This window comes from Equus quagga, chromosome 13 (assembly GCF_021613505.1).
Source record: "Equus quagga isolate Etosha38 chromosome 13, UCLA_HA_Equagga_1.0, whole genome shotgun sequence".
In the NCBI taxonomy this organism is placed as follows: Eukaryota; Metazoa; Chordata; class Mammalia; order Perissodactyla; family Equidae; genus Equus; species Equus quagga.
The window spans coordinates 6,572,277-6,644,365 of record NC_060279.1 but is presented as its reverse complement, the minus strand read 5'-3'; the positions used below and the strand labels follow the sequence as shown (position 1 = coordinate 6,644,365).

Below are 72,089 nucleotides of genomic sequence, written 5' to 3'. Positions count from 1 at the left end.
CTTAGAGTTTCCCAAAATAAATCTGTTTCCCTCTCGGGACCAATCTGTGGATCTTTCCACTCAGCAAACGTTTACAGAGCACCTACTGTGTGGAGGGCACAGATGGATGCAGGAGCTGAAGGAAGCTCCCTGGGAGGCAGGAAGGCAGGAAGGACAAGCATTCTCTTCTGCTGAGGAGGCTTCTTTGCTCCTTTGCGACCAGATGGGTGTGGAGCGGAGAGGGGAAGGCCACATCTGAATGGACAGACCATTTCTTTCTCTCATTCACATTTCCTCTTCCCTCTTCCTTTTCCTTCCCCTCCTTCTCTTTTTTCCCCTCTATCTCTTCATCCTTTGTGTCTCTCTCCCTCCCGCCTCACCCTCCTTCCCCTTTCTCTTTTTTCTACTAAGACAAAACCACCTCACAGGTTCTGTCAGACTTGGGAGCTATCACTGTGCTTCTCCTGCCTCCTTAATAAACTAGTCATGAAAGTAGGCCCTGTAGCCGTGCAAACTCTAAAAACATGAAAAGAGGGGAAAATACTGGCCGTAACTCAGAAAAACTGACTTTGAGGAAACTGCATTCCTCCGCATCCTGACGTCGGTGCCTTCGTCTCAGAGAGGGCAGGAGGGAGGTGCTGCTGCCGCCTCTCACAGGGCTGACTGTGGTGTGGCCTTGCAGCCTTCCCCAGCCTCCCAGGCCCCGAGCCCTTAGGATAATTTATGAGGTGTCAGGATATTCCGACCACAAGGTCGGAATAGAATGGTTTTTACACTTCAGCTGCCATGAAAGAGAAACAATTTAATTCTGTTTCACTCTGGCACTGTCTGTTTTCCCAATGAACAGGGGATTTGGGTCTCCTCAAGATTATTTGTCTAAGCACAGACCAAGACTGCTGCTGAGACTCGAGATGTCTGATTTTGACTCTGGCTTCCTTCTCCTTCCCTCTCGGCTAGGGAAGGAGGCACTCCCTTTCCTCTAGTTCCAAAAGGAGACTGGAATCCATTTCACCCAGGAATTGTTGTGTGCTAGTGAATAAACCAGATTTCTTGGGTCATTCCATCCTCCTCTTACTTTCAGTGGGAAAGAGTGGTTCGGGTAAGTAAGGGGTACGAAAGAGCCCTCTCCTAAATTCAGCGGGCCCCGGAGTCTCCGCCAAGTCGTGGTCTTGAGTCTGAAGCCGTGTTTCCCTTGGCCTGGAAGCACAGCCTCCTGGCTCCTCCTGAAGCTACAGAACCAAAGACATTCCGCTGAGTAGCCTGAGGCTCTGCCTGCCAGGAAAACCCAATGTCTCCTCAGAGAACTCTCGGAGCAGGAGTGCAGCTCTCCTTCACCGACAGAGCAGCCAAGAAGACAAACGTGGAGCAAGACGGCTTCTGAGGACCCCACTAACTCTCTCTTCTAAGCCAGACTGGGAAGGTCATCCAAAACTCAGAATGTGACAGATAATTACATTACAGAAGGGTCACCTAGGAAGCTTACAAGATGGACAGGGACTCCTGGATTCTTGGGCCCAGAAGCAACAGGCTTGCCTGGATCAATTCATGTGATCTGCTGCGTTAAACTCATCTCCTAGGGTCTGGCCACATGACAGGCACTAGAAAGACAGCAACAATAATCGGACAAAATAGCATATATTCATCCATCTTTTAAAGTTCAAGGCTAATTAAAAGGAACGAGGTAAATATCTCCTTATCGATAGGTAATAATCTTTAAGAAACTAAGTGGAAAAAGCAAGAGTATAATATGGTAAGAATAATATGTTACCATGTATATAAAAAGAAGTGGTTTTATATTACTATATACTTAGACATTGTATAGGAAACAGAAGAAGTTTTTTTCAGGATTTGTCTTTAGAAAAGAGAACTAAAAGCCTAAGAATCAGAATTCAGATGGAGATTTTCTTCTCGTTACATATTCTTTTGTATTTAGAAAAATTTTTTAACTAAGAACTCATATTACCTTTACAGAACATCTTTTCATTTAAAAAAATAAAGTAAAATCCCAGAGAATGGTAAAGCAAAAGGAAAATTAAGAAGAAAAGCAAATGATTCAAGTTTAGAATGCAGCTTAATGTTGGGCCAGCCAATTCTCAAAAAAACCACCCTCTAAATTAAAGCAATGAATTCTTGGTGGGAACAGTAAAGGAGCTATTTGGTAAATGACCTCTTCAAGTTCCCTTAATAGTAGTATTTAACTGTTTATGGAAGAATTCCTTACTTTCATGTGGGTGAGAAGATTACGCCCCCAAAAAGGACTTCAGTCAATAGGATGGAGCCTCCTGCAATTTCACATCCAACATGCCTCAGTTTCAAGCAAAGTGCTGAGTCAAACTGGTTTGCTCTCCCTTCTGCCCCAGTCAGTTTCTGAAATCCCTTCTCTATACTGCCTGTCCCAGTAATTGCAATTATCCTTTGCATTTCCAGAAAATGTCATTGATCTGAATCAGGTGGGTGTATGGAAAAGAGCATTGGATCCCAGGTCAAACAACATGTCTTACAGTACTAGCCATCTCTGGGTTACTTTTTTGTAAATCATTTAATCTCTCTGGGCCTTGGTTTTCTCATCTGTAAAGAGAAAGATTTGAATAAGATACAATACCTTCAAATGCCTTAATTGCAATAGGCCTCTGGTTCTATGAAAATACAGTTATCAGGCAGCATGCGGGTGGAGCTGGGGACACAGCACAGGCCTGTCATGGATTTCCGTCATTCCATCTGACCTTTAGGCAGATGCATATATGAAAGTTTTTTCTGATTTGCTTCTTCATTAATTAAGGATAATTGAATTGCTGTCCCAAAGATGCTGTTCACCAACCATGAAAGTACCTTCTGCCCTGCCATAGGACAGACAGAAGAAACCACTACATTGTGAACTAAGCCTCAAAGGTATGCTGGTATTGCCCCAAGACCTTGGATGTCTGGCCCACTGCCATATCCATTATCTGATAGGCAGAAGTTGTCACTGAAGGCTACATCCCTGGTTAGACAAGAAATGCCACCAAAACAAAGGCCCCTCTCCCCATTCTCCACCCTGTTGTAGGTGTCTGGGATATCAGAAAGTATTTTCTCCCTGTAGGACAAGGTGCTCTGGTGGAACAGCCTAGCACTGCCATCACCGTTCACATGAACCAGAAAGGCCAGAGAGATGTTGAGAAAGAAAGAATAAAGGGACTGCCAGGACAGCAGCCCCCGTCAACCCACTCTACTCTACTCTCAGGTGGGAAACTTAAGAACTCAGTTGGTTAGCAGCCAACCTGAAACATGTCTGATTATTGCTACCCCTCCAACATGTTTCCATTTAAAATATAACTGATCCTCATTTCTTTCCCCAAATATTCCAGTCATGATTGCCATGTGTGTCCTATTGTCCTCAACCCTATAACAGTCTTGATAGGTCTTTGCTAAGAGTTGTGCTTTTGCATGTATAATCCTGCTACAACTCAGTACTCTGAAAGAGTGGTTAAAAACACAGATTCTAAAGAGAGAAGACAGTTTAAGGGTTAAGAATGTGAAATCTGGAGCTAGAATACCTTGTTTAAATGCTAGCTCTGGCCTTGACAAGATGGCAGCAGCTAAATGGACCATCAGTAACCAGTAGTTTTGGACCAGATGCTCATGGAGGAGCAGGAGCTGTTGCACCAGGCCCTCCTTGATCACAAGAAGGTTGTTGGTCATTTAGAGAACTTCAGCAATGAACAACTCCTTGACAAGGCATCCAAAAATGTTTGAACTAGATTGGCAAATGCTCCAGCTGGTAGTAACGTAGTGAAATTATAGATTCAGGTGAATGCAAAGGGAAGACTTATGGCTGCCTGGTTTAAAATACTTGGCTATGGTTCTGAAATTGATCGAAGCTCATTAGCCATTGATTAGGTTAAAGGAAAATGGTTGAAGAAACCATGGTTATCAAAAGCATAGACATTGTCAAGGAACTATGCCTTCCTCCCAGGAAGCTGCACTGCTCCATGATAACTGATGATGCAGTCACAGTGGCCCTGCTAGACTATAAACTGAAAAAGAGGAGACAGAGAAGAAACGAGCCAGTGGATAAACTTCCATTGGATCAAGTCAGTTGTTTACCCACTCTCAGTGTAATCACCTTAGATGTCAACAAGCCCATTATACTGTCATTAAGGGGCTATGAGATATGTACAATATTTTGCCATTCAAATTATTGCTCATATACAAGTGAAATACACAGATTATTTTTTCAAACCCTTTCGTTTATTTCAGCCTGCCTGTATTGCCTTAACCCAATTGATGTTCATTTTGAATTATAAGATTGTGGCTGAGACAGCTCCTTGATGAAATCAATAATGATTCCCAAAAAGTGCTTATATTTAAGAATGAAGTACATAAATATCCAAATTTTCCTGAATCTATTTTTAAGGAAAGAGATGTTCTTAGACTTCTTGATGTGATCATTTGAAAGAGCCAGTCATTGCACCTAAAACAGATGTGCGTAAATAATATATTGGAAGAATTTAAGAAACCAACAACAACAAAAATTCACAAGCCTGCCTTTTACTAGCTGTGTAAGCTTGGGAGAGTTCTCAACCTGTCTGTGCCACAGTGTCCTCATCTGAAAAATGAGATAATCATAGACCCTGCCTCATAGTACAGTTGTAACAGTTAAATGACTTAACATAGGTAAAGCGCTGAGAACAGCGACTGACGTGTAGTGAGCACTATATATTAACATTATTAACATTGTTATTATTATTATTATCAGCTATCTGGGATATTAGATTATCCTTGAGGCTCTTGACACACTGTGCTGGGTTCACGAAAAACAAAGAAGAAAGGATGCTATTTCTGAATCTTTCAGCCCTTTCCAGAGCCCCTGATTACTTCGCCCCTTTGTCATGACTACAGTTACTCTGTTTCTTCGTGTGCTATGCCACATGGAAAGCTTCATCCATCTTTAGTGACACGTGTTTACTTACTTACATACCTATCCCTCACTTGTCCATATCCTCTCAAAAAATAAGGCTTGTCCTGCTCTTTAATTTTGAATCATTCTCCTCCACTTTCCTGCTCAAATTTCTCCCAGTATTTAGATTAGAATAATAACAGAATATCTGAAAGTTTGAAAGGAAGAGTCAAACTACATATAATCTTTCCTAGGATTCTGGCTTCCTTGCCATCTTTGTTTCCTTAAGGCAAAATATTCCATATGAGGCTCTCAGTTGAAGGAGATTGGGGAAGACATTTTTCCCTGTGAAATTGTCATACCTCTATGATTTCTTCTTTATAGATTTTTCTGTTAAAAACTATTTACTTATCATACAACATTGTAATTATCTTACCACAATTAACACCAAATTTTCACAAGTACAAAATTATGGTTTTTTCTCTCAAATTAAAAATTTAAAGTTTAATTATAATTTTATTTGATTGTTTTTGCCCCCTGTATTTATTATCCTTTCCTATAAAGGCTTTTACTAAAGGCATGGATTTGGAATCAGAGACTCAGAGTCACATTGACTAGCCATGTGAATGGGTAAATTACTTATTTTCTCTGATACTTGATTTCCTCATCTAAAAATAATATCTAGGGCTGTGACCAAGATGTAATGAGATGACATAAGTAAAATGCTTCTCTAAATCTCAGCACAGAATGAAAACTCAAAAGGTTGTAGAGATAAATGAAAAGGAGGAAGCAGGGATGGGGAAGAAAAAAGTGGAGAAGGAGGAAGAGGAAAAGGAAAATATCAAGAGAAGAAGAAAAAGAACGGGAGACGAAGGAGGAGGGCAAAAAGAAGAAAGGGGAAAAAAATGGAAGAAGAGGCAAGAAAAAAGGGAAGAAAGTATAAAGCAGAAGGAAGAAGAGGGAAAATAGGAGGAAATGACAAGGAAGAGGAACAAGAAGATGAGAGGAAAAGTGAGGATGATGATGGCGATGACGATGATTTTAATCCAGAGAACAACACTGAGAAAGAGAGGATAAGGTAAATTTTAGAGCCTACACAAAACCTCGATCATCTACGTCTTTGTATAGTGTGATTTTTTTCCCCTAAATCTTTGGTATTATATATGATTGACTTTCATACAGTTTGAATCTAGTTACTCCAAATATGACTACAAAGAAAATTACAAAGGATTATAGACCTTGGGCAACAGTCCTCATATTTCAAAGAAGTAGTTGATTCATTAAGATTCCAGCGCAATCAAAGAACTAGGAGGAGTCCCTGGAGTTTGTTTTCGTCAAATGTGAGGTACAGCTAAATGAAACGAGTTAAAAATTAAATGAGTGATTCATTAGGTTTCTTTTATAATGACCAGGTGTCCTCCTTCTGCAATGATGACAGGAAAAGAGGAAAGAGGCTTTTTTCCTGATCTAAGAGAGAGGTCTTCTTGATAGTGAGGGCTGATAAAAGCCCTTTACTTACCATCCCATTGGTTACAAGTCATTTCCTGCAGAGAGTCTAAAAAAACTAGACTGATTTTATGCAGTCAGGGGTAAGTGCAGTGCAAACAAAGATAGGTGGAGGACTAGAAAGATCTTTCAGAGGAACTTCTAGACCCACACTTTTGTACTACTTATCTGTTTTCCATAATGGGGACTTGTGGAGAAGTCTTCCTTTCACTTCTTTAGGTTTCTTTGTGAGTATCAGCTTTCTCCTTGTCTTCCTGTCTCAAACACTGACATGGGTGCCACATCTGCAGCTTCGCCTTCCTGCTGTGAGAAACATATGCACCTTTCCCCTTTAGTCTGTCCCTCCTGCTCTACACCACTTATGTCTCCAGTTTTCAAAGGTAGGCGTTCGAGCCTGAGATTTTCTGACTTCCCCAAGAGCCATATTCCCACTAGATCTCCTTCCGTTTCAGGTCATATTATCAATAGCAACCATTTCTCAGACACATCCATGAATATTATTGCTAGTTCTCATTCTCCCCTCTGCAAGGTGAGAGCTCCTTCTAATGCTGTCCTTCATCACCATCACCCTACCCCCCCAACCTCTGGCCCTGATTCTGTTGTTACCTTCCACATTTAAGCTTTCACTTTGGAATCTTGTTACTTGCATCACAATTCCAGTAGAGTGACTTCACCCAAGGAAGGAAACTCTTGCGTTGTCCTGGATTAATAACGGAGAAACGAGAGAAGTCTAATCTTTCCAGTGCAGAGATGTGTGCATTGTTTGTTGTGAGTAGCCCTTGGGGAGGGAGAGATTTCAAGTTCAGCATTTATGTGGCACATTTTTCAATTAGACAATATACTGTATGGCATTTCCCTTCCTCCCCCAAACCCTTCTCTTTTATTACCACATGACTTCATCTCCCGTGTGACTGACAGAGCCCATTGGGCTCAACACTGATAAAAAACATCTGGGGGAGAAAAAATGCAATTTAGAAAACAATTAAGTAAATCAATTTCAATTCATTTAGTTGGCTGGAGAAAGAAAAGTTTTTTCAAAGAAGTAACTTGATCTACAGTGGTTATGGATTAAAGGGCATGCAGATCCGTTTTCTCCAGGTTGTAGTGTGGAGGAAGGCATCTTAGCTCAGAGGGCTAAACACAGACATAAACTCCTATGCTGCAATTTTTAACAAAGAATAAGGCACTGAAAGTTTCCCTAATTTTCTCATTTCTTCTCACTTTTATGACATTCTTTTCCCATTCTTCCCAAATTCCCAAGAACTTACGAGTTTCCTTGAAGGTTGTGTATTTCTCTCTCTCAAATGCTCACCAGATGCTCATTTGTTGTGGGAGCTCTGTAACCGAACCTTGGGGCTGTGGGGCATATGCGTGTGCGTGTACTGACTTTCCCTTCCACTTTTCCTCACTAGCTCTGTGAACACCCATGGGTCCATTACTTTAAGGTGCTCAGAACCTTTCTGAATCATGGTATAACTTTTCATTCCCAAATATTAAATAAAGAATTTTAATACCAACAAGTTTGACTCTGGGTGCCTCCTCCCTTGACAGAAACATGTATCTGGGTAAAAATTGTAATCACTGCTCTCATTTATCGAGCACCCACTATTGAACAGTCACTGTAATTCACACCTGGATTACAATATCTAATTCATTTTTTACATCAATCCCATTAAGTAGATATTATCATACCCATAATTTTACAGATGAGAAATTGATGATCCTACTTTAAGAAATTAATGTCCTCACCACATAAAAGAGGAAAGACTTGAACTCAGATTTCTCAGCTTCTTAGGTTCATGCTCTAAATATCACATACAGAAAAATAACAACCTAGGAAAAAACTCTGGAGGGTGGGATCCAGTGATAGCTCTGAATTGAAAGTCTCTAACCATATTTAATTAAGAGAACTTATGTAAAATAACTAGTTAGTGCCTGGTCTAAAGTAATTCCTCAATAAATGATAGCTGTAATTATTATGCAAAACCATCTCCACTTATTCCCCTACCTTTATCCTCAATTTTCCTCAAACTTCATAGTATACTTGGGATTATCAAGTACACTGCTGAGGTTTTATTACAGTCCCTCTTAAAATCATCACCTATGTGGTCTAAAGACCTAAAGGCAAGACTCAGAAGCAGGCATTTTATGTTATCTTATTGAGAAATATTAATTATCAGGAAATCCCATTCCAGGAAGGGGCCAACAGGTAGAAAATGTCCTAAAGGAGACCTTGCTCCCTTTCTATTAAAGTCTGCCTTGGGAACTAGCTTAAAACATACCCACTTTCACAGCATGTGTTTCTTTTTGCCTACTGTAGACAAAGAATGCAATTACAATAATATCGTGAGGCCATATGGAAGTGTGGGGTTAGGACATACTCATTTTGTAAAGAACCAGAGTTGACTGACAGGATCACTCAGCAAGTGGACCACATTGGCACTAAGAGGGCTGGAGGCTAGGAACATGAACAAAGAGTAGATTTGATGTTAGAGAATGGATGGTAAAGAGAAAAAGAATGTGTGGATTAGAAGGCATTTGAAAGGCAGAGGGAGCAGGCAGAGGAGCCACTGGTGGGGTTGCAGTTGAACCAAGGAGCATAAAGCCTACCGAAATTCAAGGGTTTGGGGTTTTGTGTAGGAATCCAGGGATAATCTTGCAGCTCAGGAAAGTGAGAAGGTTACTGGGAAGAGTTTATTTGACGTAACTGCAGAGGTAAAGGGATAGAAAAAATACCTAATTCCAGCAGTAGAGTACTTAAGGCCCTGGAAAATCTTTGCTGTGGTTGAGAGATAGGGAGCTCATTGTGAATTGGGATGTTTAAGGTAGGCCTACTAGAGGAAGTCTCTTGGTAGGATTTGGTGAGATGAGAAGAAATCAGGATGGCTTGCTTGTTAGAGGTGAACAATTGAACAATAGCAAGAAGACAAAAATGGGCATGGTGACGGCAAGAAAAAGACTCAACTGAAAATGTGTCTAAAGACTACGGTACCCCCCACCACCCCTGCCCCCACCTTGAGTCCAATAAGTAAGCAATGAGGGTGTCTTGTGTTTGGTTTCTTGACGGTAATAGGGACAGGACACCTACCTACTCTTGAGTCAAATGGGCTTGCTGAGAAAAGGAAAAGTTTGTGATATGCCGGTTTCAGTTTTTGTTTTTATTTTTTGTTTGTTGTGGTTGGTTTGGTTTTTAACCTCCCCAGGTCAGCCCAGGATAATAAGGCAATCTGAATTCAAAGTTATTGCTGAACTTATCAGAACCATTTGTCTTTGACTTTAAAAATCAGGCAGAAAATGTTGCAAAATAAGATTTCCAGTCTTCCTGGCCTCTTTCGTGCCAAGAATGCCCCACAACTGCCCTCTGAGAGGCAACAGCCCTTCAGCTCATCAGGAAACCCTGGAGCTTGCTAATAAAAAGAAAATGATTTTCCATACAAAGTAAACAGATCCCTCCTGCACATCTAAAGGAACTTGGCTTCAGAGGCGGGTGAAGGTTTGGAGCGGAGTTTGAATTTTTATATTACAGAAGCTCTTTCTGAGCTTGAATTTTCATGTTATTCTTCAAAGCACAACAGAACCCCCTGTCAGGAGATATACAGTAACTGCATTCTTGGAAGAGCTGTAAACTAGCCTGCCTTTTCTTTTCTCTCTTGAACTTGTGGTTCCTTTCAGGGACTCAGCAGAAATCCTTTAGGAACCAGGAAGTGAAGTTTGGAGGACCTGCCCTCTTACCTGGAAGCATTGTTCCTGTGGAATCTAGTCTTCTCCTCAAACTGAAGCCTGGTCTTTAGCATCAGCAAATCGTAATTCTGAACCGAAAGAATCATCTTCCTGGACAGTACTGCTGTGGCATTGCACAGCTGAGCACAAGATTTGCACAACAAAATTATCCATGTGAATTAAAAGAAAAAAAAGAGAGAACTCTTTTCTCCAACACCATCTTTTTATTTCTGAAACACTTCTGAGCTTGTTGGCAGAAAAGCACAATCTAATGTAACATCCAGGGTGGTCCATCTAAAGCAGTCCCCTTTAACACAGGATAACTTTAAGTGCGGCCCATTGTAAGTGGGTCACCAGATGTATTGTTATGTCAGTTCTTCCTGGCATTGTAAAAATAGGGACTGCTTCCAGGGACTGGGAGTATATGTGGAAATGCAGGAAAGCTGGCTGAGCTTGAGAACTGTGAGAAGAAAGGAATCCATGAGGAAGCCTGATAACTGGAAAATAAAACACGAGCAAATAGGAAACATGTTCAGTCTTAATGCTAGTATCTTTGTTCTCACAGGTGAGGTTTTGGTTTTTTGTTTTGTTTTGGGTTTTTGTTTTGTTTTTGTTCACCATCCTGAAGGTTGCATTTCATTTACCCATTCAGTAAATATTTACTGAGCTTCTACTATGTGACAACACTCTACTGATGCTGGGATATGATCATATAAACGCAAAGGCAATGCCTTCCACAGCCTATAGTCCAGACTGGAGAGATAAACAGATATAGCCATGGTATGTTGCCAATATAATGTCAGACACTGATAAGGATTTGGAGAAAAATACAGAAAGTGAGGAGGAAAGGGGAGAATTGGGGAAGGCCCCTTTAATAAACTAACCTCACAGAAGAGACTCAAAGGAAGTGAAAAGTAAGCTCTGTGCACACCAAGCAGAGGAAACAGCAAATGCAGAGGCCCAGAGGCAAGAGTGTGCAGGTCATTCCAGTAGCAGCAAAGAGAGCCCTTGTGAGACTCTAGCTTTACTCAAGCCATCCTATAGTTAGAGATAAGGGATGGACCGGGAATCAGATAGAACTGGGGCTACTGCTATTTAACTGAAAGTAGAAACTGAGGTAGGGACAATTAACCTTCTTCTGATGGTGTCCCTGAGCAAGTGATGAGAGGGTGGTATACGGTTAGAGGGGACTCGAAGAGTGAGGCAAGAGAGGCGAGGACTCTCCCCACTAAAGCCGACAGAGACAACCCCTTTGCAACTGAAGACCAGGCAAGTGTTGTGATGCCCTTTCGTAGGCGGTGGCCACTGCAGAGCCTGCACAATTACTCTGTTGACTTAAGGATGAAACTTGGTATTATCAATGGGGTTATCAAAGTTAAACTGAAATAAAATTCCTGTGTCCTAGAAAGTTTGCTATTGAGGATGGAAATGGGAAAAGGCATTTTATTCAGTGTTCTCTCTTCCCTTCCCTCTCATGCTGCCCTAATCTGACTCATCCACCTCTCAAGAGCTGGAGAGTTTTCCTTTCATTTTCAAAAGCAGTGCTGAAGAGTGCTGAAGGGAACAGACGGAGGGCTCAGCCCGCTGGGTGAAGACCCAGACCAATGCTACTAAGGCTGAAATGAAAGGCTTTACTGGAAGGGAACTATGACCTCGTCCTGAGGTTTAGGCCTCCATAATAAGATGATTCTTTTTTCCTTCCAACTGGTCTTTGACTTCTGTTTTCAGGAGCTTTTTCTAGTATTGTCTACAAGTTGCTCCCATATTCTCTCAGTCATACTCCAGTTTGGAATCTTTGAGCCGAATCCAACCCCTTAAGTTCACTCTGCCTCTTTACTTCCAGCTTTGTCCCCATCAACACAAACAGAAACAGAGAAACAGAAAAATGTCAGTTTTTATTCATTTATTCAACCAACATTTATTGATCACCTATTATATGCTATCCATTGTGCCAAGGTGCTGGGAATGAATTCAGAAACAATACAGATCTGACTTATGTATGGTGTGGGAGAACATACAGAAAGGAAGGAAATTTCTTCCCCTTGCAAATTCACTTTCAACCCCTAATTTTTATGAGGGCCCCATTCATAGAATCTCATTACAGCCTTAATTTCATAAATCAGCCCTGAGTGGAACCCCAAGAAGTCCAAGATTTATTAACTGAGGAGAAAGGCCTTCCGAGATGCTCAAATATAAATCAGACATCCCCACTCCCATTATTCTCTTTCTTGTATGTTTGCTTCATGGCATTTATCACAATTGAAACTATAGTTTGAGTTCATGTTCATGTCTTCCTTTCACCAAATTGAAAGTTATTTAATTCTGTTTTGCTCCCCATTGTATCCCTCATGCCTATCATAATGCTTGTCACATATTAGGCACCAAATAAATACTTGTCAGCTTAGTGGATGAGCAAACAGTTGAACAAATGAATCAAGTCCTTCTTATTCATTGAGAGAGTTTGGAGGGTTAACACTAAAGATTAGAATGTATCTTTTCATAACCATCTCTGTAGGAGGAGTCATAGTAATCATAGTAATCACACTCCAGATTAAAAGCAGCCCCTCTTATTGAAGAGACTCTCCTTTCTCCATCGTATGCTCTTGGCTTCCTTGTCGAATATTAGCTGTCCATAAACGTGTGGGTTTACTTCTGGGCTCTCAATTTTGTTCCATTGATCTGTGTGTCTGTTTTTGTGCAGTACCATGCTGTTTTGGTTACTATGGCTTTGTAGTATAATTTGAAATCAGGGAGTGTGATACCTCCAGCTTTGTTCTTTTCTCTCAGGAATCCTTTGGCTATTCAAGGTCTTTTGTTGTTCCATATAAATTTTAGGATTCTTTGTTCTATTTCTGTAAAAAATGTTGTTGGAACTTTGATAGGGATTGCATTGAATCTATAGATTGCTCTAGGAAGTATGGACATTTTAACAATGTTAATTCTTCCAATCCAAGAGCATGGAATATCTTTCCATTTCTTTGTGTCTTCTTCGATTTCTTTCAACAATGTCTTATAGTTTTCAGTGTACAGGTTTTTCACCTCTTTTGTTAAGTATATTCCTAGGTATTTTATTCTTTTTGTTGCAATTGTAAATGGGATTGTATTCTTAATTTCTCTTTCTGCTACTTCATTGTTAGTGTATAGAAACGCAACCGATTTTTGTGCATTGATTTTGTATCCCACAACTTGACTGTAATCCTTTATTATTTCTAAAAGTTTTTTAGTGGACTCTTTAGGGTTTTCTAGATATAAAATCATGTCGTCTGCAAAGAGTGACAGTTTCACTTCTTCTTTTCCAATGTGGATCACTTTTATTTCTTTTTCTTGCCTGATTGCTTTGGCTAGGACTTCCAATACTATGTTAAATAAGAGTGGTGACAGTGGGCATCCTTGTCTGGTTCCTGTTCTTAGAGAGATAGCTTTCAGTTTTTCTCCATTGAGAATGATATTTGCTGTGGGTTGGGAAAACTGGTTAGCCACATGCAAAAGAATGAAAGTAGACCATTCCCTTACACCGTGCACAAAAATCAACTCAAAATGGATTAAAGACTTGAATGTAAGACCTGAAACCATGAGACTTCTAGAAGAAAACGTAGGCAGTACGTTCTATGACATTGGTCTGAGCAGCATATTTTCAAGTCCCATGTCTGATCGGACAAGGGAAACAAAAGAAAAAATGAACAAATGGGACTACACAAACTAAAAACCTTCTGCACAGCAAAGGAAACCATCAACAAAATGAAAAGACAACCTAACAATTGGGAGAAGATATTTGCAAACCACATATCAGATAAGGGGTTAATATACAAAATACACAAAGAACTAATACAGCTCAACAACAAAAAAACTAGCAATCCAATTAGAAAATGGGCAAAAGATCTGAACAGAGATTTCTCCAAAGAAGATATACAGATGGCCAACAGGCATATGAAAAGATGCTCAACATCATTAGCTATCAGGGAAATGCAAATCAAAACTACAATGAGGTATCACCTCACTCCAGTCAGAATGGCTATAATTAACAAGACAGGAAACAACAAATGTTGGAGAGGGTGTGGAGAGAAGGGAACCCTTGTTCACTGCTGGTGGCAGTGCAAACTGGTGCAGCCACTATGGAAAGCAGTTTGGAGTATCCTCAGAAAATTAAGGATAGATCTACCATATGATCCAGCTATCCCACTGCTGGGTATTTATCCAAAGAACTTGAAAACACAAATGCATAAAGATACTTGCACCCCTAGGTTCATTGCAGCATTATACACAATAGCCAAGACTTGGAAGCAACCTAGGTGCCCAACAAGGGATGAATGGATAAAGAAGATGTGGTATTTATACACAATGGACTACTACTCAGCCATAAGAAATGATGAAACCTGGCCATTTGTGACAACATGGATGGACTTTGAGGGTATTACGCTGAGTGAAATAAGTCAGAGGGAGAAAGTCAGATACCATATGATCTCAATCATAAGCAGAAGATAAAAATAAAACAAAAAAAAATCACATAGCATTGGAGATTGGACTGGTGGTTACCATTGGGGAAGCGGGGAGGGGAGAGGGCAAAAGGGGTGATTAGGGTCACATGTGAGGGGATGCACTATAATTAGTGTTCAGGTAGTGAACATGATGTAATGTATCCAGAATTTGAAATATGATGTACATCCGAAAAAATAAAAATTAAAAAAAATAATAAGAAAATAGCAGCCCCTCATAATTTCCCAGAGAAATAAAAATTTCAATCTACCTATTTGTACACTAAGTCACCTGGCCTCAGCCTTCTTCCTGATCATCATGGATTGAGCCTACAAAGGAAAGAGTGACTTGAGCATCACACATTAAGAATGCTTATCTTTACTTAGCAAGGGTCCAATAGTTCACCTTAGACAATCTGGGCTTCTGGCTTCTTCAATAATTTCTTTTGTAGCCAGGCCTTGCGGCCTCCAAATCTACCGGCCTTCCAAAGAGGGTTAGGGTTTCTCATTAATTTATGTCTGCACCCTGTCCTCAGGTTAGCAACCACTGAAATGTAACCCCTGTGATAAAGAATAAAGGGCCTGGTCCATAGGAAGTTTAGCCAATGAGCTGTTGCTTCTCTGAGACCAGTTGTCCTGACTTCTCACCTCTCCCAGGTGTAGCACGTTGACTTAGAGAAGCCATTACCAGGCTCTCACTACAGAGGAGTTATCCATCACTGCAAAAGGTGTGCAGAAGAGTCCTTGCTTCACAACTCGACATCTCTGCCTACATTTGGCACCAACAGAGGACAGTCTCCTAGAGTAGAGAAAGAGAATGCACTCAGGTTCTATACAGCAAAGTTGAGACTTTTTCCCAGAATGAAAAAAAAAGAGCAGTGTCTAGACAGGATCTATGCTATTACAATTTATCTTATTTTATGTTTTGTGCTCATTTAGTTTTAGAACATCATCTTGTGGGGTTTGAGGGTAGAGGTGAAAAGTGTTGTCCAGAGCAAAATATGGGAATATCAGAAAGGATCCAGAGATAACACCAGGCCTCAGAGGGCTGGTCAGGGTGGAGAAACCTCTTCTCGATCATCTTTGGTACAGTCCCCCTACACTATTGCACGGTGCTGAAGAGCTCAGAGTCACACTGCCCAGGTTCAACTTGAGCTGTGTAACTTCAGCTGAGTTATTTACATCCTTTATGCTTCAGTTTACTGTTCTGTAACTGTAACGGGACTAAAGATGGTACTGACCTCCTAGGAATATTATGAGAGCTAAGTGAGTTCATATATCTAAAACATTTACAGGAATGCTTAGTAAGCAGCAATAAATATTTGCTATGATTATTTAACATGGAAAGTCTGAGTCAGATGTTGGATTTCTAAAGTCAGCTCCACTTCTAAGATTCAAGATTACAAGGGTCCCTTCTGATATGCATGTCATTTAAAAAATGGGGAATCTGTGGAGATGAATCCTAAGTTTGGAAAAGAAAATCAATCTAAATGACTGTAGTTTTACCACCATAATAATTTGCACTATATCACCTCTCTTGAATTAACACGTAAAATTCTTTGCGTATGTGTGGGTATAAATATATATATATAGAGAGAGAGAAAGAGGTTATAACTTTTACCAAATTTCAAACTCCAAAAATAAGGAAAGCCTCCTCTTCTGTAAGATTTCCTGAGACTCAGTGTACAGACCAAAAAAACAACGTAAACCACAAGTCACTTGTGTGGTTAAGTTAATTACCATGTGTTTTTTCTATAAGCAAACAAGCAAAACATAAAAGAATTACTCTGACAAAATTTTTGAAACGTCCTGAAATCAGTTGCATGGATTGTAAATACTTTAAAAAATGCCTTCAGAGAACACGTTTGGAGGAGTGATCTAATAATATATTGTAATAATGAAGAAGAGAGAATAAATCTCATGAGGACAAGTAGAGAGACCCAAAGACTAAGGACAAGTCCAGGATTTGACCAGCAGAGGGTCAGCAGTTCATTTGGGACAAGCATCTTGTGTCGTGAGCTTGCCTGAGCCCTCTTCTGGAAGGCCTGAGGACTGGCCACTCTGGATTAGCCTTTTCAGTAGAGATCTTGTTCTCCAAACCACATGTCTGATGGCAGTGGAATCATCTCAGGAGCCAGCTTGGCACAGTCCTCTTCAGAGTGGCCATTCCTCTTAAAAATAATCTGAAGAATCTTCTGACACTATGTGGGAGTGGGACAAGGATTTTGTGGGGGATGGAAGGAGAAAGGCATTATTCTGATCCAGACACACTTGGGAAAATTACAAATCAAGTTTATGAAGTTTTCTTGCCTACTTACAAATTTTTCTCATATAAAATGAAATATCTGAATCCATCTGTGTCTGAGAACAGAATCATATAAATATATAACTAGTGTAAACATAATATTTTCATGTTTCCCAGATATTATCATTATCCCTATGGATCACTTCAAGAGCACAGATATCAAGCAGCTCTGGGTTCCCAATTGTGTTTGGTCCTTTAGCCAGCCACATGATCTTAGGCTATTTTCTTAAACTCTCTAAGGCTCAGTTTCCATATTTGTAAAATGGGAACACTTATCTCACAGGGCTATTGAAAGAATTGAATAAAATCATAGATGTAAAGAATTTAGTATTCCAAAGGGCTGAAGTGAGGAAGAGACAGAGAAAAGTTCTTCTCATGTCCCTTCTGAGCCAGGACAAGGGTCAAAGGGCTAATATTCCAGAGATAGACTAACATTCAGGTCAAGAAATGGTAGTTTGACCAAGAGAAACACCCAGAAGGTCTAATGAATAGGACTCAAAATGTCCCTAATATCTCATTTGTGGTGAGGCTGGCCCTCATAATCTAAATTTCATTTTTAACAAAACGTATTGTCAGAAAACATCTGGTAGTCACTGAGGGCCTGTCTGCCACATTCCTTTTTCCTTTTTGACAAATATTCCTAGAGGGGGTGAGAACCAGACATTCTTCCATGACATCCTTTTGTTCTTTTCACAATAACCCAAATCCTTTCTGTACGCATATTTAACCCATGCGTATTTTTTAAATGGTGCAGGAAAATTGCAGCCTTCTTATTCTTGTTAAAGTCCCTGGTGCACGTGTTGGCTGTCTTCCCAAGACACTCTTTTTAAGAGTTCCTATCAAGAGACTGTTTAACTGCATCTCTAGGACATAGCATGAACACATTACATGATTTTAACTTTTCTTATTATTTCCTGATCTCAGTCACTGAAGATACTTAGACATTGAAGAAAATTATGGAGTATCTTCCCAACTCTCCTCCTCCTTTAAGTGAGTCCTTCAATTATAGCCCACAGCTGGAGATGGAGAGGATGGGATACACACAGCCATATTGCACAGTTGATCAGACAAGAAGTGAGACTCTGACTTATGCCAGGCCCATTGGTGACTCTTTCCAGTGAAATGAGAATTGAGAGCAAGATCGAAGGCTACTGAGCAAAAGTCAGTCACTCCATCTGTCACCCTCTGTGGCTGAATCCAGAACATGCAAACTGGGAAGCTGTGGTTGCCCATGTTTTCTGTTACGTGGATTAGGGAACACAGAATGTCACCCCCAGGGAATGAGAAAAATGAAGCCCATATTCAGAAAGAAGCAAAAGCTTGAGGTGGAGAGGGTCTATTTCCTGGGTTCCCAGTGGCTTTCGTGTCTCTGGTGCCATCCTGAGGCCCAGCTGCACACTCGCCCTTGAGTTTTATAAGGCATCCTTACATCCACATACTAAACCTTTCCCTTTTCACCCAGCTAGACCAGGATCCAGTGTATTTCCTGAGCCCTCTATCTTCCATTTCACTTAGTGGCCTGGCCCTGCATTTTGTAAACAAGGAAGCGCAGTCTCCTAGTTAGGGCCTGAATATGACTAGACTACCTTACCTGCATTTCTACTTCAGCTCGCCTGTATCTAACATAGATACATCCTGTCATCACTAGGGCAACACTTATTACTCCATTCCTCCATTTCCATAGAGAAGCACGGATTTCCATTCCACTTCCAGGAGAGATCTGTCCCTTTTCCGTCTCTTACTAACTCCCTCCCACAGGAAGAGCAGGGACTTCTCTCATTGAGAACGGGAGAAGTGACTGGACTCACAGAGCAGGCCTTGTCTACCCTCTTGTTTCATTGTGGAAAGAAAGCGTGGAGGCCTGGCAATCTTTTCCTGTCAGTCCTTCATCCTCCCTCGGTCAAGGGAGATTGCAGATCTCCTTGTATCTGTCTTGACAAATATCAAGCCTTCAGACCTGACTCTCCTGGTTGGGGTAGGGGTGGGATGCAATGGTCCAGTGGGGCAATCAAGTCCCAAGATCCAGACCTGTGGAATGGGGGAAGACAGGGTATGTGAAGAAGCAGATCCAAGATACATTCTCCAGCCTTGCTTTATACTGGATTTGATCCTTGATTCCTGAGTCTATTCCTAAATTGGCTAAGCCACTTAAAAGAAAGAATATGATTAGTCCCTCAGAATCCTCACCAGTCTTGAAGATACTTTAAGGAATATTGAGTTCCATGACAGAAATAAATACCTGCAGAATAAGCTATACTCACTGAGACTCTGCTGCATGTCTGCCTATTAAAAGATGTGTAACCTACCAAGCCGTTTTAGTTGTTCTCCTTTATTCCCTAAATTGGTAAAAGGTAACATATTCCAGCCAGTGACTGTAGTTGAAAATCTTCAAGCCTTCCTTGATTCCTTTCTTTCTCTCACTAACCACATCTAAACAACAACCAGCTCCTGTTGATCTCACGTTCCCAGTGTTTCGTCCTCTCCTATGGGCACAAAGTTCAGGCCCTTTTATTTGTAGTTTTAATTACTGCTGTAGCTTTCTAGTTGTCTTCTTTGCCTCCAACCACTTTCCACATTGCAGCATGATTTTCCTCTGTGAAATAAACCTGATGAGGTCAGTGCCCTGACTGAAAACCTTAGTAGATCTTTTTGCTTACAGGAAAATCGGAATGTATAAGACCGATTATGATCTGCCTCAACCTGCAAATTTCAACAATGTCGTTTTCTTCCACCATGCTTTATCACATCTCAGCATCTCTACATCTGCAGCCACCATGTACCCGACCTGACACCCTATCCAGATCCACACACTCACCATTTCTTAAATTCTGTGTCTTGGTATGTGCTAGTAAATGCCCAACCATTTCACTATGCCTGAAATATTCTTTGCCCTACCTCTCTACCTCAGGAACAATCACTTATCCTTGGAGTCTCAGCTAAAAATTTAAATTGTATGTGAAGTAAATACCCTCCATGCTCCTTATTGCTATTTCCAAACCATTCTCATTCTCTCTCTCCCCTCCCTAGACACTCCTGGGCTTGAATCTCATATAATTAAACCATATTGCCCGTTATTCCCCATTGTTGATGTCACCAACCCACCCCCCTTTATTTCCCACTGATTTTAGTCCTGGTTCACTTTCACTAGCAGTCCAATAGTACTAATGTCTTAATTCCTGAAAGATTGCAATATACAGAGTAGATGATTCAATCCAACACTCCAGCCTCTCAGTTTCTTGAACACCTCTCTTCCAGTGATCTGACCCTCCACACTATCTCAGCCATTCATTTATATGCTCATAACCCTAGACCTTCTCATTACCAATAATCCCTCCATAATCTCAATGTAATTCATTCCATTCTCTAACTATAATCCCTTCCATCTATCCCTTAATTCCTTCTAGCGCCCCAATTCCAACTTCACCAGGATCTCCAATCCACTGATCTTTCCATCTTTTCACTGTCTCTAACCTTCTTGATATCCTCTTTCCACCTTACTCATCTTAAATTCCATGATCAATCAATGTGCTCACTTCTTTGTGTACAGCCTCAATTCCTTGTTATATTCACTCAGCAAAACCACAATCCTGGTTAAATCCATCTTTTAACCTAATTTCTGCCTTCATTCATGCAAAAGAATGAACTGAAGACAAATGCTCTTGATTATGAACCTCAAGTGAATCCATATGCTTCTTGAAGATCATATTATACTTTTCCAGTCCATTCACTCTACTACATATGTGATGGCTACTTTGTTCATTCTCCTCTCTCCTCAAACCCACAGTACACCGCCTCAGTCCACAGTCTCAAATGATGATCTTCTTCCCTACTTCTCTGAGAAAATTAAAGCAAACAAAAAGGACTTCCATAGCCTCCCAGCACCTTCCCACCAGAATCTACATACGTAAACCTTGACTTCTCACCTCCTACCAGAGAGGATATAATCCAGAGAATTGGTTAAGTCAATCCCTCCACTTGCACACAAGATCCCATCCTGTCTTATTCAATGACATTGCCCTAGCAATTCTCCCATTTCCTTTCCCAAATCACGAATTTCTGTCTCTCTACCAAATCCTTCCCATCAATTATACAATCAAATTATTTCTCCCATCCTGAAAGCAAAAATAAAAAATCCTCCTCCTTCCATACTCACTTATAACTACTCCAATTCAGCTTTTGTTCCTACCTACACAACCAAAGCTGCATTGGTCCATTCTCAGTTCTCCTCTTACTTGACTTATTAGAAAGATTTGATAGAGTTAATCCCTCTGTCTTCCTGATAATACTCTCTTCACTCAGCTTCCAGAACACCCCATGCTTGGTTTACTTTATTGGTCATTACTTAGTTTCCTTTGCCATTTTTTCTTTTTCTTCCCAAACTCTTAATGTTTAAGTGCTCCAGCTCATCCTTTGTCCTATGCTCTGTCTTTCATTCACTCTTCTCGCAATCTTATCCAGAATTGCAATTCTGAATACCATCTCTATGCTAATTTTCCATCTCCAGCCCAGACTTCTCTCCTGAACTTTAGACTTGCATATTCAATTGGCTCTTCTACATCTTACTTAATGTCATCTAACAACTCACAAACGTTGAGTTTAAGCTGTTCTAATTCCTGATCTCTTACCACAAAAACTATTTCACCAACTTCCCCTTTTCTCAAATGATAGAAACTATGTTCTTCTGGTGGTCTTCTGGTAGACTCATCTCTGACTTCTCTCTTTATTCTACTCCCACAAACCCAATCATTCAGCAAATCTAGTCGGCTTTAATTTCAAATATATCCAAAATCCAAACACTTCTTACTATCCTGGTATGAGCCACCACCCTGGTATGAGTGATCATACTTCTCTCCTGAATTATTATAATATTCCAATTTAGGGATTAGCAAAATATTTTTGTAAAGGGTCATATAGTAAATATTTTCTGCTTTGCAGGCCTTATAGTCATTGTGCAAATACTCACTTCTATTGTTGTAGTGTAAATGGACACAGCTGTGTTCCAATAAACATTAATTTACAAAAAAGTAACTAGTTGCTTCTGGACCATGAGCCATAGTTTGCCAACTCCTGGTCTAAGTGGGCTCCTTCCTTCCATCTTTGCCTCACTGTTATCTTTACTCAACACAGAGGAATCTTTTTAAAATGAAAGTCAGATCATATCATTTCTGTGCTCAAAACTCAAAACTCTGCAAAGCCTCCCCTTCTTAATCAGAATAAAAGTAAAATTCCTTTCCATAACCTACAACCCTACATTATCTGGCCCCAGTCACATCCCTAAACCTCCTATCTTACCACACTCTCTCCCTCATCTGCTCTTCTGCAGCTGCCCTGACCCCCTTGCTGTTTCTCAAATAGCCCAGGCACACTCAAAACTTAGGACATTTGCACTGACTGTTCCCTCTTCCCCCAGATATCCATATGGCCAATGCCCTCCCCCTCTTCACTTCTTTGCTCAAATGTCACCTCTTCATTGAAGCCAGTACCAACTACTATTTAAATTTACAATCTTCCTCCATGACTCTCAATCCCCCTTACTCTACTCTGTTTTTCCCTTTTTTCCCCCCAAAACTTACCACTTTCTAACATAAAACATAATTTACTAATTTATATTTATTGCATCCCTATCTTTCCTAGAATGCAAGCTACACAAGGCTAGGGATCGTTGGGGTTTATTTCCTGACGTATCCTGAGATCCTAGAGCTGTGCATGGCCCAGAGTAGGTATTCAAAAAATGTGTTGAATGAATGACTTTGCGGAGCCTCCCTCAAATCTCAGAGACATAGTGAATTACTCTGTTCTCCACAGTACTTTAAACTCTGTACATGCCAATCTTTTAGTCCTTTTTATCCTGATTTATTATTATTTATATATCTGTCTTTCCCATTACTGAGCCACAATTTTCTTGGACATTTTATATATGTTTATTTTCAGAAACTAATACAGCTTGTCACGTAGCAAAAGGTCAAATCATGCCAACTTAATGAAAGTACAAAGGTGCTGTATATGCATAGTTCTCTGACACCAAATCACCAACTCTGCAAGTCAGTTGTTATTTAAAAAGTCTCTCCTCAACCTCACTCTAGATACACATATACACACACTCTGCTAATTGAGACAATTTAAAACTATTTTTCACATATTTGCTTAATTAGCTTGCGGTGACCTCTGCAAAAACACTGGCCTCTGATGATTATAAGAGGTAGTTTTCTGGCATGGACACCAAAGCATCAAAGAGTCAGCTGGAACTAAGGAAAGCAATAACACAACTGGTTTTAATTACTCATGACAGGCAGCTGAATATATCTGACACAGGTCTTCTCCCCAATACATCACTCAAAACAGGCCAGTTACAGGAAATAGTGGAGAGGAAAAAAACCCCAGAATGGGGCAAAAATGTGCCCATAATAAAAAGCAGATCATCTTTCACATGGATGACCTTATTCATTTTGTTTTATATTTTTATGATGGTCCTGAATCTATAAAACTGCCGACCCCTCAAGACTTGGCATGCTTCTATGCTGATGCTTAGGAATGGTGGCTCAGATTCTCAGAAGAGGAAGCAGGTAAAGACGGCACCCATTCATGAATCACTGTGTAAACCAAGGAAGGGTTCCTCCAAAGTTCATCTAGGGTTGCAGGCATGTTTGCAATTAATTCATCTGTGGAGTACAGGTAAGTACCTTCTACTTCTATTCAACATTCACAGAAGGATTAACTTCATCTATAACCTGGTTGGTTCTTTGGACTTGTTGCTTAGCAGGAAACAGGTGAGGATTAGGAGTGGCTTTGTACAATTTTAACATGTCTCTCTTATGAGGTGCACCCTCTCATCTGATGAAACTATGGGCTTTGGGTTGGCCATATCTTTGGGTTGGCTCCTATTGGAAAAAGAGAGCTCCTTACTAGGCAGGATTTTATCTCAGGACCTCATTTTCTTGCTACAATCGCCCTGCCAGCTGTTTGTCTGACCCCTGAGCTCACTGCCATCTTGTTTCTGTGCCTTTCCTGGTTCTTGACAGCTTGCACTGTTTGATCACTATGTTGATTGGTTTTGCATATCCCAGGGCTCATGGAACGTCAGAAGCCCTCAGTTTTTCCTGCTGCTTTGCTCTGATTCCTGTTTGATGCGTCCAGAAGCTTAGACTGTCCCCTGAGTCTTTCTACTTATAACGTTGCCTTTCATGCTTTCAACAAAAGTTTGAGTTCCTGTGGTGCACTGGGCCTATGTTAAAGACTGAGACTCTAACCATAAATGCTCTATTAAGGAGCTCAGAATTTAATAGAGGAAATAGTAAGTAAGCAAATGATTACAAGTCACATGATAAGTGCTGTGATATGTTAAGCAGAGGATATGAGGGTAGCACATAGTGGAGGCACCTAACCCAGCACTCAGGGAATGAGAGAAGCTTTCCTAGAGTCAGCAACATCTAAGCCTGAGCCAGACAAAAAAGAATAAGATATGCCCTGTGCTAAGGAAGTAACATCTATAAATGCCATGAGTCATGAATCCCAGCTCCTTCAGGGAACCACAAGTAGTCAAGCGTAGTTGCAGGGAGTGTGGAAAAACCAAGGCTGGAGAGGGAAGCCAGGACTAGATCACAAAAGGCTTTATACGTCATTCTAAAGAAATGAGACTTCATCCTATTGGTGATGGGGAGTCACTGAAGGTTTACACGTGACATGGTCAGATTTATATTTTAGAAGGACTGGCATCAGTGTGGAGAATGGACTTCACCATCTAGCTATTTCCCTGAACCTGGCCCGCGCCTTTGCCTGCCCTACTTTATTCTTCTGTGGCTCTGAAGAGCCCAGCTCCACACTCCTTTCCCCATCAGTATCCTCAAATAAAACTAATGATCAAAGTCCATTTGAGATAAAAAATACGAATTATGTGAGCCCGCTTCACAGAACTAGACTCTCCTGGGGACAGAGCCTGTGGATCTCTATTTTATAAAAGTTTCCCAAATGATTCTGAAGCAGTTAAACTACGGACAGAACTTGGGAACTAACGTAGTCCGTTATTTATACCACAACAGAGATGTGTTGACAAACATCAGCAGCGTGTTTGGCTCACTGAATTAGATTGAAGATGGCTCTTCACTCTAAATGTCTTCCTTCTACAGCATCTATGACTCTTACAGGATCAGAAAATTCATCCCCTTACTTTCACCCTCAAGAACTTTTCCTTGTTCTTTGAATAACATGTCCAAACCTTAACAGGACCTATTAGGCAGCATGATCTGCCTCCAATGGCCTCTCCTCTCAAGCCACCCTCTCCTTTACTTTGTAGGTATGATTAACAGTATCGGGGTGGGGTGTTGATACAACTCTCTCCCCAACTTCTACTTTCTCGATTAAATCAGGCATGGGTACGGAGTTGGGAAATTGTGTAGAGCATTAAAGATCTGGAAAATTTCTAAGGAGAATGGAAAGTGACTTAGGAAGAGAAAAAAGACTGCTGATCAACCTCGAAAACTCAACTGAGTTAAAAATCGTATGTCCATATCTATAGGACAACTATGTTATTTCCTCCATAAGCTCAGGAACCCAGGAGCAGACAACTTTGATAATTGTGTCAATCAGCATATGAGTACTGGGAAAGCAGAAAGTCAAGAGCTAAGAGAACTAAGGGTGCTGGTGTAAAAGAAATAGAAAATTCCTGGGATGGTCCTAAAAAGAAGATTTAGCTAATTTGCTGCAAGACACAGAGGATTAAAACATGAGATCCCTTGTTTTGCCGTATTCAGTCTGTTTGGTAACGATGCACCATTTGATTTAGTTCTGGTCTCTGGCTTGTTCACCAATGGTTCTATCTCACATTCTGTTATGTTACCCTAGAGCATGGTGAGTAACATACAACAGCTAGAAGGTGTCGGCATAGAGTAAGTAACATAATTTTCCAGGACATGAAACTATCAAGGTAATGCTATAACAAGGTAGTAAATGCTTTATAATGATTTTTTTCCTCCTAAGTTAGAGCTACAACTTGCAAATATTATTTTTATGGTGATAGCATATCCATGCAATAGACTTTATTTAAATTGATTCTTTGCATTTCATAGAAGACTCAATATATATCAAAACACAAATATATATCAAAATATATATGTGCTTCAACATAAAGATATTGGAGTGTTTTAAAGACAATAGCAGTTATTTTTAAACATTCTGCTAATAAAAATTAATTACACTTTGCTTTTGAAAGATTTTTAAATAGTTTTAATTAAACCAATGCCTTCCATTAATCCAGCTATTTCAGTTTTCAGGTTTACCATTTCCTTTCTCTTTCCAGTGAACAGTCATATCAGTCAAGGAAACAGGAGCAGCTGCAATGAACCAAGCAGTGTTGGAAGCCAATGGCTAAAATTAGATTATCAATGACATTTACCTATATGTTCACAGCTGAAATTTCAAGGGTACAACATTTTCTCCTGAAAGGAGACACGTCCCCATCACTGAAATGCAGACTTCTGTTATCAAATTACATCCATATTACAGTACTGGGTGGTGAAACTGACCCAAAATAGAAAGCGAAACCATATGCTTTTTCTCTTAAGAGAAAGGCTAAAGACAAAATTAAGTAATGGACTTGTTTTCATAAGATGATTTTGACTGGTGCCTGCTTAATTAGTGGGAGGTTTTTGTCTAAGAGAAGTAGTAGTCCCAAAGAGGAAGGAAGGATAATGTATCTAGGATGAGGGCAGAGGAAGGGGTCTGGACTTTACCCCACCCATCCTGCAATACTCTATAATGCAAACCTTCAGGGACCAAGGCAGTTTAGAATTTGTGAACATTGCTCCCTCTTCTGTTTTTGTATACACTGAACAGTTGAGGTGTATACAAGCACTTTCTTAAAAAATTTTTCCTGATGTTTCACTCCATTTATCTTTTGGAAAATCCACAGGGTGCATGTACTTTTACAATTAGTGGAAACTTGTACATACTACATCGATTATTTTCAAACATGCATTGCATTCCTTCTCTCCATCTCTCCACGAATTACAAGGGGCACTTCAGAGGACAGCACCTCTGTTCCAAAGTCCAGTCATTCATTCCCACTGCTGGTCAGGAGTGTCTGTGCTGTGCAGTGCGAACATCCACACTGGGATGCACTGCTCTGGAAAGCCGTCCTGCTTCTCCTGGCCCAGTACCGCCAGCCCACTCTTCCTAATGAGGCTCTGGAGGATGTCCATGTCCCGAGTCACACTGCTGTCAGAGAGATCAAAAATACAGCCCTCCCGAGCCACATTGTCCTTCAGTATGATGACGCCGTTTTCTTTCAGGCCATCTCGGCACCGGGAAAGAAATGCAAGAAGGTCTTTATCAGTCAGGTACCCTACAGGTGAGGCCAAGTAAACGGGGGAATAGGATGAAACGGTGGAAGGGGAGGGAGGTGAGTAGGAAAGACCACAAGGCTAAGAATCAGGAGACCATTTGTTCACTCACATGTGAATTACTTAATAGCCTGAATTATAATAGTTACAGGAGCCTTTGAGGATTTAGATAAGAGGACAGGCATCCTCTTTGAGGGGGCTCAGTGCCTTGTCTATAGAGTAGATAGTATACTACCTGTCTATCTACCTCACAGGCATGAGATAAACTATTGCCCATCCCATGGGTCCCCTCCATGTCCTCCAGACAACCCAACTCTATCATCACTCCTCTGTGTCTCCTACACACACAAGCACACACACACACACACTTAGATCAAAATCTAATTCACTGCTATCTAGTTTCCTGGGGGTTTAAAACTAACAAAGTCCAGTTTTGCCTATAAATGGGGCTAAACTTTTTTTTGGACCCACTTTTTAAAGTTTTTCAAGTATTTACATTTCTGCTAGGATTTAGGTTGGTCCCAAGGTACTCCATCCCTAAGGATGGGCATTGTCAGGCTTGTACAGAGAATATTAAGGGAGAAAGCTGGAGGACCAGAGCTTTTTGGGAGTTCCCACGATACCTAAGGCTAGCAACCTGCCAAGCACAACTACAGCGATCTTCCTTTTTGTCCTTGCTCCCTCTCCACCAATCCTCAAATTAACCCAGGTATTGTCTTCTCTTGCTGGGAAGGGGAGAAGGGCAGATGCAATGCCATGCAGCACTAACCGGAGACCCACTGAATCCAGATGACGTCATATCTGCCCAGTGGGGGTGTGAATTCCTGCAGGCTGTAGCAGTGGTAGCTTTCTACTTTGTCCCCTTTGACCTGCAGGTAGTTCTGGGCTTCGAGGAGAAACGATTCCATCATGTCCACCAGTTCCACACTGTTGAAAACTGGCAACAAGACATGCTTGCTGACCCTTCCTATCCCAGAGCCGCAATCCAAGGCGCAGTCCGTCCCAGCTCGCCCAGGCCCCTGCAGAAAGGCACCCTGTGGAGTACTTCAGGTACAACACCCACCCTGAGTCTTGGACACTCTAGTTACCTCTTTAAATCAACTTTATTTAGGTTGATTCCGTAAAATAAAATGCACTACTCTAAGTGTACCATTCAATGAGTTTTAACAAATGTATGCAGGCACTTACCCACTACCACAGTCAAGTTATAGAAGTTATATTCAATTACCTTTTCTAAAAACATATCCAAACATTTCTAGTGTTCACTTTCTTTATTTTATCTAAATATAGGTCTTTAAAAGAATTTCAAAATAGGATTTTAGAAAACAATGCCTTAGGTTTAAACATTTGGTAATTTCCCTAAGAAATGGGTCATTGAAAGCCCTACAAAAATATAACTTTGTTAACTCTAAATTTAGGTCAAACCCACAGCTAAATGGACCTTTGCTTTGTAAAAACAAAAACAAAAAGTGTGTAAAGCAGGGAGAGCCTTTCTGAGTTTTAAAGTTACTTTTAAAATTCATTCAAAGAACACCTTTCAATTCATATTGGGATGATTGAAATTTTATTTCTTTCAAAACTGATTTTGGGGGCTCTGAATTATCTGCTCTCCTCGTGTGGGTGGCAATTCTTAGGGCCTGAGCCGAGGGAGCTCACTGCCCACCCTCAGGCCAGCTTCTCCTCGGACCCAGCCCGATGGCCCACAGCTCATTCATGTGGATAAGTGGCTGCGGCAGAGTCTCCTTGTCTCTTCTCACACTAAAAATTGTTTCCTGCTTTTGTACCAAAAGCTATATGACTACTGGGCACAAAGCCCCCTAAAATTTTTTTTTTTAAGTAAGTCTGTGCATTAAATTAACTGGGAGTGAAGAATGGATAGGTGGTGGATGAGGGGAAATCAGCCAACGAAAACTTTCTCAAACTCACTTCTATAAAGTACTATATACATATACACTTATGGACGTATATATGACCAGCTGGATCTTTGGGTTAAGTGTATATATATCTGAAAGACTCAGCTGGTCTAAATTATTTGGTCATAATTTGGGATGGCTGCTGAATACGTTTTGCGCTAGAAATTATAGTAACAAGATACTTGAAGTTGCCAATCAAGATCTTAAGGAGAAAGCCTACTCTTGATTTCTCAGGAACTAAGGATTAAAAAAACATTTGGCTAAGAATCAAAAGGTGAAGTTTGAGCAGAAGGAAACATCAGAAATGCTGCATTCCAGTCCACCTAAAAGGCCTTTTTTATAGCAAGAAAGGTACAATGAAGAACAAAAAGTGAAGAAACTGTAGCTTCTTTTCAAATGGAAGAATAATAAGCATGATTTATTGAGGGCTTATATGTAGCAAGCTCTTTGCATCTCCAATAAATGTAATAATTGAAACAACCCCACAAGACAATGATAATTCCCCAGTTTGGAGATGAGGAAACAGATTTCTAATATCACACAACTAATGGAAGAACTCGAATTTGAAGTGGGAACTGTGTGAATTCAAAGCCAGTTGTACCTTAGGATTGTTAATGCCAATCTGATTCCCTTGGTAGTGTCTGTCTAATGCTATGTTGAAAAGAATTCTACGGCTCCATTCAGACTCAGCAGGAAAGAGGTGTGTGAGTGATTAGTGATGTCTGCTTTGAGCATGGGAAGGAGAAGTGGTAGTACATGTGCCATGTGTTTGCCATTCCTACTTCAGTATGCCACTCCCTCGTTCACATGTCATAATTCAAACTAAACGAAGTCAGACAAAGGCCTAGGCTAAAGGTTTAGTTGTGAAGGCCGTAAAAGAAGCATCGTCTAAGTAAATTCATAACGTAAACAAGATGGGGCAAAGTATAGGGAAATTATTTTAAGCCACTGAAAATGACTTTAGTAGAAATTTGTGTGCTCAATTAGAGATTGTCATTACAAATTTTTCTTTTCATTCCTTGGCCCTAAAGCCTCTATTGATCACATTGCTCATGTTACCATAGCAAGCAGCTTTAGAAGCAGAACCTTGGAGCAATAAAGCAAAGAGACCCCGGAGATCCATGCCAGGGGACTCCAAGAAGATTATAATAGCTGAACTTTCTTTCATTGAATAAACAAATAGGAAGCCTCTCTAGTTAAGGGGAGGCAGGGCCTCACCCACTCAGCCTTCCTGTCAATCTCCCAATTAGCCCTTGAAGGATCTCAGCAAAACCCTAGAGTTTTTAAACTGCTCATAACTACTTCCCTTGCTTTTTCAGACAAAGAAACTGAGGCCCAGAGAGGTGAAATATTTGAAATAGAACTCCCTTGAAAATTCTCACCCTCTGATTTGTACTTTTCACCAATTTAGATGTGTTATAGTTGACTATCGTTATTCTTGAAACAATTGTTATTTACACACACGAAAAGGTGTCTTTCACCCAAATCCTGTGTACCTCTAGCCTCTCGCCACTACGGCTTAGTTCCCTTTATTCCATCTCACTCCACGTAGATGGCACTGTCTCCCACATCCTGGCACCGAGTTTCTCTCTCTGTCTCTCACTCCCATGCAGCTCCTCTGAGAAGGGATATTTAAAGACTGATCTCAGGGACACCATCTCCTGCCTCTTGGACACCACAGCTGCCCAAAGCTGTGATAGTATTGAAATCTGATGCCCTTCCATGAATGTGACCAGAAGTCCACACAATGTGTGATTTCAAAACAAGATGTTCTGTCATTTTCATCTTCATTTATTATGCTATTTTCATACTTATGGATTCATATAAAATGGTAAAATATTCTTAGGAATTTCATTCTGGTTTTGATTCTGCTTATATATTTTGTTTTGAAGAACATTATTTTAAGATCATCCAGTGGAGTTTAAAACTAAAATGAATGTGCTAAATGCCACTGTATAAAAGCCATGAAATATAACAAGTTAGACCCAGAATTTTTAGTCATCCAATCTCTAAGAAATGTGAAAAGATAAATGCCATCAAATATTGATTACTTTTTATAAATCCCTACTTGCCTCTACTAGAAAGCTAAAACTGAGAAAAGTTATCAGCTATGCCATTGACATCATATTAGTATCATTTGTTTATTTGTTAAAGTAAACACATTTGCAACAAGTTTAAACACCTTTTCCCACTGTCCCACGTCACTAAGTGTTGAAAGAAAACCAAAACTTTAAATAATTTGCCTTTTCCCAGTTGACACAACAATAAATCATGTCAGATACTCATATTCCCTAACTCCTTGTATCTTGACCTGGATACTAATTTAGCAGATTATTAAGGTCGAAGTACCAAAATATCATTCCTTAAAAAAGACTGTGTTTGTACTTAGAGGTTACAGCTTCACAATGAGCCTTGTCTACTAAGAAGGACTCCTTATATTTGTTTGAAAAGAGCAGGCTGCTCTTTTCCAACATAAATATGCAAGCACAAGGCTGTTTCCTTTCCCAGGCCCGTGGGCGTGTGTATGGGCTCTGTCTGACCAGGATCCCTGTGGTCAGCTTGGCATTCCACATGGAGTGACAAGACAGCTGGATTACTAACTAAGCTTCTGAAATGCATTGGGATCAAAGTCGGCCTCACCACGAGGCAAGCAGGAGTGATTGCTCTCGGCCAGAGTGGAGGAGAGTTGAGGTCTGTGGTCCACAAAAAAAAAAAAAGAAAAAAAAGCGGGGATTTTTCTGCTTCATGAGACAAATGGAAAAAATATGTCACAGTTAAGAGTGGGAGTTTGGTGTCAGACAGACCTGGCTGGGCTTAAGTCCCAGCTCTGTCTCTTACCAGCTGTGTAACCTTGACAACTTATTTAACCTCTCCAAGCCTCGGTTTCCACAACTGTAAAAACAAGGATAATCATAGTACTTACCTCCTAGAATTGTGTGACAAGTAAATGAGACAATGCTTCTAAAGGCCTTAGCAGAGTGACAGACCATCTCAGGGCAAGCACTCAGTGAAATCAGTCAGCAACACTGATTTAGAAATACTCCAGGTTAACCTGACCCACAAAGAGCATGGCCATCATCCCCACTCCGTAGTCCTTTATGGCTGCAGCTGCTGTCCAGACACTCCTGCCCCAGTGGTGCTCCATCCTGATCCTGTTTTCTCTACTCATGCACTCGGTGCTGCCTGGAGGCTGGATGTGAAGTGAACCTCACCTCAACACTAGGGATAATATCATGCTTCTAAGAATGTTGACTAGCCAACACCAAATATTCATAATATTTATACTATCTCATTTATCAGAATAAAGTGGGCTCCAAATTTCAAACAAATGACTTCACACTGAATTGGAACAGAATCTGTTTGCCAGTTAGGACTTTGTGTTTTCGGTAGGACAAACAACAGCTTTATTGTGTGGGTTAAACATATTCTAACAACTAAATGAAGTTCCTTAAAATGTAATGAATGCATTTTATGAAAGACTTTTATTAGTAGTAGTAACAATAAGTTAGACTTATTGGGTAATAATTATGTGCACCAAAGCAAGCTCTTGATATATATTATCTCATTTGATCTTCATAATATCCTATGAGGTAGGTTCTATGGTTAGTCCCTCGTCACAGGTAAGACAACTGAAGCTTAAAGCATTTAAGGAACAAGCCCAAGGTTGCTTATACAGCAAGTAGAAGAACCATAATGACTCTAGAGCCCAAGATTTTGGCCCCTACTCTATACTGTCTGTCTCCATATGACAGGGAAGTAAGGGAGTAGAGTTTCACACAACACCAGGACTACAAAGGGATCACATTCTTTCAAGGCAATGTCTGAACTATGTATAAAATAATACAAAGAGATTCTACTGTACTTCTTTTTAAGCCAAACATAAGCATACATTTCCCTACTACATCAAATTTGTATTACAGCGAATCAATAAATCACCCCAAAATCCCAAATAGCATGACCGCTCATCAATCATCTGGGTGTCAACTGTTTATCTATGAGACTCTAAAAGAGATATCTTCCTAATCCCCTAATTGTGATATTAGCCCTGCTAGCTCACCTTCCCCTGAAGCAGGAGATTAGCTGGTGCTCAGAGGGAGGAATGCCAAGTGGGATAAAACAATGGTTTGATGTGACCTGTCCTTTCCGAACATCTTAAAATAGGCTTTCAGGCTAAACCCTTGGCTGAGCCATATGACTTTATTATGACTTAAGTGACAACGCAGACACATGTGAGCTCAATGTTTGCAAGGACTTTGACTCCTCATCAAGCTGCAGTTGAATACTCACCCCAACAAATTTTCTAAGAAACTCCCGAGAGGCCTGGATATCTGGGTTGGACAGTTCTATGAAATTTCCCATCATACCCTCTTCAGTAGCTGGTACTTCTTGGTAGAAAAGTTTAGCTCTGGCATAGAACTGCATCTCACCATTGATGACTTGACTTGTTAAAGCATACAGTTTAACTGCAAATGAAATAGTATTAATATTTATATGACAGAACAAGTTCAGTCTTATCATGCATTGAATTTCCTCTCAGAAACCTGCAAATTTGTGCTGTGGAGGAAAGGGCACTGGTTTGAAGTCAGAAGATCTGGGTTTGAGTTCTGCCTCAGTGACTTACTTGCTGTGTAACCTTGAGAAAACTTCTTGACCCCTCTGATCTTCAGGTATCTTGCGTATAAATCACAATCATGTGGCATTTTCATGATTTAATAACCCTATAATTTAATAAAACTATAGCTTATCAATGTATTAAAAATTTTTAATAGTTTGCTATAGTAGAAGAAAGAATGTCACAAGTTTCACAGTGAGTTTTATCTTTGAGCTCCAAATGTTTTATAAGAATTTAATCATTAATCCTTACTTCTAATCATCATGTTGATTAGGGGTAGCCAATTTTTCATCTCTTTTTCAAGCAACTCACATCCAAATATCTCTTTGTACCAATGTTACAAAAAATGTGCTTGAGCTCTATCTTCTGAAAATAGAATAATAAAAAGAGATGTAATATTTATTAAGCAACTATTCTGTATCAGGTAGTGCATGAGGCACATTCACATATACTATGTCATTTCATTATTTCAAAAACCATATAAGGTATTATTTTAACACATTTATTTTTAGAAAAACATGTGTTCCACCTTCTGAGAGGTAAATGAGTCTTCATTTAAGTGTGTTTTGTAAACCAAAATGCACCCTTGCAGATACAAAATATTTTCATTAGACAACATTCAGGAGGAAATGATAGAACGTGGACGAAAGGGAGGAACTTCTGGTTCAAGATTATAGGCAGAATACATGCATTTGCTTCCCCACCTCCCAAATACTCCTCAAGAATTGTTTTAATAAATTCAACCCATAACAGTGAAGAAAATGAGAGGGGGCCACAGGTGAATTAATAATTTCAACAAATTTCTGGAAGACACAAAGCAGATAGAACAAAGCTCAAGAATTTGCAGCCTAGGATAGTTGCAAAACAAAGTAAGAGTTAATCAAAAATCTGTCTACAGACCAACCAATAAAAGGACAAATGCACCCTTGCAAAAGCAACAGGCAACACAGCTGCAATCCTAGGGGGAAAAAAAGTCTCTTCTCTAGAAAAAAAAACATTAAATGAATTGCCTAAGGAGAACTAGACCAGTTAGTGTCGGGATCCTAGAACAACGCTCATTTTGGCATATAGAGGACTCGAAGTGCCTCACCTGCTCACACTCATCAGAGTCTGGTAAGATCTACCTGCACATGTAGAGCTTCTTTTCATTCTTACTCTTCAGAGGAGAAGTATGTAACAGAGGAAACCTTCTCCATTACTTAGAACCATTGACCCTGTCCTTTATTCCTGACTATGGATAAACAATGATTTCCAAACACATGGGGGTAAAATGGCAGCCTGTGAGAAAAAAAATAAAGATAAACAATTAGAACTGACCCCAAAGAAAATAGAAATATTTCAGGAAATGGATGAGAATTTAAACCAAAACTAAACAAAAAACTCCTTGGAGAGATATGAGAACTAGTGCATCCATAAATCAAAGATAAGATGCCAAGAAAATGATAATTCAAAGAATTCTTAGAAATTAACATTTTTATTACCAAAAAATTTGAATATAACATTGAGTAAATTTATCAGAACATAAACAAAAAGACAGATATAGAAAACAGAAGTAAAAAGATTAGAGCTATAAAGACTTAGGAGGCCCAACATCAAGCTAATTAGGATTCTCAAAAACAGAGAAGATAAAGAGAAGAAAATTATTACAGAAACACTAGAAGAAAAATTCCCAGAGCTGAAAGAGATTGTCAGGTCCATCAAGTACTGAGCAACACGGGTTAAAAAATAATAATTAAAGTAAAACCACATTTACACATCTTTAGGAAATTTCAAAACACAAAGAGTAAATAAGAGGGGCCAGCCCAGTGGCATAGTGGTTAAGTTCGTGTGCTCTGCTTCAGCAGCCTGGGGGTCATGGTTTCAGATCTTGGGCACAGACCTACACACCGCTCATCAAGCCATACTGTGGCAGCATCCCACATACAAAATAGAAGAAGATAGGCATAGATGTTAGCTCAGAGACAACCTTCCTCAAGCAAAAAGAGGAAGATTGGCAACAGATGTTAGCTCAGGGTCAATCTTCCTCACCAAAAAAAAAAAAAAAGTAATATGAAGATCCTAAAGTTATTTAGAGGGAAACAAGTGGTTGACCTTCAAGTAGGGTTGCCATATTTATCAAATAAAAATACAGGACACATAATTAGTTTTGAATTTCAGATGAACAATGAATAATTTACTAGTATAAATATGCTCGAAATTTTGCACATTGCATGGGACATACTTACACTAAAAAATTATTTCTTTATTATCTTAAATTCAAATTTAGCTGGCATCTTATGTTTTATTTAGCAACCCTGTGTTCAAAGAAGTAGAATGAGGCTTATAGCACAGATCTCTTCAGAAACACTGGAAAACAATGGAGGAGTGCCATAAATATTCTGAGGGAAAATCATTTTGAAGATAAAATTTAATATCAGCCAAACTGTGAAATAATATTTACCTCCCATGGATTCATCCTTCAGAAGTTTCTTGGAGCTATATTCCAGCCCAATGAGGGTTAAAATCAAGAGAAGATATGTGACGAAAGACGATGAAATTAACCCAGGAATCCAATGAAAAGAAATCCCAATATGACAGATATTTATCAGATCTAAAAAGAAATCAGTTTATATTACAACAGAAAACATAGGCTTCAAAAACAATATCTTCAAGATGTAGAATGACCTGGATTCTGGACAACAGACAGAGTAAAGGTAAGAAGCAAGGAGATGTTAGTGATATTCTAAGGAACACATATTTTTAATCTCAACCACCAAAAATAAAAGACAGTTGAAAGCTCCAAGCAAAATACACAAACAGCACAAAAATGTTATGATCAGGATATGAAGTAAACCAAAATATGACATAATTTTGAGTATAAGGAGTATAAAAAAGAGAATCTATTTAACCTTAACTAGAAACATTTTTCTTCAGGCAACACTAAGATTGTGACATTGGACTAGTGCACTGCTTGGCTCTGAGTTGACAACAATTACATAGTCCCAAATTTCAATTCTAAAAGTTAAAAATCAAATAAACACCACTTATGTTACAATGTTCCATCATAATATGTTCCATCTGTGGAGTGACATCAGTATTTTCCAACTTGAAGACATTGGAGCCAATGTTTGGACCCTTGAATGATCATGAATTTGCCGAAAGGAATACAAGAATCAGATCCCACATATATCATTTTCAGAGAATAACAATATTATATTCTATATCTTCCATATATATTAACTATAATACATAGATTGTTCATTTAAAAATACAAATCTTTTAAAATTATTAACAAATTTATAGATACATTTTTGCCATTTTATATGCTAATTATCTACTGATTGAAAAAATACAACATTAAAAGGAAAGTCCTCATGGTCAAAGCATTGGGAACATCTGACCTGCACCAATTTGCCTTCCCTAGCACTTGGTAAAGTGTTTGTAACAGCATGTGGCTCAATAAATGCTTACAAATTCAACATGGATGACAAAAATGAAGCATCACCATCCTAACAACATGACTGTTCCAAATTCTTCTACATGCCTCAGAAAACCAGCCTCAGAAAACTCACAGCTCACAGAGTCTTCCCAGAGTTGAATGTCACACGGGATAATAGGCAAGCCACAGCCCAGGGCTCTCCTTGATCCAACCAAAGCAGCAAAGCAGCCACACTGATCTGCACTGCTTAAGTCAACTAGTTGGTGGAGTCTATTAAAACCTTTAATCTGGAAACAGGAATGGTCCATTATGACAGCAACATTTAGACCACAAGTGAATACCAAGCTCAGCAGGGGTTAGACTCAATGGTAGATTTTTATGGTTATGGGCTTGAGTTCTCATTTTCACCTAATTGACAGGAGCATTTCACTAAAAAGATATATGAGGTGTCATGGCCAGCCCCAGGTTCTCCCTTCCTGATAGCTCCTGCAAAGGTACAAGTTGACTCAGATAAGGTCATCAGCCCACACGTTTTCTACTAGATGTAGAAATACATCTATGGCTTATTTTTGCAAGGTTGTAATGTCTCTGTGAAACTTGAGGTAGTCTAAGACAGAGACTAGACATTTTGTTAGTTCTTCATATAATATGGTACTTATTTCTTGACCTACATTATAAGCTGAACTCCCAAGGACCTTCCAATGGTTTACTTGTTACAAAAAGGAAAACAGAGTACAAGTTTACTTGCCCTGAAGAAGAATAAAGATTCTGTGAACTCTCTAAGAAAAAATTTGTTAATAGCTAAGTGCTTATGTTTGCCGAGTATCTTTTCTTTTCTTTTATTTTAATGCTTGGATATAGCTATTTTACACTTTATTCTGGATGTTAGACCTGTTTGTCAACTGAAAATTGATCTGAGAGTCTCCAGAGGATGTGCAGGCTGGGTTTAGACAGTAAGTTTGAAATGATTTGAGACAGAATATTGGATCAAGTTAGCCTTTTATTTATAGGAGCAAAAAAGCCCAATTACGAAATGCCTTTATGAAGAGTAAGACCTTCCATAAAAGAGATTTGCAGGTGAACACTTCCCAATTTACCCATTAAAGAAGTAATGGTGAAAATGGAAGAAGAGAAGGAAGGAAGAGAGGAAAGGAAGAGGGGAAGGAAGAAAGGAAAAAGTTTCTAGGTACAATGGAATATTATTCAGCCATAAAGGAAGGAAATCTTGCCATTTGCAACAACACAGATGGATCCTGAGGGTATTACAATAAGTGAAATAAGTCAGACAAAGAAAGACACATACTGTATGATCTTACTTAAATGTGGAATCTAAAAAAACTGAACTCATATCTATTTTTTCACCAACAGGCAAGTGTGGGAAGTAGGACTTTATCAATGTTTCTGGTGGAATCCAAAGGTCTGGGTGTGACAGAATGCTAGAATGTTATCATGGCCAAGTCTCAAAATTGCCCTGAGAGGATCTCTAGGTTTCATTTATTCTCTGTATGCTTTAGGTGTCTGGTATTTCTTGTCTCTAAAATAATGCACTGCCTACCCTGAAAGTTTTAGGGAGCTTTTTCTTTTTCATCTGAGGGCTAGTTCAGTGTTTCCTAAATTCTTCTCAGGCTTCAATGCAAACTAGATAAGCAAATGTGGGGAGGGAGGGACAATACACTTTCCCACTTTGGCAAGGATCTACTCAAGCTTCCATCACATGTCACTTCCCCTACCCATTTGGCTGAGTTATTCCTAATTCTCTATTCCTACTTGAGTGTTCTACCAAACCTACTGTCAAATTTCGAAAGGCCAGAAGTCAGACAGAGATACTGGGGATAGATTTTTTCATGGTGAGATTTTGCATCAGAAGAGTCAGAAGCTGACCAGCAGTCACCATGCCTCCTCTGGCCCTCTGCAGCATCCTGCAGTGGTCTCCACCACTGTATTTCCACATTCCACAAAAATTATCTATGTGGATCTCTCTCCCACACTAAACTCTTCAGGATAAGGCTATATCTTATTTTCTTTGTAACCCCAGCACTTACCATTATGCTTAAGATATAGTAGGCCTCCTTTGAATGTTCATTGAAATAAATGAATATTGTCTAGCTTTTTTTGTGTTTTGAATAGTATACAGGTTCAACAAAGTAGAGAGAGGTTACAGGGAAAAACTGACATAAGCACAAAGAAGTCACGCTTCTCGTATAGTTTATGAAATATCTATCCTTCTAATTAAGCACACACAAATAATAAAGAAATAGTAACTATCATTGATCAAATATGTACACATGCACTACATATGCTAAGCATTTATATCTAACTGAATATGTAAGATAGACATCATTATCTACAGAAGAAAACCCAGCATCAAGAGGTTAAGCAAACTTCTCAAGATCGAGTGGCTAGTGACAACACAAATGGGGTTTAAACCTAGTTCTATTTAAATGCCAAACCCACATCTCATCCATCTCACCCTACCGTATCTAAAAGCCCGCTACATAAACGGAAAATTATCCGATTCTCCATTTCTTTAAAGAGAAAAACGATTTGGCAGCATTGCATTACAAAGGGAACAATAAACATTTGAGAAACGCATCATGTACAATGCGTTGTGCAGAAACGCCTGCCACAGGGATGAGATCAATTTGAAAAGTGCCAATAGTTGTGTGCTGAGTTTCATTTCGATGTTCCAAGTGTCTTATGGGAATTGATTTTATTAACTGTGGCTTTTAATTGTGATGGCAAAGGGGTGACCACTGTTCTCAATTTCCTCCTCAGAGACTGATTCTTCTAAAAAGGGGCAAGTGAAAAAGGGTACTAACAATTAGTGGGTCCCTCCAATGTGCTAAGCATTATGCTAGGCATTTTCATATCATTTCTTCACATTATCTCTTTTAGTTCTCACAATGATACCACAAAGCGAGGGTTATAATTATCGTTTGATAGATGAATAATGACAGAATCAGAAAGATTTAGTAACTTACTCAATATCACACAGAAACAAAGTATTATGGCCAGGTCCTAACCCATACCTACTTAAATGCAAAGCCTTTGCTCCTTCTGCTAAATCACATGGAACCATTGTTCCAAATGTGAAGCTAGACTAAGCCTTTAACTACATCCAGGAGTAATAGACTTTTGCTTAATATATAATTAATTGACTTATATTATATTCATTGACTTCTATGTACTCACAAAAGTGCTGTGGATAATGCTAGAAGAATTATTGAGGTTAACTTATATGAACATCACCAATTGGGCCATATATCGGCCCCTTTGATCGCTGGTGTACCAACTGGAAATTCATATGAAGTTTTTTCCTATTCTACTCTCTATTTGTTCACAAAAATCCATCTTTGGAAAATTAATTCCCTCTAAGCCTCCAGTTGAACTTGGGCTGGTAAAACTAGATTATATGAACCTGCTCACTGGCCTGCCTATCTTGTTGATTATCTCAACAGAAAGTCAGTGCTCTTCGTAGACTGTGTTTTATATTTCTGCCAAATCAAGAAGTGTGGTAAAACATCTTGCTGCCCACGTGAGTCAAGCTGCCATTTACATTGGGAGGCAGCATGGTTTTGTGGTTAAAAAAGACAGACTGGAGTCAGACTGCCTGGGTTCTAATCCTGCTCCCCCACTCACCACCACATGATCTTTGGTGAGTTACTTAACTCTTCCGTGTATCAGTTCCTCACATATGAAGTGGGGAAAAATACAGCACTACCTAATAGGAATGTTGTGAGGATAACTGAGATGTACACGCAGAACACAGAGAACAGTAACAGGCTTGTTCCCATTTCTTTCTGAAGATCTGTTGTATTCAATGGCATAGCTAAAGTCTTCCACCAGAGGTTTTTAATATGCATGCTCTTGCATCCCCATGATCTCTGAGGCTAGTCGGGGATATGTCAGCCAATGTCCCCATGACTGAATGTCACTGCATGGTTTGCTGGTGTGAGACGGGCTGCCTAACACAGGCAGTTGGAGGGAGGAAGGAAGGAAAGAAGGAATCAAAGAGTCTGGTTAGCCACTGTTCTCCCCATAATTATCCAAGACAACAAACTCTCTGTGCAGACCCTAGGGTAGTGGTTCCCCAACCTTTAAAAGAAGGGCTTTATTTTCATTCCTATGAAGTCTTGAAATCATCAAGAGAAGGGGAAGCCAACTCTAAAACACCTCAGTGGAGCTGGGGAGGGAGCATTTCCACTGGCTATGTTTTATTTCCAAACTGAAAGGCTTAATATCCACTGCAGCTTGAAAACTCTCATATAGTTTTCGTCTGATTTGGAGGAGATTGCTTTATTCTTAACTTTTTATTTCATCTTCAGCTACTTTCAGAAATGAATTCCTTTTTGATCTACTAATTATTTTTAAAAATTGGCAATCATCTGCCCTTTAGTGGGTCTCTTATCAGTTATTATAATTGATCTCTTTCTCCAGACTAATGCAACTAAAGCCACCAAGCTGCTGTTACTGAGGTGTGGCCCAAAGAGCATCTCCAGAATAGCAATGCTCTGCCAATGTATAGCGATCAGAACGTCATCCCCTTCCAAATGGACTGTTCTAATTTTTCCATTTAGATACAAATGAGATAGCTAATATATCCTAAAAGAATTACTTAAGGGCAGTGCGATCTACCAGAAAGAGCCCTGGTCTTGGGTTCTTGCTTTGGTATCTAATCAATATCTAATCATCTCTGAATTTTCTTTTCCCTATTTGAAAAAAATAAGATGGGGGGAGGATGTGGGAAGGTGAGAGGAAAAGATAATGATACTTGCCCTATCTATCCTATAGTATGGCTGTGAGGATCAAATAAAGTCACAAATGAGAAACAATTTTTTATAAGAAATATATATATATACAAGGTGAAAGTATTTGTGCGTGTAGAATTAAAGATCCCCTCAGAAATAGATTTACAAAAAGAGACTTTGGTAGGCTGCAAGCATAGACTTTCTTGAATGCAATACAAAGAATTGTGTAACTCCTTCCATGTCTGGAAACCTTGGCTACATCACATGCATAGTGGTGCTCTCAGACAACCTTAAGAAAACAGACTGAGGCTGATACACACTGTTCCTGGTTTCATTGGAGGAAAATATAAATCAAAAGGGGATACTTCACTCTCTAATCACAAGTTATTTCCTCTCCAGTACTGTAAGAGTGCCCTGAAGTAACCACTTTCACAGGACTGAGAAAAGTAGTGTAGACAAACCAGATAAGCTTTTTATTGCCCTATTGTTGAATTCTCTGAAAACTAGAGGAAATAACTAAACTGGAGACACACTACTGCCCCAGTTTTTTTCTTAATATTCAAAGACCAAACTAAAATGTGCTTCTGTTAAGCTCTCCAACTATTATTGTGACTGAGGAAGGCCAGAAAGGATTGTGTGGAGTGTGTGCTCATGGACATACACACACGTGTGTGCACACACACATACACACACACACAAAGAACAAGGACACCTTAATCTACTCCTGTTTAGTCTTTTTAACTCTTAGGTGATACAATATTTCATTAATACTCTCATCTCTGAGTTACCTAGTTGCCCACCTCTAAATTTTTGCACATACTAAAAATACCTGTCTTTCAAAACTCGAAAAATGAATTTCTATAAGCCAGATACTCAGGCAGTCATCACCCAGTGAAGCAAATCACCATGCCTGAGGGTGCATGGAAGTCCCCAAATAGAGACCTGACCTGCCAGGTGGCACTTGATCTTTGCACCCTGCATGAAAGAATGCCACTGAAACCTTTAAGCCCACTGACATTGGTTGTGGGTTCTTTTTATCTGAAAAGTGTCCTTGTTGTAACTCCTCTTGCAGAAGTCCCACAACCTCACACAGTCCGTTCAGTCATTTTTTGTCCCGTATCTAGTAGCTCTGACTCACTTACCCAGGGGAATTTTTTCCAGCAGGTAGAGATAGCTCTGAAAGAAGTCATTGCGAATGGCTCTGTGAAGGATAAAGGACATGCTATGTCGACAGAGTTCATCGTCGGTCTTCTGCCAGCGGGATCTAAAGGCAAAATGGGCTCCCAGGTGGGCCATGGTGAAAGGGGATAATAATTATTCCTAAAGAGAAAGGAAGCTTGCCTGGCTGTTTCTTTGAATTAACCTTCTCTTCCTACATGAACTTGAGACTGTCATTTTAAACCACTCCCCTGTCCATCTATATCAGGAGAGGTCGTCATGGGGCATGAGGGGAGGGGCAGCAGACATGGGAGGTCAGGCTCTTGGCACATATGCTGTCTGATTGCCTGGGCGACACCACTCCAAGCCAGCAGGTGCTAAGTAAAGATGAAAACAGGCTAGCGAGATCCTGCTTCATCCAGGAAAAAGCACGCCTCCCTCCTTTAGCTGTCACTTCAAACAGGCAGGAGCACAGCCTGCTAACACCCTGAATATTTGCTTTAATTTGATTCCTAAATTGAATAGCCTAATTTCCATTTCAAAGAGTTGTGAATATTTTGCAGGAGATCCTATTCCCTGATTTCCATCACTCCTCCCAGAACACTGAATCCTCAAGTTACAAGGACCCTTGAAAGTCATCTTAGCCACCCGCACTCCTTTTATCAGTACAATTTTGCCCAAATCCTTTCATAAAGATGGATATGTGTTTGCCATTTTTATGGATCTTCAGGAGAAATAATTATACGAGAGCCTGTTTTGATGTTAAATACCCTTCTCTGTCAGCAAACTTCCATCTAGCTTGCTCTAAACAACAGTCGTGTGAGCCTGTTTTTTCCTCTCTGCCTATTGTGGATATGATTTTCCTCATAAGTACTCATTTGGTTTCTGTACTGGCTATCTCCTGATTGTCCCTCTCCACTCTTCCCACATTACTATGTGCCCCGGGAGGCTTATCTATATTGACAACATCAGTAGACTCCCTTGCCTTCTGGCTTCTAGTTGGGTTCAGCCAATGAGTAGTGCCAAGAGGAGACTGGAGGAGATTGAGTCAAGGTATTTATTCCGCTGGCACCTTCCCTGCGGAGATACCATAGGCTGACTGCTTCCAATGGTGGAAAGTCGTAGCTTCTGTCCAGGAGTCTTCTCACACAAATAGCTTCTCCTAGTTCTGATAACTGCTCCCTCCTCTTACTGCTTCAGGCCTTGGGGTAGTGATATGCCAGGCTGTCACAAGCCCAAGAGTAATGAACTATTCCTTGTAATTTCCCTATACTTACCCATACCTTTGTAAATAGTCCCTTTATTAAACTGGCTCAAATTCTCAACTTGTGAATGCCGTTTCTCATAGTGACCATGCCTAGCATTTTACCCCTCTAATGTTCCTAACAGGAAAATCCATAAAAATTCAATACTCTATTGGCCCCATACCATGTGCAACCACTAACCACCTCCAGCCCCCAAACATACACATACGCATACACACAAAAGCACAAATGCACATATTAGGATAGGCAGCTTCTAAGAAGGCCCCTAAACATCCCCACCTCCTTCTTGATATTTGTACCTTTATGTAATCCTTATTCCCGAGTGTGGGTTAGACTTGATGACCCAGTGCTATACAATAAAATATGGCAGAAGTGATAAGAATATCACTTCCAAGATTATGTTATAAATAGACTGTCTTGGCCATCTTTTGTCCTCTTGCTTGCTTGCTCTGAGGAAAGCCAGCTGCCTCTTGTAAACTGACCTATAGAGAGGCCCACATGGCAAGAAACTACCTCAGTGCAACAGGCCAGCTAAATTCTACCAACAACCACAAGTAAGCTTGGAAGATCTTCCCCAGCCAACCTGATAAAAGACCCTGAGTCAGCTAAGCCACACTGAAGTTACCGACCCACAAAAATAAAAGTTTCTTATTTTAAGCAGCTAAATTTTGCAATAATTTGTTACAATGCAGCAATAGATAGCTAATTCAAACATCATCAGTGGAATTTTTTTAAGACATGGAATCTAACCATGATCTTTCTTTAAGTTTAATTTGTGTGTTAATCTTTTACTGGGGAAGAAAGTAAGGATTCCATTTATTTGGCTCATTTATTTTTCCGTCATTTTCCTATGCTTCTGCTTTCCCATTTCCCTCTTCCCACCTTAAGGGACAACCATGCAATTTTGGTGGGATCATCCCCATCCTTGTCTTCAGGAATTGCCCAGATTGCAATGCGAGTTATCTTTTGTCCCCTTCCCACAGTGTGTGGCTCATGGATAGAAACATTATCCCATCCTGAGCCAATCAATACATGGTATTTCTTCAGCCCCAGTTTTCCTTTGAGAGTGGGCACATTATCTAAATCTGTTATTGTTAATGCCAGCCTGAATTGGGTTTTCTGTGTTAGTAATGTGGAGTCTAATCTAACACAAACACCATCCTGCCTCATTTCTTATGAGGATGGAGATAAAGTAAATGATACGAAACAGAACAGGGAAATGTCAAGGGAGAATATTTCATGGTGTTAAAAAGGAAGGCTCTTAACTGGAATTAACTGATTTGACTAAGTTATAAACTCATTTCCACTGCTTACATACTGAACAACCTTGACAAATTCTTCGTCTCTCTGAGCTTCACTTTCCTCTTCTATAATACAAAGATGATGATAATAGTATATACCCCATATGACTGTTGTGAGGAATAAATAACTCCAGGTAAAACATCACAGTGCCTGGCACATAGTACATGTTCAATTAGTGCTAGCTATTATCATCATAATCTTTGGAAGAAAGCTGATGTTAAGTTATGGGTCTTGAAAACGCTTTGTCTGTCTGGCTATTCTTGGGTTGTATTCAATGTGACACTGTCTCTTACCATGAACTTTCGCCACATATCCAGGAGATTATCTGTACTTTATGCATTTAAGAGTTGAAAAGAAAAGAAATCCAAATTAAATGTGCTACTAGAGCTCATTTATCTATCCTTCAGAATTTTCGGTTGCTGTAGGGAAAAATAAGCAAGAGAAGAAGAAAACAAAGGGATCCTCTTTCATTATTTGTATTTGTTAATACACCTAAAATCTGGCAATCATTGATTCCAGCTAATCAGTACCCTTTTTTTTTAAGGAAGATTAGCCCTGAGCTAACTACTGCCTGTCCTCCTCCTTTTTGCTGAGGAATCCTGGCCCTGAGCTAACATCCGTGCCCATCTTCCTCTACTTTATATGTGGGATGCCTACCACAGCATGGCATGTTAAGTGGTGCCATGTCCGCACCTGGGATCCGAACCGGCGAACCTCATGCCGTGAAGAAGCAGAACGTGCAAACTTAACCACTGCACCACCGGGCTGGCCCCTACTCAGTATTCTTTATTTGGCAATTGATATGGGCAGGTTTCTCAGTTTTTACAGAACTAATTTTCTTTCACTATAAAATAGACATTAATTACTTATGTTTGCAAAAGGATTATTAAGGGTTCTAAAATCTTTATATCTCAGATCCATAATTCATGAATGGAGATGAAAGAGTGATTGGTTTATACAGAATGGCTTTTTCAGCTTTTGTTTATCTCTGTGACTCACATTAGATTTTATGACTATTTCTCATACTGGTATAGTTTATACCAGTTTCTGGCTCATTGCATTAGTTTCCTTGTGTGAATAATTTTTCTCTCACAGCTGAAATGGTATTGAGGTATTTGCTACCACCTCACACCACTCTTGACCATATTCATACCAAGTGAGTGTGGTTATGTTATATATCTACAGTCTACCATAGGCATTCAATTTCCAGGCAGGAAAGGAAAACAATGAATGTAGAGGAAAAGGTGGCAAGGTAGCAAGAGAAGGTGGAAACTCTAAATTTATCAAAGTTGGTTTGCCTTCTCACAGAAGAGACTTTGGTGAGGAGTAAACCACTGTTAATAAATTAGCATGGAGAGAGACTCAGAAATAAGAAAGATAAAGAAAGAAAACAAAACCTAAATAGAAAGCATACTCCTTCAGTAGTGTGATAAGCTAAATAATTGGGAAAATCCACTCAATATAAAGTACATATCAAGTCAAAATTCCATAATACTTTAAACCAAAAATTCAACAGAGAGGATAAAATGAAGATAATTTTAGACAAAGATGGAATTTACCATTTATAGATGCTCACTAGAAGAGTAACTAAAAAAGTCTACTTTAGAAAGAAGGAAATTAAAACTGTGTTATTCATACAGGAATAGGTAAAAACATTACTAATATAAAATATGTAGCCTCTAAACAAATCTATTTACATATGGTTGATGTCAGACAGAGATAGTATTGCAGTAGAGAAAAGATATTTTCAATAGGAGTCCTGATGTTGGCACAATTGGATCCCTACCTCACATCCTACACAAACCAACTCCAGGTAGATTGAAGACTTAAATGTGGAAAGCACAAATCTAAAACTCTTTGAACAAGTTATAAGAAAACCTACTTATGATACCAGAGTAAAAAAGCATATGTTTTCTAAGATGCAAAAAACAAAAACCTAAAGAAAAAGAGTTAATTTCACCAAATTAATATTTAAATAATGAACTTCTAGTAATCAAAAGAAATCATAAAGAAAGTGAAAAATTGAGGTGGTGTCAACATGGTGGCATATGTAGACTCTGAACTCACCTCTTTCCATGGATGCAACAAATTTACAACTACTTTGGGGACAATTACCCTTGAGAGAGAACTTAAAACTGGATAAAAAGAATCCCTGAAACAAGAGAAGGTGCTGACCAAGGTGGAAGAGGCAGAAATCCCTTTCTGGAGAGAAAAAAAAACACCTTTGATCTGCGGTGCCTCATGGCCAGCTAGGAGCAATCCTAAGGTACAAAGCATTCCCTAGAGAAGTGGGGGATCTGAGCAGGGGACAGTTATCCCCATAAACAACTTTTGGACTCAGCATAATCAAGACAAGTATCATATCTGGCTTTGCTAGCTATTCACTATAACAGGGAATAGCCCCAGAAAAGCTATTGGAGATAAGGGGGGAAAAAGAGCCTGCTCTTAAAGGGTCCATGCACAAATTCACCTGTTTCAGAAAGCAACCTAAAATCATCAGAAAGAAAGGTGCACAGTCCTTTGGTGAAAAAAGACTCACTTCATAAGCTCTGGATACATCTTAGCGAGGGGTGAGAACTTTCCAGGGACTGAGACATTCACAGCAGCCATTATTGTGACCTAGTACAGGTGTGCTGACACAGATGCTGGCAGATGCCATTGGAGTTCTTCCCCTGATCTGTTAGCGCAGGGGTCTACTCCACCCACTAGAGCACCAATTTAATCCAGATCAGCCAGGGCAGGCAGCTTGCCCTAGGGACTGGCCCCACCCAACAGCAAGCCCTCAGGCAACTTGTGGGCCTGTATAGGTGGTGTGCCTGAAACCTCTGCAGCAGGGCAAGTGGGTCTGCCTCTGTGGGGCAGGGTGTGCATGAGTGGCAGGCCTGCATTGGTGAAGTGCATGTGGCCTCTGCAGTAGGACAACTGGATCTGCTTCAGTGGGTTAGGGCATGTGCACAGGGCAGGACTGCGTTGACGGGATGTGTGCCCTCTGGGAACCGGGACTTGCCAGCTGCAGCAGACTTATGTTTCTCAAGTAGCCATGTAGGGGATTTGCCCCACCTTTCAAAGCCTGAAGCCAGCCCCACTCAGCTGCAATCCTGAGAGAGCTGACAACAGCCTTGCAGGCCAGAGGCCTACAGCAATTGTAAGCCCCTGAGCCTAGCAGCCAGCTACACTTGGGGCCTACTAACATAACAGAAAACCACAACAGGAATGTGCTGTTAGACTTTCAGCCAACTGTGCTGGGGCTTCCCATGCCAGACAAAGTGACTAAAAGATCCATAGCAGCCACACACAGCTGAACATTACAACCAGCTAGCCAAGGGGGCAGCCTAGGCTCCCCAGGCACCTGCTGCAAGAGCAACCCTGCTACAACAGAAGGACACATGCAATCCAAACAGGGGACACTCCTGGGACATTTGGAACTGGTGACAAGAGGGAGGCACACTGCTGGGCCTCATAAGGCATCTCTTACATAAGACCACCTCTCCAAGATTGGGAGATGTAGCTGACCTACCTAATACATAGATATAAGCACAGAGAAGGAGGCAAAAAAAAAAAAAAAATGAGGAGACAAAGGAATACATTAAAAGTAAGGAAACAACACAAAACCCCAGAAAAAGAACTAAATGTAACAGACATAAACAATATATGTGACAAAGAGTACAAAGATAAAGGCATAAAGATGCTCACTGATCTTGGGAGAAGAATGGATGAACTCAGCAGAACTTCAAAAAAGAATTGGAAAATATACAAAAGAACCAATCAGAAATGAAGAATAGAATACTGGAAATGAAAAATTCACTAGAGGGACTCAATAGCAGGGTAGATGATACAAAAGAACGGATCAGCCAACTGGATGAAAGACTAAAGGAAATCACCCAAGTTGAACAGATAAAAGAATTTAAAAGAATGAGAACAGTCTAAGGGACCTCTGGGACAACATCAAGCACACTAACATCTGTATTATAGGTGTCCCAGAAGGAGAAGAGAGAGACAAAGGGAGAGAGACTCTATTTGAAGAAATAATAGCTGAAAACTTTCCTAACCTAAGGAAGGAAACAGACATCAGGTACAGGAAGCACAGAGAACATCAAACAAGATAAACTCAAAGAAGCCCACACCAAGACACATTAAAATTAAAATGCCAAGAATTAAAGATAAAGAGAGAATCCTAAAAGCTGCAAGAGAAAGGCAACAAGTTATATACAAAGGAAACTCAGTAAGGCTATCAGCTGACCTCTCAGCAGAAACTTTACAGTCTAGAAGGGAGTGGCATGATATATTTAATGTGTTGAAAGGAAAAAAGCTACAGCCAAGAATACTCTACTCAGCAAGGTTATCATTCAGAATGGAAGGAGAGATAAAGAGTTTCCCAGACAAGCAAAAACTAAAGGAGTTTATCACCAAGAAACCACTCTTACAAGAAATGCTAAAGGGACTTATTTAAGTGGAAAAGAGAAGACCACAAATAGGAATAAGAAAATTATCCAAAAAACCCAATAAAATAATTGGTAAAGGCAAATATACAGTAAAGGTAGCAGATCAACCACCTATGAAGCTAATATGAAAGTCAAAAGACAAAAGTACTAAAATTTACTTATTTCTATGATAAACAGGTAATGGATACACGTGCACACAAAAAAAGAAGTTAGACATGATATCAAAAACATAAAATGTGGGAGGAGGGGAGTAAAAGAGCAAGCTTTTAGCAAGAGGTCAAACTAAAGAGACCATCAACTTAATATAGATTGCTATACATGTAGGTTATTATATATGAACCTCATGGTAATCACAAACCAAAAATCTATAATAAATACACAAAAATTGAGAGAAAGGAACCCAAACATAATACTAAAGAAAGCCATAAAACCACAAGGGAAGAGAGCAAGAGAAGAAAGGAACAGAGAAGAACTACTAAAACACCCAGAAAAAAAGTAGCGAAATGGCAATAAGTGCATTCATATCAATAGCTACTTTAAATGTCAATGGACTAAATGCTCCAATCAAAAGGCATAGGGTGGCTGATTGGATTTAAAAAACAAGACTCATATATATGCTGCATACAAGAGACCCACCTCAGACGTAAAGACACTCACAAACTGAAAGTGAAAGGATGGAAAAAAGATACTCCATGCAAATGGCAATGAAAGGAAAGCTGGGGCAGCAATACTTATACCAGACAAAATAGACTTTAAAGCAAAAAATGTAACAAGAGACAGAGAAGGGCACTACATAATGGTAAATGGAGCAATACAGCAAGAGGAATAACACTTGTAAACATCTATGCACTCAACATAGAAGCACCTAAATGTATAAAGCAATTGTTAACAGACATAAAAAGAGAAATAGATAGCAACACAATAATAGTAGGGGACTTTAACACTCCACTTACCCCAATGGATAGATCATCCAAACAGAAGATCAATAAGGAAACATTGGCCTTAAATGACACATTAGACCAGATGGACTTAGTAGATATATAAGGAACAGTCCATTTAAAAACTGCTAAGTATGCATTCTTTTCAAATGCTCACTGAACATTCTCCAGGATTATCACATATTAGGCCACAAAACAAATCTTAATAAATTTAAGAAGATCAAAATAATACCAAGCATCTTTTCTGACCACAAAGGTATGAAATGGGAAATCAATTACAGGAATAAAATCAGAAAAGCCACAAATATGTGGATGTTAAACAGAATGCTACTGAACAACAACTGGGTAAATGAAGAAAGCAGTTCTAAGAGGGAAGTTTATAGCAATTCAGGCCTACCTCAACAAACAAGAAACATCCCAAATAAACAATCTTACAGTGTGTCTAAAGGAACTGGAAAAAGAAGAACAAACAAAGCCAAAATCAGCAGAAGGAAGGAAATAATAAAAATCAGAGCAGAAATAAATGAAATAGAGACCAAAAGAAACAATAGGAAAAATCAATGAAACCAAGAGTTGGTTCTTTGAAAAGAGAAACAAAATTGACAAATCTTTAGCTAGACTCACCAAGAAAAAAACAGAGAAGGCTCAAATAAATAAAGTCAGAACTGAAAGGGAGAAATTGCAATCAACACCTCAGAAATACAAAAGATTATAAGAGAATACTATGAAAAGCTATACACCAACAAATTGGATAATCTAGAAGAAATGGATAAATTCTTAGAATCAAACAATCTTCCAAAACTGAATCACAAAGAAATAGAGAATTTGAATAGACCAATCACCAGTAAGAAGATCTAAACAGTAACCAAAAAACCTCCCAAAAAATAAAAGTCCAGGACCAGACAGCTACCCTGGTGAATTCTACCAAACAGTCAAAGAAGACTTAATACCTATCGTTCTCAAACTCTTCCAAAAATTGAAGAGGAAGGGAAGCTTCCTAATTCCTTCTATGAAGCCAACATTACCCTGATACCAAAACCAGACAAGGACAACACACAAAAAGAATATTACATGCCAATATCACTGATAAATATCGATGCAAAAATCCTCACTGAAATTCTAGCAAATTGAATACAACAATACATTTAAAAAATCATATACCATGCTCAAGTCGGATTTATTCCAGGGATGCAGGGATGGTTGAACATCCACAAATCAATCAACACGATACACTGTATTAAGAAAATGAAGGAAAAAAACCCACATGATCATCTCAATAGATGCAGAGAAAGTATTTGACAAGATACGGCATCCATTTATGATAAAAAAAACTCTGAATAAAATGGGTATAGAAGGAAAGTACTCAACATAATAAAGGCCTTATATGACAAACCCACAGCTAATATCATTCTCAATGGAGAAAAACTGAAAGCTATCCCTCTAAGAACAGGAACCAGATAAGGATGCTCACTTTCACCACTCTTATTTAACATAGTTTTGGAAGTCCTAGCTAGAGCAGTCAGGCAAGAAAAAGAAATAAAAGGGATCAAATTGGAAACGAAGAAATGAAACTGTCACTATCTGCAGATGACATGATTTTATATTTACAAAACCCTAAAGAATCCACCAAAAATTTTTAAAAATAATAAATGAATATGGTAAAGTGGTTGATACAAAATCAACATACAAAAATCAGTTGTGTTTCTATACACTAACAAGAAAGTAGCAGAAAAAGAAATTAAGAATACAATCCCATTTACAATTGCAACAAAAAGAATAAAATACCCAGGAGTAAACTTAAAACCAAGGATGTGAAAGATGTGTACATCGAAAACTATAAAAAACATTGTTGAAAGAAATTGTGGATGATGCAAAGAAATGGAAAGATATTCTGTGCCCTTGGATTGGAAGAATTAACATAGCTAAAATTTCCATATTTCCTAAAGCAATATACAGATTCAATGTAATCCCTATCAAAATTCCAATGACATTTTTCACAGATATAGAACAAAGAATCTTAAAATTTATATGGAACAACAAAAGACCCCGAATAGCAAAAGAAATCCTGAGAAAAAAGAACAAAGCTGGAGTTATCACACTCCTTGATTTCAAAATATACTACAAAGCCATAGTCACCAAAACAGCATGGTACTGGCACAAAAACAGACACACAGATCAATGGAGCAGAATCAAGAGCCAAGAAACAAACCCTCACATCTATGGATGGCTAATTTTCGAGAAGGGAGCCAAGAACATACAATGGAGGAAGGAAAGTCTCTTCAATAAATGGTGTTAGGAAAACTGGACAGCCACATGCAAAAGAATCAAAGTAGACCATTATCTTACATCAAACACAAAAATTAACTCAAAACACATTAAAAACTTGAATGTAAGACCTGAAACCATGAAACTTCTGGAAGAAAACATAGGTAGTATGCTATTCAACATTGGTCTTAGCAGCATATTTTTAAGTACCATGTCTGACTGGGCAAGGGAAACAATAGAAAAAATAAACACATTGGATTACATCAAACCAAGCAAGCTTCTGCACAACAAAGGAAAACATTGACAAAACAAAAAGACAATCTAACAATTGGGAGAAGATATTTGCAAACCACATATCTGATAAGGGATTTAATATCCAGAATATATAAAGAACTCTTACATCTCAACAACAAAAACCTAACAACCCAATTAAAAAGTGGGCAAAAGATCTGAACAGAACTTTCTCCAAAGAAGATACATAGATAGCCAACAGGCACATGAAAAGATGTTCAACATCACTAATTATCAGAGAAATGCAAATCAAAACTACAATGCGATATCTCTTCATGCCCATCAGAATGGCTATAATAACATGACAGGAAGTAACAAGTGTTGGAGAGGATGTGGAGAGAAGGGAACTCTCATACACTGCTGGTGGGAGTGCAGACTGGTGCAGCCTCTACAGAAAACAGTATGGAGATTCCTCAAAAAGTTAAGAATAGATCTACCATATGATCTACTATGTGATCATATGGTGGATCTATTCCACTGCTGGGTATGTATCCAAGAATCAAGAAAACATGAATGTGTAAAGATATATGCACCCCTATGTTCATCGAAGCATTATTCACAATAGCCAAGACTTGGAAGCAACCTAGGTGCCCATTAAGGGACAAATGGATATAGAAGATGTGGTATATATACCCAATGGAATACTACTCAGCCATAAAAAATGATAAAATCTGGCCATTTGTGACAGCATGGATAGAGCTGGAGGGTATTATGCTAAGTGAAATAAGTCAGAGGGAGAAGGTCAAATACTGTATGATCTCACTCATACAGAGAAGATAAAAACAGCAACAAACAAATACATAGAGACAGAGATTGGATTGATGGTTACCAGAGGGGAAGGAGGGAGGGGAGAGAACAAAAGGGTGACTAGGCACATGTGTGTGGTGATGGATTGTAATTAGTCTTTGGGTGGTGAACACAGAAATCGAAATATAACAATGTACACCCAAAATTTATATAATGTTATAAACCAATGTTACTGTAAATAAATAAATAAAATAAAAAGAAAGTGAAAAATCAATCACAAATGGATAGGAACTATTTCGAGCATCAATAATCGATGAAAATTTGTGTACTAAATATATGAATAGTTCCTACAAATAAATAAAAACAATACAAACAATCCTACAGGAAAATGGAGAATAATATATAGAGAATTAGTGGCTAAAACAAGGCAGAAATAAAAGTACTTGAACCAGGATTCCAAACTCTAACCCAGGGAGGTAGATTTAGAAGGCTAAAATAATAGGCCAAAATCAGTGAAATTCAATTTAGTATAAAATCATCAATGTATATTCTTGTACACAGGTTTTAGTGAATATTAAAGGTGAGAATACAGAATGAGTAATTCTTGCTTGATAAACTCGATGTGTCTTTGGGCTAAAATGGGCATTTAAGCATGCTTTAAGCTAAGAACGAGACAGTAGTATGAAAAATACTGTAAACAGGCTTCAATGAGTGACTTACAGCCCACTCAAAGCCTCACTTCACCATATACTGGTCCCACCTCATCTGAAGTGTTTGCTTCTTGCTTTATACTGTTTTGTTTAAGAAACAGGCACCCAACCAAGATCACCCCTGCTTATAACTCGGAAGTCATTAACAAAGCACATTACCCTACGTGTGCTTGGAATAGATGGTACAAGGGGAAGTTTAGATGACTATTTTCATCCACTGTCGTGCTTCATGGAGTACAGAAAGGCTGTCCATTGTGTGTATGAACCAATTTAGATTCAAGGTCAGCAGTTAAGTTTCAACTTAACAGTCATTATTAAATAAAAATGAGATTTGACGTAAATGAGCCTTTGCAGCTGAAGAAATATTTAAACCCATAATTTTCAAGTTAAGTCATTCAATTTAACAGACGGAAAGGCTGGAGTGGTCCTGGAAGGATCCTTCCTCTCTTACTGAGAAGGAGAGGAATGCAACTGGGCTGCTTAGCTCTTATTAGGGGGCTGGATTCCCCAAGAATTTAGATTTTAGCAAAATATATTCACATCTCTAATAAGAGGAATAATGTCCCTGCCTAAAACATCTGTTTGGGGTGTATGTGTGTATACTTTTCTCATTTCCCTTATTTATCTTAACTGAGGAAATTATAAAACATTCAACTTCATATCAAACTCTCCTTTAAGTTATAACAATGCTTGGTTTCACATAATTTCCATAATTTAATATTTCACTATGACTCTGGATAGGTAAAAGCGTATAGAACATTATCTAAGGAAATTAATCTTTGCACATTTTCCCTAACCAAAAGATATCAGATAATTATTAATAAAAGAAAATGAAATTATATTTCTTTTTTCATCTTACTTAAAGAATTAAGAAATATGATGAAGTCTCAGGTTGACATCCTCATATTTCAGTTTTTCCTTCAGTGTATCAACTCTTATTTCCCATTTTTGTAGGAAGGCAAGTTGAGGGAAAAAGTAGAAATATGGATTGGAATATAAAGAGAATCTGCCTATCAGTACGAATCCGTCTTTAGAGGTTGGGGGCAGGAGGTGGACAAGCAAGTGGCCTCTGGCCTTCCCACCCTCACATCTGCCAGAGGAGCAGACTGTAACTTTTATATATGAGAACTCTGCGTACACTTTCACTTGAAAACAGCGTTCTGCTCCGGTTCCCTCCCTTCATCATGTTTCCCCTTTACCTGATATTCTGCCTCTTACTCAAGTTGTCCCTGGCTTCTATCAGCAATGTTTTCACAAGTATATGAGCCTCCATACTTGTTCCACTGTGCATTTAGCAAACTAGATTTTGGGTGATGTGTTCTAAACTAGCTGAAACTGAACACATAGCAAGACCAGATTTAAATTTTTAGGAGCCCTAAGTACTGGAAAGAACATACTGCCTCATCCACAGTATGTAACACAAATTAAAATATTCTCTCACTCTCTGTCCCTGTCTTTCTCTCTCTCTGGACTAAGGTTAGAAACATGGACTCAGGATGTCCTCTGGACAATGCAGCATTGAGGACAGTGTTTCTCAAAATGCGTTTATTTGTTCCACATACAATCTAGAAAATTAGAGGCTTTCTTCTCTGCCACACTTATGTTTATTTTCTATTTGACTGGATTTTGAAAATCATGAAATCTTTCAGGCTTACAGAGATTTTCAGAACAAGCATTCATGTTTCCATCCAATGTTAACAAATGTAATATTATGCTGTGTAAGCTTCAGATTTTTTTCTTTTAAGAATTAAACAGTTATACAAATACAGTTTGGAACTCTTCCTGACCCCTGTTAATCTGCTGCCTTCCTCAGAAAATACATACCAATTGGAGGTATGTGTCTTTCCTAGCTAGGTTTTTCTATTTTTAGTATATATGTACTTATCCATAAATTGTCTTATTAATTTTTTAAATGTACACAAGTTGGCATGCTGCAGTTCACTTTACTCAGTCAACAATACGCTCTTGATATCTTATCCATGTTCTTATATGTTCAATGCACAACAGGGAGAGGGTGAGAAACACGCACACACATATTCATTCATTTTAACTACAACATAGTATGCTGTTATATAACAATACCACTTTTTCTCGTTCCTTATTAATAAACATTTAGGTTGCTTCCAACCTTTGTTACCAATATTTTTTTAAAAGCATCCTGGTGCACACGTGTGAGAGTTATTCCAGGCACTGCTTTATGTACTTTGCATATAATAATTCAATTCACAGCACCGCTTTGAGAAGTTACTTTTTTAAATCCCCACTCTATAGATAAGGAAACTTAGGCATAGACGGTTTGTATAATGTGCCCAAGGTCACACAGTTAATAAGTTTCAGATTGGAAGTCTGAAGCCAGATATGTAGCTCAAGAGTCCATTCTCTTAGCCTCTGCACCATACCACACAGGCCCAAGGAGTCATTGCCTGCAAGTGTCAGGACATTACTGACACTCATCCCTCAGTTACTAGGGTCTATATACTAATCAGCTAATCCTGTGTGATGCCATGGTATCAGCTTCAACTTTTCATTCTGGCTTTGAGCTCCCTTTTTCTTTCTGGTTCTTAGAAATTTCCACATCATTTTTAAGCACATGAAAGCATTTAAAATTTTTAATTGTTGTCTTAGCTCAGGCTGCTATAACAAAATACCATAGCGTGGGTAGCTTGAACATGGACATTTATTTCTCCCAGTTCTGGAGGCTGGAAAGTCCAAGATTAAGGTGCTGGCATATTCCGTTCTTGGGAGGGGCTTCTTCCTGGCTTGTAGACAGTCTCATTATATCTCACATGATGGAGAGAGGAAATTCTGGTGTTTCTTCCTCTTCTTATAAGGGCACTAATCCCATCATGAGGGCTCTACCTTCATGACCTCGTCTAACCCTGATCACCTACCAAAGGTCCCGCCTCCTAATGCCATCATATTGGGAGTTAGGGCTTCAACACTTGAATTTAGAGGTGTGGGGAGAAACAAACATTTAGTCCATAACAATTGTATTTTAATTTGAAATTATATTTTCTCCGGCATTTCAGTTAGTTTGTAGTACAGGTGGCAGTGAAGGACAGGGTTACGCTCCTGGTTCAGTTCAGTCCACTATTTTGAAAGAAGGTATTCACACTTGAACTTTAATCCCTTCTTTTGCTCTTACCTTTTATTGAAATGCAAGACCATATGTGGTTGTAATAATGAGACAGTTTGGCTTAAGCATCTGGGTAAAGCGAGACAACACTTTGAGCCCATCTCACTCGAGAAAATCCTACAGGAAATGAGATTGAATGAGAAAAAGGAGGTGATCCAGGCCATGGGCAGCTGCCAGATGTACACACAGGTTGGGCCACAAAATGTGCCAAGTATCAACGTTAGGGTGGGTTGTAAAGTAGCAAGGTTGTATTTGGCTCTTCCCTAAAGAGCAGTTATGTTTCTGTAAAACTTTCAGGATGTGAGGACAGTGTTCTTGTTTCCAAACTCATTTTGCTGATTTAAATAATTTAAATTAAATTAATTAAAATCAAATAAAATTTAAAATTCAGAACCACAGTCACATTAGCCACATTTCAAGGACTCAATAGCCACACGTGGCTAGTGGCTACCATATTGGACTGCACAGATATAGAACATTTTATCAACCACAAAAAGTCTGTTGGACAGTGCTGATCTATGAGTATAGGTCCTGGATCACTTTTTGAGGAAGAATCTCAGGCTCACCAACTAATTCCAAAGCTACTGAGACTGATACTCCTGAGGTTTTATTTATACCAGTTCCTGGTCTTGCTTTACAGAGCTATCAGGCATCCCAGGGGAAGCAGAGAACCCTGTGTCAGTTAAAGCACGAGTCTTTTTGTCTCTTTATTTTCTCCATTACAAGCAATTTGAGAGCAGTTTAATTCAATTCCATATTACCCGCAAAGCCTAAAGTGGTGTTGCTCATGTACTAGACACACAATACTGGTTTATTTGAATCAATGATCACTTAGGGGATAATCTACTATCCCTTGCTAGACTTTTTAGAAACCTTTGGAAGCCATTCATCTGCGCCCAGGAAAATTATCTTTTAGCTGTGCTTTGGAGAGTGCAAAGTAGTAAACCCACTCTTTATTTCCAATAATATTTATCATTATTTAATTTATTCATGAGAGCTGCCTATGAGATGGGAAAAAATGGTAAAAGAAAACCTGTCATATTATCAGTAAAGTAGCAAGAAAGTCTTATTGTTGCAGTTTTCCATCTCAAATGAGTTTGATGAGGCTCTTCTCATCGAAAGGAAAAGAGAAGAAAAAAATTACCTTCGATTGTGCAAGTTGCACCGGGCCCTGGGAAACCAGACATGAAATGGTTGAGATGGCCAAAGGTGGTCACTGGGGACTAGGGATTAGAACCTGGTCAAAGTAGCAAATAAAAAAAATTTAAAAAGCTCTTAAAAGAACCTGACAAGGGAAGCTTAAATCTTATTTAAAGGGTTGGGTTGTACTAAGCCTTGAAAAATTCAATTCTCTGGAGGACTATATCTCACTAAGAAAGCTCCATGTAAGTTTATCATGTATCCAACACCTAGACATTGGGCCTTGGAGACCACTAGGATAATATTTCCTCTGGATTAGCACTGAAGCTTGGAAGTGACATTTGTACGAGGCATACTTTCAACTCTAGGGCTTTTCCGATTAAAAAATGATAATTCTGAGGGGAAAAAAAGTACTTACTGCAGAGAGAAGCGGCCATGATTTATATGTCTTGGACAATCTTCCTTTTTCACACAGAGTAACTTGTTAGACCAAGTATGTTTTGCTTTTCCTTTTGTTTTTAACTAAAGTTGTCTTTTGATTGATATTAAGGGCAGAGCATATTTGTTTTAGTATGTTTTTATTTTTCCAGTTCCACTATGTCCAAAAGAATAACTGTATAAATCTTAGTTACAGGTGACATCAGCAATTAGATTGTACACATGATACAGAAACATTACTGTGAAATGCCAAAGTTAGGCCAGGGTAACCTCTGAAGCGTTACTGACTGGTCCTTCTCTGCACAGACCCAGTGGGCCACTCTCCAACTGCTCTGGTCTCTCATGAAAGCCAGACAATAATGAAGTGAGGCTGAAAAGCTGTCCCTCCTTTACTCTTGGTCCATCTATCAAGATCTCTGGGATCACTGTGAAGTTTCCTATCATTCCAGTTATAAAAGGTACTTTAAATGAATTAAATATCTAGTGACAGCCAAAGTCATAAACTATTTTACTCCCTTGGGTCATTTTTCCAGGCTGATTTTAATATACTTTGGCCAGCATGTATGTGAACATTGTGCAGTTGTGAACACTGATGGGTTTGGAGACATAATTTAAAATAGTGTCTCTCTATATTTGCACCTTATGCATACATCCACGGTATCTAGAGAATAAGCAAGACAGACTTGCATTTGAAGCCAAATGAAGCCGACTAATGTTTGTTCCACTTCACAGCTGCAGGCTGGATACCTAATTGACTCATCTCTTTTACAAATCTGTGAAACCTGCCAGTAGTGGGACTGAATAACAGATCGTGGCAGAATCACAGCCAATCTATCACCTCTGGTAGAAAAACAACTCCCAGATTTACTGACTAGGTCAGGAAAATGATCAGTGTACAGAGAATTCTTCCCTCTCAAAACCAAAATGAGTCTTGAAGCCAAATGTCATAAGCCAAGTGTCAGAAGACAATAAATTTTTTTACACTTCCACATTTCTATAGAACAAAGATTAGAAACCTGGTGTGAAAAAAATCCTGGCTTCAATTTGCTTCTTTACTCTGTCCTCCCCTGGCTTTTTCTTTTCTCTATCACTCATTCCTTGTTCCTGTCCTCATCTCCTACACTTCTTTTATCTGGACTCTGAAGGTTTTTATTAAGGCCTGAAAGTCATAGTCAATTCTTGAGTTGTATGAAAGGTCTGCACACACTCAGGGCTGTTTTACCAAATTTTACAAAAATTTAGGATATACTCATTTTTAAGAAACAGTGAAAATTGGTGGTTCTTAAAGTTAGGCAACTCTAGAACCACATTTAAACTCATCATTAACCAAACTGACACCAGAATAATATACAATTAATATTCAAATACAGTGATTGAAAACCCAATTCCAGATTTGAAGAGCCACATGAGGCAGTTATTAAGAACACGAGAAAGACCAACAGAAGAGCAGGTAAGCAGATCAGCTATGACTTTATAGAATTCAGCACATATCATCTGAGGAAGAGGGAGCAAACCCTAAAGTTTAGAACACCGACAATTTGGGGGAACCATGGAATGTTGGTGGTTGGATAAGATCTAATATAGAATGAAAGTTGATGTCTAAACAGATATTTTACACCTATGCATTCATTTAAAAATAGGTTTTTTTTTTTTATCACCTGCCACGAGCCACATGCCTAGGCACTAAGGGTCAAACAGTGAACAAGACTAATCTCAGTCCCTTATCCTCATGAAGCTCACAGTCTAGTGGGGGCAATGGAAATTAGCCAGATGATCACTGACATATGGAAGCATGTGTCTCTATGAAGAGCGCTATGAAGGAAAGGCACACACGCCATGAGAACCTATCAAAGGTGGGTAAGGTCTCATCAGGGAACACTGCCCTGAGATAGTCACCTGGAGCTGAGATCTGAGGAATAAGCAGGAGTTAACTAGAAGTATAATTAGAGGGAAAGAAGGCTGCTCCCCATTAAAGTAAAATGGACAGCGTTTCTGTTGTTGTTTTTTTTTTTTTAACATAACTCATCGACTTAATAGTTGTTAAGACTAGGATTAAAAGATATTAGAAGAACCAGTGTGAATGGGTGGTAATTTTTTTCTTCTCCCTAGCTTTACTGAGGTATAAGCGACCAATACAATTTGAATGTATTTAAGGTGTACAATGTTATGTTTCGATATACATATACATTGTGAAATGTTTACTAATTAATATATTCATCACCTCACATAGTTACTTTTTTTGGTGAGAACAGTTAAGATCTCCTCTTCTCACAAATTTCAAGTATACAATAAAGTATTATTACCTATAGTCACCCTACCATAACTAGATCTCCAACATATCTGAAAGTTTGAAATTTTACATGTTCACTCCCCAACAAATCAAAGAAATTTGCTCACACCCCCTGCCTGGTTCTATTTCCAGGCTCTCTCCCTCACTGTTAGAATGTGGCTTTGATCCTGGAGTAAATTAAGCAAAGAAAGGAAGGAAAAGCATTCCAAAAGGGGGAATAGCTTATGTAAAAGGCCCTCTGGCTCAGGCAAGAAGCAACCTATGCAGAGCTTTACAGACTGTCTCAAAGAATTCTGCCTCAATTCTAAAACATAGGAAGCCATGGGGGCATCTTAAGCACAGGAGAAGGGTAGAGATTGGGGCTGACATCATCAGATTTGCGTTTTGGAAAGATTATTCTATCTACAATATGGAAAACAGGAGGAGTAAAATGATGAAAAGTTTGATTGTGTACATAACCTTTGTCTCAGAAATATTACTAACATGAAGGGCCTCTGTCACATTATATGGAAGAAGATATAATAATCACTCCCCAATTTATTCGTTCAAATGAGATTTCTTGTGTACCAACTATGTATGTATTGTGCACCATGTACCAGAGAGCCAGACATAGCTCTCTGCCCTCCTAGAGTTTACACAATAGACAAAATGTAAAAGAAAATAATACAGCTTGTTAGAACTTGATAAGTGCCATGGAAAAAGAAAAAATAGAACAGGATAAGGTAGATTGGGAGTGAGAAGAGGAAACTGGCATGTAGTTTTAAACAGGGTAATCCAGGTAGTCCTCCTGAGAAGGCGTGTTTTAAGCAAAGACTTGAATGAAGTGAGGGCGTTGCCTTGCAGACGTCTGGGTGAAGAGCCTTCCTGGCTGAGGAGCAGCCAGCGCAAAGTCTCTAAGGTGTTAGCAGCTCTGGCAGTTTGTGGAACAGCTGGGAGGCCAGTGTGCCTGGAGCAGAGTAAACGTGGAGGAAGAAAGTAGAGATGAGAACAGACAAGTAACAGGGCCCAAAGCACGCAGGGACTTGAAGGACATTGGCAGTACTCTGAGTGAGGTGGGGAGTCATTGTAAGGATTTGAGTAGAGGTGTCTCATGATCTGCTTTGAAAGGATCACCGTGCTGCAATGTTGAGAATGGATTATAGCAAAGCAAGCAGAGAAGCAGGGAAACCAGCCAGGAGATTTCTGCAGTAAACCAGGTGAGAGATGACCATGGTTCAGACCATCATCACAGGAATTCTGCAAGGGAGCAGTGGCAGCTAGAAGACAAAATAAAGGAAAATTTTCAAAATTCTGAGATAAAATTATTTCAATACTAAAATGTTAATACTCAGCCAAACTATCAATTGTGAAATGTGGGAAGAACAATGACATCTTTTTAACACGGAAGAAGGCACCAAAAATTAGCTTCTATGTACCATTTCACAGGAAGACACTAAAGAATGTGCTACACCAAAATGAGAGTGTCAACCAAGAGGAAGACATAGGATTGTTCACTCTAAACGAGAAAAGAAGCTTACAATTTTTTTGAATATACAACACAACAGAGTCATGGATTTTTTTAAAATTTATAATCCTTTTCTAGCTCAACAAATAAACCTCAGAAGTATTTATAATTTTTCACCAAAAAGACATGTCCATTTGAATATTATTGCAACAAATTATGGAAGTCATTTTTAAAAGGGCAATAAATTATTAAATAAGACAACCAGTGAGATTTGCAGATTTTACAAGCAAAATATTATCTTTCATAAGACATAGGCACAATTCTAATGTCTGGGTGTCTAAAAGATTGCTTTGTTTAAATAATGCTTCCAAGAACAGTTTTAAACAAATAAATAATAGACGAACGGGTTCTTACACGAATCTGAAGACTGGACAGGAGTGTAAAATTGAGAATTTTGTAACCTTTTTCAAATCATCATTTTATCAGGGTGAGTTTTATGATGCAGAAGTGTATCTTCTTTATGCAACTGTAAGGAATGAGGGAACATTTTCTCATTTTGATTTTTCTCAGATTTCTTTCACCAGTTATTAGTAAGGCCTGAAATTGTTATGGCTGAGAATTGAAATTCTATTATTTAGCACTGAGGAAAAAAATAGCATACCCTTGAAGTTTAAAGTTTACTTTATGAAAATTAAAGGACAAAATGTGATTATTTAAAAAGGGACTATATTAGAATCTACAGGATCTGAGAAAATAGGGAATCCACCACAAAAGAAGAAAAAAATTCCCAGTATGCTAGTGAAAAGAAACTTCCATAATGGCAAGTATACAGCAGTTCTAGAAAATCACTGGTCTGGTTTATAGCAAGAGGATGGAGGTCTCCAGGAGGAATCAAATAGATTACCTGATGTATTGGATACAGTAGGAAGAGATTAACAGAGTATAAGAAGAAATTTGTGATAGGTACATAGAACTCTCAGGAACTAAAAAAGGAGGTATTTTTTGATCCCAGAGAAAACCAAAAGTTATAAAAGAGTAAAAACATAAATAATTATGTCTACATGGCATAGCTAAGAATGTTATTCATATAATCAAAATATTACAAATATTGAACTTGAATTTAGCAAAAAGATTGTGATTTAACACTGAAAAAATAGGAGAAAGAAAGTGGGGATAGAAGACAGGTGTGTAAGAAATCTAAATCCTCATTTTCTACCACAAAGATATCAATAGATAATATCTAAAACTGAAAAATATGAAGAAATAGTCTTAGAAGCATGTTCCTTAAAAATAAGCTGGTAAATGCAGAAGCAACAGGTAAAAGTTGTCTTTGGAGAGCAGGAATCAGAAATGGGTGGTTGGGTTGGAGCAGGGGACCAACAGAGCTTTGCTGATCACCGTTCTCTCTACTGTCGGCATCTGTTGACTTTCAGGGTCTAAGATGGTGAAAATAATTTAAAGGCTATACAGGGCAGCTCTATGGTTCACCAATGCAACAAATATACTTAGGATTGGGGAGGAGATTAGTAGAGGAGGATGGGCAGGTAATTGATGGCCTTACTACTTCTATACCCTTTCCAGGAAGGCCCAGGGAAATAGGCAGGTTAGAAACAAGGCACGATAAGGGACAGCAATATTACTGCCAGGTGTAGCCAAGTATTTAAGGCTCTGAGGCATTCTTGGTCTTACTGGTCATCTATCTCTTTGACTCCATACATTCCTTGACTGGAAACCTGAATCTATACATTTTTCATCCTTCCTGATGTTGACGTGTGGAGTTCCTGACCTTGGCTTAACAATCTAGCTCAGCTCTCCTGTTTTCTGATTTTTCTGTGGTCCATTTCTTGCCTTAACAACTTGACTCTTACCATTAATGTTCCTAACTTTGGCCTGGAAATCTGATCTTATTCTCTGCATTCTTGATTTTCTTCCAGTTTGCTGCACCTGTTAGTTCCTTCATGCTTATGTGCTTTTTGAGGCCAACCTGGTAACCTAACCTTAATCTTTGCTTGCCCCATTTGATTGAGGATTTGGTTTAGTACTCATGACACTATTTCTGATTAATGCTTTCATATGGTCCAAACCTTTTCTCCTGACAGTGGTATTACTGTGCCAGTATCGGTTGGCTACTGCTTAAAAGTGGTAGTGGCCAAACAACGTTATGCAGCTAAACCAGAGTACTGGAAAGGTTAGACAAGATACTGATGATAAAGAAATTTAAATGTGCTCTTGAGATGAGAAAACCACAATAGGAGACCCTTAAACACAGATGGAGCTGCTCTTCAAATCCCTCCATTGCCACATCACAGTCAGAAGATTCTCAGAGAAGGAAAGGAGTCCAAATAAAGGGCTGGAGAGGTCATACAAGGACTTCAGCTCTCAGAGGAATTCTCTGCATTTACTTTAGGGTTAGAAGGCTCAACTCCCAGGACTCCCACAATGCCTGTAAACCTAACTTCATGTTGGAATTTTCAAAACAAAGAATATTAAGGCCTAAGGATAGTTCAAAGTTTCTCTAAATAGCAGTACCACCTCAAAGTGAATAAAATAATTCTTGCTTGGTTAAATTTCAGTAGATTAATATTGACACACTCATATTTGACTTTAGGGATTCTTTCTGGCTATATTTTGCTCTGTTTTGTTCAATAGCCCCTGAGCAAATTAATTAAAATAAAGCAAGAAAATAAATTTAATAATATACTGACTCTAGGGGAAGGAAGTAAGCATAATTGCTTGTTCCTTCTTAGAAAGCCCTTTTAATGATGGAAACTCCCATCCCTTCTTGGAAAAACAACAGGGAAGGGACACCAAAAAGTAGTGAAAAAAATACTTACCACTTACTGAGTGTGTAGTAGTTGCTAGGTCTTTGTATACATTAATTTAATTAATTCTTATACCAACCCTAGATAGGATCAAGATGGTGGAATAAGAAGATCTTTAGCTCACCTCCTCCTACAGACACACCAAAACTACAATTACATTTAGAACAACCTAAAGACTAGCAGAACAGATTTCCCACAGCTAAGGGTATAAAAAAAAAGCCATGAGTGATGTCAGCAACATGGCAGAGTGAGCTGTTCCCTTTATCTCTCCCCCTTTGAACTACAACTAAATGGACATTCATTGACAAACAGAGGATACTCACAGCACAACAGGATGCCTGAGAGACCCATGCAGCTATACATCTGAAGGTGGATGGACTGGCCCTCTGGGAAGTAGTAGAGATAGGTAAGCACTCTCCAATAGCCCTGTGCACGTGCATGAATACTTTCCCATTTGGGAGTGCCCACAGAACTGCTGCAGTCACACAAGTGGGAACGTGCTTCAGCACAACTGTAAGAAGAGGCAGAGGCAGCCCTGAGCCCATGCACAGACACTTTCCTGGCCAGTGGGAGAGCCCACTGTGCCGCTGCAGTCCCAACGAGTGGCCCAGGCTTGAACCCCACAAAGAAGCCCCACTCACCAAGCACAGCAGCCAGCACAACCATAAGAAGAGATGGTGGCAGATCTACATACCTGTGTAAATGCTTTCTCAGCCAGCAGGAGCACCCATAGTACTGCTGTGGCCCCCCAAGTGGGAACACACCTCAGTGCAGCTGTAAGAAGAGACAGTGCCAGGCCTGAGCCTGCCCATGAATGCTTTCCTGGCCAGTGGAATGCCCACCATACCCCTACAACTTCCAGCAGTTGGGGCAGGATCAGAAACACAGCTTCTGCTTCCCCCTAGTGGTAACAGGTGGAATTTGTGACCTGATACTACCACAAATGCCTCAGCAAAGGATTAGTTCATCCAACACCATGAGAAACTACAGCAATGATTCAGAACAGAAGGAAACTCAATGAGTTACAATAAAACTCAGAAAGATAGTTCAATGAGCTCATGAATAAAATTAATGAGAAGAACGAATACTTCACCAAAGAGATTGAAACCATAAAACAACAACAAAAAAAAAACAAGTTGAAATTGTGGATATGAAGAAGACAATTAATGAGATAAAAAAATAACATAGAGTCCTTAAAAAATAAAGCTGACGTTATGGAGGAAAGTACTGATTTCAAGGATAGAAATAAGAAATGCTTCAGGTGGAGGAAGAGTGAGAACCAAGATTTTTTTTTAAAGAAGGAATTCTTTGAGAAATATCTGACTCAATTAGGCAAAGCAACATAAGGATTATAGGTATTCCAGAGGGAGAAGAGTGGGAGACTGGAGCAGAGAGCTGGTTCAAAGAAATACTAACTAAGAACTTCCCAAACCTGGGGAAGGAGCTGGACTTACAAATACACGAAGCCATTAGAACTCCTAATTAAATCAATGCTAAAAGACCTTATCCAAGGCATATGATAGTAAAACTGGCAAAATTCAATGACAAAGAAAAAATATTAAAGGTAGCAAGGCAGAAGAAAATGCCCTACAAAGGAACTCTTAACAGGCTTTCAGCAGATTTCTCAGCAGAAACCTTACAGCTAGGAGAGAATGGAATGATATATTCAAAATACTGAAAGACAAAAACTTTCAGCCAAGAATACTCTATCCAGCAAAACTGTACTTCAGATATGATGGAGAAATAAAAGTTTTCCCAGATAGTCAAATTTAAGGGAGTTCATCACCACTAGACCTCTTCTACAAGAAAAGATCAAGGATCCCCTCATACCTGAAACAAAAAGGCAAAAGTCTACAAAACTTTGAGCAAGGAGAGAAACAGATAGACGAAATCAGAAAACTATGGCTCTCTTTCAGAATAGGGTAGCAAATACTAATTGTAACTTAAAAAATAAAGGGAAAAAAGCATCAAAAGTAACTATAAATGCTTCAACTTAGTCACAAACTCACAACACAAGACAGAATAACTTGTGACAACAATAACTCAGAAGCGGAAGAGGAAAGGGAGGGAATCTGCTTAGGCTATGGACATAAGAGGCTATCAGAAAATGGACTATCTTATCTATGAGATCTTTTATACAAACCTCATGGTAACCACTAAACAAAAAATCAGAGCAAAGCTACACATCATAAAAAAAGAGAAAACCACCACAATGAAATGGCAGTCAGAAATGCAAAGGAAGAGAAACAATGGAAATACAGAACAACCAGAAAACAACAGTTAGAATGGCAGTATTAAGCCCTCATATATCAATAATCACTCTCAATGTAAATGGATTTAATTCTTCAATCATAAAACACAAAGTAGCTGGATGGATTAAAAAACAAGATCCAACAATATACTGCCTCCAGGAAACAGATCACACCTCTAAAGACAAATGTAGACTAAGAGTGATGGGATAGGAGGTGATACTCCAGGCAAATGGCAAACAAAACAAAGCAGGTGTTGCCATATGTATATTAGACAAAGCAGTCTTCAAGATAAAAAAGACAATGAGAGACAAAGAGGAGCAGTATATATTGACAAAAGGGACTTTCGACCAAGAGGACATAACACTTGTGAATATATATGCACCTAAGACAGGAGCACCAAAGTATATAGAGTAACTATTAGACCTAAAGGAGACAAGGAAATCCAGACAGAAAGTCAACAAAGGAAACACTGGATTTAAATGAAACACTTGAGCAGATAGACTTAATAGGTATATAGAGAGGATTCCATCCAAAAACAGAATACACATTCTTCTCAAGGGCACATGGAACATTCTCAAAAATAGACCATATGTTGGGAAACAAGGCAAACTTCAATAAATTTAAGAAGACTGAAATCATATCAAGCACATTTTCTAACCATAATGCTATGAAACTGAAATCAACTGCAAGAAAAAACCTGGGAAAGTGACAAATATGTGGAAACTAAACAACATTCTACTGAACAACCAATGAATCATTGAAGAAATTAAAGGAGAAATCAAAAAATATGTGGAGAGAAATGAGAATGAAAATTCACCACATCAACTCATATGGGATGCAGCAAAAGCAGTCCTAAGAGGGAAATTCATAGCAATACAGGCCCACCTTACCAAACAAGAAAAATCTCACATAAGCAGTCTTAAAGTATACCTAACAGAATAATAAAAAGAAGAACAAGCAAAGCCCAAACTCAGCAGAAGGAGGAAAATAATAAAAATTAGAGCAGAAATAAATGAAACTGAAACAAACAAACAAAAACAGTAGAAAGGATCAATGAAACAAAGAGCTGGTTCTTTGAGCAGATAAACAAAACTGACAAAGCCTTAGCTAGACTCACTAAGAAAAAAAGAGAGAAGGCTCAAATAAATAAAATTAGAAATGAAAGTGGAGAAATTAATACAGATACTACATAAATACAAAGGATTATAAGAGAATACTATGAAAAATTATATGCCAACAAATTGGACAATCTAGAAGAAATGGACAAATTCTTAGACTCATACAACCTTCCAAAACTGAACCAAGAAGAAATAGAGAATCACAACAGACCAATCACAAGCAAAGAGATTGAAACAGTAATAAAAAATCTTGAAAAAAATAAAAGTCCAGGACCACACGGCATCTCTGAAGAATTCTACGGAATATTCAAAGAAGATTTAATACCAATCCTTCTCAAATTTTTCCAAAAACTGAGCACAGCAAAACACTTCCTAACACTTTCTACGAGGCCAACATTGCCCTGATACCAAAGACAGACAAAGACAATACAAGTAAGGAAAATTATAGGCCAATATTTTTTATGAAAACAGATGCAAAAATCCTCAACAAAATTATTGGCAAACCAAATACAGCAATATATTAAAAAGATCACACACCATGATCGAGTCAGATTCATACCAGGGACACAAGGATAGTTCAGCATCTGCAAATCAATCAATGGGATGCATCACATTAACAAACTGAGGAATTAAAACCACATGATCATCTAAATAGACCCAGAGAAAGCATTTGACAAGATCCTACATCCATTTATGATAAAAACTCTGAATAAGATGGGTATAGAAGGTAAGTACCTCAACATAATAAAGTCCATATATGACAAACCCACAGCCGACATCATACTTGATGAAAAACTGAAAGCCATCCCTCTGAGAACATGAACAAGACAAGGGTGTCCACCACTCTCACCACTCCTATTCAACATAGTAGTGGAGGTTTTGCACACAGAAATTAGGCAAGAAAAAGAAATAAAAGGAATCTAAATTGGAAAGGAAGAAATGAAATGTGCACTATTTGCAGATGACATGATTCTATATACAGAAAACCCTAGGTGGTCCATCAGAAAACTATTAGAAACAATCAACAACTACAGCAAAGTTGTGGGGTACAAAATCAACCTGCATAAATCAGTTATATTTCTATACACTAATAATGAACTAGCAGAAAGAGAAGTCAAGAATACAATCTCATTTACAATCGCAACAAAAAGAATAAAATATCTAGGAATAAATTTAACCAAAGAGGTAAAAGATATACACACTGAAAACTATGAGATTACTGAAAGAAATTGAAGAAGATATAAAGAAATGGAAAGATATTCCATGCTCATGGATTGGAAGAATTAACATAGTTAAAATGTCTATATTAGCTAAAACAATCTAGATTCAATGCAATCCCAATCAGAATCCCAATGACATTCTTCACAGAAATAGAACAAAGAATCCTAAAATATATAGGTAACAAGAAAAGACCTTTAGTATCCAAAACAATCCTGAGAAAAAAGAACAAAGCCAGAGGCATCACAATCCCTGACTTCAAAATATATTACAAACCTATAGTAATCAAAACACCACAGTACTGGCAGAAAAACAGACTCAGATCAATAGAACAGAATCAAGAGCCCAGAAATAAAACCACACATCTATGGACAGTTAGTCTTCAACAAAAGAGCCAAAAACATACAATGGAGAAAGGCAAGTCTCTTCAATAAATGGCATTGGGAAAACTGGACAGTCACATGCAAAAGAATGAAAATAGACCACTATCTTACACTGTACACAAAAATTAGCTCAAAATGGATTAAGAACTTGAATGTAAGAGCTGAAACCATAAAACTCCTAGAAGAAAATATGGGCAGTACACTCTTTGACATGGGTCTTAGCGGCATCTTTTCGAATACTATGTCTACTCAGGCAAGGGAAAAAAAGAGAAAATTAACAAATGGGACTACCTCAGACTAAAAAGCTTCTGCAAGGCAAAGGAAACCATGAACAAAACAAAAAGACAACCACCAACTTGGAGAAAATATTTGCAAATCATATATCCAACAAGGGGTTAATTTCCAAAACATATCAAAAACTCATACAACTCAACAACAAGAAAACAAACAACCCAATCAAAAAATGGGCAGAGGATATGAACAGACGTTTTTCCAAAGAAGATATATAGATGGTCAACAGACACATGAAAAGATGTTCAATATCACTATTAGGGAAATGCAAATCAAAACTACAATGAGATATCACCTTACACCTGTCAAATGGTTATAATTACCAAGACGAAAAATAGCAAATGTTGGAGAGGATGTGGAGAAAAGGGAACCCTCATATATTGCTGGTGGGAATGAAAGCTGGTGCAACCACTATGGAAAACAACGTGGAGATTTTTCAAAAAATTAAAAAAGAGAAATACCATATGATCCAGCTATCCCACTACTGGGTATTTATCCAAAGAACTTAAAATCAACAATCCAAAGAGATTTATGTACCCCTATGTTCCTTGCAGCA

At 38.9% G+C, this 72,089-nt stretch overlaps 1 protein-coding gene across 3 annotated transcripts; it reads right to left on the bottom strand.

Annotated features, from left to right (window-relative positions):
* Positions 1 to 26,000: 26,000 nt before the first annotated feature.
* Positions 26,001 to 43,213, bottom strand: NTMT2 (N-terminal Xaa-Pro-Lys N-methyltransferase 2). 3 transcript variants are annotated; one of them, XM_046682629.1, is made up of 5 exons: positions 43,026 to 43,213; positions 36,158 to 36,307; positions 33,393 to 33,568; positions 27,962 to 28,211; positions 26,001 to 27,194 (listed from the first exon to the last, which is right to left on the bottom strand). In XM_046682629.1, exons 1-5 carry the CDS (start codon positions 43,177 to 43,179, stop codon positions 26,908 to 26,910), a joined length of 1,017 nt encoding a protein of 338 aa, XP_046538585.1. In that variant the 5' UTR covers positions 43,180 to 43,213; the 3' UTR covers positions 26,001 to 26,907. The 3 variants fall into 3 exon arrangements, with proteins under 3 accessions (XP_046538585.1, XP_046538586.1, XP_046538587.1); XM_046682630.1 differs by having other exon boundaries at positions 26,001 to 27,146; XM_046682631.1 differs by lacking the exon at positions 36,158 to 36,307.
* Positions 43,214 to 72,089: the final 28,876 nt, after the last annotated feature.

Excerpts from the sequence above, each read along its gene's own strand:
- NTMT2 (XM_046682629.1), bottom strand. The coding sequence starts at position 43,179 with ATGGCCCACCTGGGAGCCCATTTTGCCTTTAGATCCCGCTGGCAGAAG. Across the intron at positions 36,308-43,025 it reads GCTGGAAAAAATTCCCCTGG|ATCTGATAAATATCTGTCAT; the intron begins GTAAGTGAGTCA and ends ATTTCTTTTTAG. Across the intron at positions 28,212-33,392 it reads TTCTTAGAAAATTTGTTGGG|GGGCCTGGGCGAGCTGGGAC; the intron begins GTGAGTATTCAA and ends GCCTTTCTGCAG.